Genomic DNA, 56,537 nt, shown 5'->3' with positions numbered 1-56,537 from the left:
TAAATATATTTAATGTCTCGTACATATAAGGAACAGATTCACACAATCATACAAAAAAAATTCTGAGTAGGCATGCTAATGATGATTCATTATTAAATGAAAGCCATATCCTAAATACATTTTCTCCTCTTCATGCCAGTGTAATATCCAAACTTTAAATATCGTTTGCATCACTAAATCACACTATAAAGATTTCACAGATGATTTCTTAGCTTTTCCAAATCATGTCAGTCTTTACTAAAAAAAACACCAGAAAATAATGCTACAGTGTTATGAAGCCTGTTGTTGCCCTTTGTAAACATCATCTAAATGAGTTGTATTTGTCTCTTCCTATAGGCAAGCTGCAGAACTCCACCATGGAATTGTCTCAAATCAAATATGGTGCTGGGCTGTCCGTGGGAAGCAACTTCCAGTTTGAGGAAGATACGCATTCGTTGAAGGCCAAACAGGTGGGGAACTACTTCATATACATCAATCTCAACCTCACCTGCACCTACCGATGTAGCGCGGGACTCCTCAGTGTGAGGTTGGGCGATAAACTCACCTGCGAGGTGGAGCTTCCGGATCTGGCGGATACAACGTCTGTAAGCAGGAAGTGCTGGACAGTGAGCCGATTGGACGGGCAGAAACTGTTCACTCAGATGACCGTACCAAAGGAGGGACTGGAGTACTGGAAGCTGGAGCTGAACACCTCAGGACTTGGGATGTTCCTCGTGGACTAATGTAGACGCTGATCTGCCTGCACGTGTGTGACCTTTGGGTCATAACTGTGTTTTCTAAGTGTCCAACTAAATGAAAATGGGCCTGCTCCGGTGCTCATTTTAAAGCTTTATCCAGATTTATTGCAAACTAAGGCCATGAAGCTAAGCAGGATTTTAAGGAGAAGTTGCATTTTTTTATGCAAACTGCATCTGGAAAACACAATTGCCTCATTTTGTATAAATATGTATATGATATATTTATTTGATGATGAAACTATTTATGTATCTATATTTATACTTTTTGTTTTAATAGAAATGTATTATGAAGTAGATATCACTACATTAGTGTCAATGTACAATACACTGCTCGTTTAATAAGCCTATATTGGGTTATATTACTTCTGTTTTGCTCTGTTTTTTTCATATATAAATGACTCAGCGCATAAAGTTGAGTGTTATAATAAAATATAAGATGATAATTCTGCTCGGAAACCCCAACAAGCTCCTCAGGGATCTCATTTAGATCTAGTGAGGTTAAGTGGAGGTCCTATGAGAAGTGTCTCTGTGATGAAATCATGACCACATTACTAAAGTATCTTTAATATGTGTACTCATGAATAAGAAAATGTTTTGTTTTTGAAAGACATGTAAGTCCTATGGACAATTTGCACATTGTTGAATTTATTTCAATGTATCCATATTAAACTTGGATATTTTGTCCTGAAATAAAAAGCAGTGTGAAAGTGATTGCGTCAACGTTTCAAGCAGAATAAATGAAACGTTCCTGTGTAAGGGAAAGTTCCCTACTGTTACGCAGCCTATGCCGGGAACTGGAACATCACTATGTACATCACTATGTACATCACTTCCTGTTTATTTACCAAACAGTGTGGTTTGAAAAAAACCTCTACTGTATATAGGGCAGTCAACAAACCTAAATTACACCTCCTGTCTGATATTGACACAGGATGTAACAAATATTCCCCGCTATTATGATGTATAAGTCACGCTCACACAAGAAGCAAAGGGCATGCTCCAATTATTGCGTCTAAAATAAAATATTACTTCTCAATAGCTACTACTTGTGAACTTTGTGCTTTTTCTCCTCCATTCATTTCTTTATGGCATCTCACTCATAAAAGTGATTCCCAAACTGAGGAGCACAGACTAAACTAAGGAAAATGCAATGCTTGTGTTCAAAGCTGCACATCTGTGGCTCAAGATGAATGTATATCCTTTACTTGAAGTGGTTATAATCAATATTGTATTTTCAAAATTAAATACTGAAATGTCCACAAAACGATGTGTGCAAACCCTGTCAATCTTTGGCAACACCATTGCGCTAAATGATTTGTATTAAAATCTGCAGCTCTGCTTTCAAGCTTTATAGTTAGCTCCTAGCAACAAGATGGTGAGCATTGCAGAGCATTAAGCATCTTAAGACCCAACATTTATTTTCAGGAGCTGGTAAAGTCCAAATGAGCACTAAAGAGAGAGAATTTTGAAATGTGCATCCATTAGGTTGATAATAATTATATTTCTCTTAATACTGAAAGTCAGTTTACAAAAATATTCCATACAACAAAAACATACATTAGAGAAAAAACAAGATTAGTTTAGAGAAAATACAAAGAACCTATAGAGCAAAGTGATCAGAGCTGGCAGAGATATGTTGTTGGGAGAAGAGGTTTAATGGAAAAAGCAAGTTTGAATAAGTGGGGTTTGAGGGCTTGTTTACAGAAGGGTTTATGGACTGTCTGGCAACAGAGAAGGCCCTGTTACCCCAGGACCGAAGCTTAGCCCTGGTGGTCTTTAGGGTGTTTGCACCTCCAGACCTGAGCCAGCGGGTGGGTGGAGGAGGAAGGAGCCAGGTAGTTTAGGTGGTCCGTAGTATTTGAAGTTGATTCTGTATTTAACTGGGAGCCAGTATATGCTATGAAGGACCATAATAATGCGGTCTCAGCGGCGAGTGGAGGTGACCAGATGGGAGGCCAAGTTAAAAGAAAGAAATACTTTACAAATCTGCAAGGGTAAATTCAGTTCTTCTCTCTGTTAGTATATATTACACACGTATAGGTCAAAATACACACATGAACACATGCCTACAACCCTACAGCAGTTGGGGGTTTGGTGCCTTGCTCAAGGAGGTGAACTGACTCCTCTCCAGCTATCAGTCCACACTATGTATTTGTTCAAATCGAGACTTGAACCAGCATCCCTTCGGTGCCCTACAGACTGAGCTACTGCTGCCCAAAGTTGTGGTTTATTTGTGATTTACTTAAGATATTCATTGCTATCGGGATGTTAAGAGCATTCCATGGAATATAACAAAAAGTGTATCTTGAGCCGGTTTCTCAAACTTACCTACCCCACCTTTAATATATCCAATGTGCAAAATTGTAATCTTCAATGTTAGTAATAACTACAATCGTCAAATTAATCTAATAGAAGAAAACTTACAATGTTTTTTCTGAACTAGGGTAGAGGTATGAAGAAAGGCAAAGACAGAAACAATGAAGTAAATTACAAGTACCTCAACATTTGACATAAGTACAGCACGTGAGAAATTATACTCCAAGCAATGGAAAATAGATTGTATGCTCACGCAGCACAAGTATTATACTGTTGTGTATTGACTTCACTCAGATACACAATATCTTTGCATCTGCATCTTTGAGCAGGAAGTGACCCAAATATCTCAGATGCTTCTGAGGTCAGTCTTTCCACTCACATACATTTGTCTACCTGTCAGCATGGTTTCCTGTGTCATCATTCATTGTTACTGTTTGTAACACTTTGCATCTTGCATAGTCAAAGTCAAAGTCAACTTTAATGTCAATCTTCCAGTTTGTGTGTACAGACAGATAGATCGAAATACTGTTTCCCACAATCCCGAATATTCTTTACACCCTGGTTCCTTGGTGGAATTTCTTCATTGGTTGCTGAACACTCCTTAACTTAACTTTTCTGTACGTCCATATGTCTTTTTTTCTATCTGACACTGCTGCAATGTCTGCAAAACTTTCCCCTGCACAGTGTGAGAAGAGCTGAGTCAGCCACATCAACCTCTGCACCTTAGCCACCCTTCCCCTCCATCCTCTCCTCAGAGCATCCTTACCCAACCACATCCTGCTCCTCACTCATACAGGCGCTGTGTGTGTTCTGCATCTATAAATCTGCAACTGCGTGATTTGTCTCACGTTGCTCAAGCTATTAGGTTGCATAAAATAAAATCTATTCTATTCTTTACCGCACAAATAACTATTAAAACGTTTTTTCTCATTGATCTGTCTAACATAAAACCTAATCAGTAACTGATACAACCTGAATGAATGAATGCATTTTATTAACAAAAAACAAAAAATGCAACAAATCAAGAAGTAGGATTATATTACCTGAATGTCAGATACTTTTTTATGATCTCAAAACCATTAGTTGCTGTTTCAAAAGGGATTCAATTACATATAGTATAATTTAGATTATATAGGCCTATATATTAGATACATAACATTCACCACAACATATGGTGTACGTTCATAACACAGAGACATAGAATCTGTTCACAAAGTGGGACAGAGGATATTATTCCTGCAGCGTTCCACCTTTATATATCATAAATGCCCCCATGAGATATTCAGTACGTTTCGGAGACATCCTAGGGCTATTTTCCAATGTGACGAAAATTGTATTCCCGCTCTGCAGGTAAAAGATCCCAGCCAGAAAACTGTTCCGGATATCCTCCTTGTGAGTAATCGGGGAGCGTGTAGGTTTGAAGCAGCGGTAACTGCAGAAGACAAACATAAAGCAACATGATAAAACCAGCACTTATTTACTTATATTACAGCAACATCTCACAAATACGTTTTCTGGAATGTTATGTTTAGGTATGCATATTAGGCATTATCCAATTAAACAGGGGCTAATGTGAACAATTTCTGGGACAGATATCTAAACATTGGATGAAGCCAGGTTTAAATTCTTGTTTCATTTTAGATTTTAGAGTCAAAGGAGAATGCATTTCCATAAAACAGAAATCATGATCAACAGCCAAAAAGATGTTCTTTGAGAATAATATTTTCTCTAAATCAGTCTGTAAATTATATTTCAACAAACCCCTCTATAAAAAACTTCATAAAATAGATAGGAATTCAACTGAAAAGATGGTGCATGCAGGCCGGCCTTTTTGTTATGTAGAGATAATAGCCTTTAAAGGTTTTCTAGATGTTTTGTGTATTTCCATAAATCTTTGAAGACACTACCAGTGAGTGGGGTAATTGTAATGTAAGAAATATATGCTATCATGAAACTCAACCAGGTAGGGTAGGTAAGTTTGAGAAACCAGCTCGAGATCGCTAGAATTTGAAAATACACAACCGGAGAAAATCTGCCACTTCCTTATACAGTAGAGCCCCTCCTCCAACACACACGAACGCGCACATGACCAATGAGGGCACGAGATAAGTTTGTGCACAGATGGAAGGCTGACAGGCAGGTAGGCCATCCAGTTATTTTAGCCGGGCCGGCTAAAATGATTGGTCGTACTTTTTACAGTACTACGGCTTCCACAGATGACATTTTTTTATGGATTTTTTGTCAAAGCACTTAAGATATTCATTGCTATCGGGATGTTAAGAGCATTCCATGGAATATAACAAAAAGTGTATCTCGAGCCGGTTTCTCAAACTTACCTACCCCACCTTTAATGCAGATTTCTGAAATGGCATTTTTTCATTTAGTTTAATATGCTAATTTGGCATTATCTAATGCAAACTTTTAGTATATTCAAGTCAACCCCAGACGCAAATTGACATATTTAGAAAAATAATCAATTGTATTTTCGACGTTTTCTTTCCACTATGGAAGAAGACATGTTACTGAAGCAAAATGGCCCAAAATCTTAGAAAATGAACCTCTTCATATAAAAGATGTTTTTGCCTTTGTTTAACTTCAAAGACACAGCAAAGGTACACACTGGTTGAACCCAAGAAGGCAATTGTAAGCACATGTGCAGCATCAGAGGGAGGGAAGAGAGGCACACTGACTTACCTTTTGGATTTCAAAAGTTCAATATCCTTGCCGTAGGCACTGGTGGCTTTCATGAACTTGTGCTGGATAAGCATACACTCCTCTGCGACATTTAATGTCACTTTAGAGTAAATGTAGTAGTAGCCTTCCTCCTTGACCATCAACCGGCCTTTTTCAAAGCCCATGTTGTGGGTTACAGTTTCGCCATTTTTATCTTCCCACTGCACCTCATTGTTCTCTCCGATATAAGTGGCTGAACCTGGCGTTAAGATGAAAAAGGAAATACAAAATAGTTGTTATGATCAAAGACAATTAAGGAGAATAGCTGAAATAAAAAGATTCACCTGGTTTGAGTGTTCAGAGGGTTCCTACCTATAAGCTGAGCAAAGGGTCTCTGTTGGATGTCTTCCAGATGTCGTCGTATCTCATTGGAATCTGTTTGATAACGCATGTTCAGATCAATCAAACAATGTCGAAAAACCTTATGTCTGAATTGACACGTGAGGTTTGCATGGGCTAGAGTAAATCACACATCCCATATTTGTGGCTCATCATCATCACAGAACAGAGAATAACTCATTACCTTTGGAACCCACTTGGCTCAATATGGTGCCACCCTGAAACAGAAAAAGGTGGGAAGAAGAGGGGTTGAGAAATATAGAATGTGTAACAAAATCAGTGTGTGTTTTTCAGATGTCAAAAGTTCAAAAGCGTGTAAGAACAGGAAGTGTCTTGCAACAAAGAAACTAATAGAAATGTACAGACAACAAAAGGCATATTTCCACAAAAAAATATATAGTATATAAAACATTGAGGTTGTTTTTTATTTAATTAAATGTAATATATACATGTATAAATGTAACTTGACCAGTTTTGTGTTTTGTTAATGCTAGAGTATTTGAATACCATTTTAATACAACATGATAAAGAGGCAAAATGTCACCTGCAATTTTTTGGTCTTGGGTATCTAAGTTTTGACATTGTACAGTCTTAAAGGTTAGATTTGTAAACTGTAGTGCATATTAGATAACATGCACAAGTGCGCTATAATATAGGCAGGTGTGTAATAAGTATCATTATGAAACTGTTTAGAGAAGTGAAGCAATATTGTTGGTTTGCACTTAAGAGAGAAAAAAGGGAAGTAGAACTAGAGAACAAGTCCATCTGACAGATTTGTCATTACAGACCAGTAAATTAAAAGGCGAAATAATGACAGCTCACACACACGTGTTAATCCACTACAGTGTGTGTCTGGTTATGACGTAAAGGAAAAGAGGGAAATTCTAAACAATAGGACTTTCCAAGAGCCCAAAGCTCCAAGACTCTGGACTCTCCCTTCACCCACACAGACATAAAAAAAGAGATCAATCTCACCTCGGTTTTTTTGTATAGACTGTAGATAAAACACCCCTCGACAACAAGTCCCAACAGGGCGAGTCCTACCAGCAGGAGAATAAACTTTTGTCCTGATCTCACCCAACGTGTCCTCTTCTCGCCAGGCATGGAGACGTAGTTGGCTTGGCTGTCAATCACAAACACCTGAGGGTACGGATCCACATCGCCCTCTGCCATCCCACCAGATCACACTCCAGCTGGGACGTTAGGGCTTAAGGTTAAAACGTTGTGGTGAGGAAGGGATCCTAAAAGAGACAGGGTAAGGGTTAGTTTAACTGGGAACAGAAAGGCAGAGAGACGATAAGTACTGAAAATAGACCAAAACAGACATGGAGTTACAGTTAGTAGACACGATGCAGCCAGCTTATGGGAACTGTGATTTCTACATAGCCTTACTACTTTTTTTTTGAATTATTGATGTGTTGAAACTTACTTCTTGTGTTCTTACACAAGAAGTACGTTGCAACACATCAATAATAAAAAAAAAGTGATATTCTTTCATTCTGTTGAAGTACTTTAAATGAAGATTACCTTGGTATAAAGTGTGCACCAGATGTTCCCCTTCAGCTTAGTCAACCATCCAGCAGCACCACACACTTTTAAACCCTCCTCTAAAACCCCTTATTAAACTCTTCAAACAATAATATTAAATTGGCTTATAGATGTCTCACCCTTTAAGAAGAGGGAAATCCTCTGTCCACTGCAAGTATAGATTTCTCTGCTTTCTCCCCTGTGTTTGCTCGCCTGCTGTCAACTATCAAGAATATTGCTCTTCAAGCAAGCTCATGTAAGGAGGAAATGAAGATGACACGGGGAAGAAAAAGACAGAAAGAGAGTGTGTAAGTGCGTGGGGCACTCCCTTCAAATAAAGTTATCGTCTCTCAGCTGACACTTCCTTTTCTTCAATTTCTCTCGCCTTGCGTGTCATATGCTCTTTAACACTTTTGGTTTGCTGCTCTTACTCTCTGTAGCTATTTCTGTTAAGTTTCTAAGAAACTTGCAGAATTTGCTCTCTTCAGCTAAGTCTTGCATTTGGAACATGTTGTATACTATTGAACCATACAGTGTGATGGTACAGTTGATCAGTTGACTTTAAAACAGCAGGTTTTGATGTGGAGGCTGAGCTCAGAGGAGTAAAGTTTCTAATTTCACATCTGTACTTTGACCGCTATCCCCACTGCTGCTACCACAGTTTTTCTCACCCACAGTCTAATGTATCTGCGTGTTGAAGCTCACCATACAATGAGCTGACATTTACAAAGCCTCCTGCAAGACTGCCAGGTTAATGCTTTCTCACTTATTTGCTTTTTCAAACTTCTCAGATGAGTCTTTGAGCAAATTTTTGTTGTATTGTTGTTGGCAACTGGTGATTAAAGATGACTTATGATGTACAGAGGACGCACAGAGGATTTTGATATACACTTATCAATAAGATGTGATAACTATTACCATATAAGGCTTTTTTGGCTGCACTTTGATAAAGGGGTCAACAGGAAGCCTTTCAGAGAGTTCTACCTTCCTAGAAACCAACATAAACAGGTTTCACTGGGGATTCAATCGGGAGCCTTTCCCCCTTCCAAGGGTCCTCACAAGAACCCAACCATTGGGTTCTTCAGGGAACCCTTTTATATTCCAAGGGTTTTGTCTAGAAACCAACTCAGGGGCTATACAAATATCCTTCACTTATCACCTTTATGTCTTCTGGGGGTGAATGAAGAACCACAAATAAAAGTAACTCTTAACTATTACGTGGATCTCACTGTAACATGTTAGCATGCAGCCATGGCTACCATGGGGCCCAACATAACACAACTCATGTTTCAGTTTTAGGGGGTCGGTTGGGAGGATCTTTTAACAACCATGCTTCCAACAAAGATTGAAGATTGAAGTGTATGTGTGTGCACGGCTGATACAGACACGGGTTATTGGTGAGTAGTGGTAGAGTGCATATTTGCATATGTACACTAAAGTGTTTGTTATTCAGTCTGAGTGTGTGTGTGTGTGTGTGTGTGTGTGTGTGTGTGTGTGTGTGTGTGTGTGTGTGTGTGTGTGTGTGTGTGTGTGTGTGTGTGTGTGTGTGTGTGTGTGTGTGTGTGTGTGTGTGTGTGTGTGTGTGAGTGCCAGTGCATGTGTGCACTCCGGTCTTAGTAATGACTTGGTCTCGGTTAAGGTGGTCTTCACAACAAAACTACGTTCAGGACAAGCTAAGATTGCAGTTGTGCAGGTTAACACACCACTACGCAAGTACATGTTTCTCGTGTTTATATTTGTTGGGTTAATAGAGCACAGTCTATAATGATTTGCTACCGCTACCAATAATGTTGTCAGATAGCTAGCTAGCATAGTTATCTCTCGTTAACATCATTGCCAGCAGTGGTGATTATCACTCAGCAGCCGCCATGGATTTGAGACAAAGCTACACAGCTGCAATGCACACACTGCACATGTACTAGTCAGGGTTAGGATAGTAAGTTAATTTAGAAATATCCCTTTTCTTACAAAGAACCCTTGAAAATAAGATTATTCAGTAACAAGTGGTTCTGTGTAGAACCTCAGCCCTTTACGAAGTTCCCTTTTGGAACCCTTATTTCTAAAAGTGTGCAAAGACCCATGTGGTAACACTTTATTTTTCATGTTTTTTTCAGGAGATCTTAACTTGTTATTCTTGTGCTCTCCCCCCTTCCCTGAGACTCTTTTATATCGTTATAGTGTATGCATGTGGACAGCTGAGTAATGTGTGGGCAATCAGTTTTATTTTAATTTTATTTGTGCTCTTCCGCTTATTCCGTCATTTCCTTTACATACCTCTAAAACATGTAGAACATACTTTCTTTTCCCTCACTTTATCAAACATCTCCTTCGTACGTGCTGTATGAGAATACTGATATATTTTATTTCTTTGTTGTTTAAATGCTGTGTCAATTATGTTAAAGATGTTTGAAGGGGATAATTCACGGCTTGTTCGGTGTGAAAATCAATCTATTTTGTACATTGTCGTGGGAGGGGGCTATTTGACTTGACAAACTCAACGTGCTGAAACCACACTACATCAATGTTACTAAGCCACAACCCCCCCCGCACACACACACACACACACACACACACCACACACACACACACACACACACACACACACACACACACACACACACACACACACACACACACACACACACACACACACACACACACACGCAGACACATGCAGACACATGCAGACACATGCAGACACTGTGTTCAGTGATGATAAAGCGTTGGGAGGACAGGCGGAAGTCTCCATGTGTGGTGGACTGCTGTGGTTTTGCAGTTATAGAAAGGAAGGAAGAATGGACTGGACATGAGTGAAACCCCAGAAGTATTTTTCTGTAACTGATTGTTTAAACTAAACTAAATATAAAATAGTAAATACAAATGAAAAACAAAACTAAATATTCGTATTACTTTTACTGGCCCTTTTTTTCAGTTTATTTAGTATCTTTTTGTATTTTTGCCCTGTATAACAATTAGCTGCTTTACTGACATGGCTTACTTGGACACTTGAATGAAACAGAGAAAATGATATTGTTATAATTAAGAGCTTTTCTTTTCCTTCAACAAGAAGTTAAAATGTCTGCTGTGAAAAAGTTATTGTGAGTGATTAGTATGTAGGTAACTGTGAATGAGTCAGCAAGGGAGAGACTTCCCACATAACTTGGGGAAAACAATGGTCGCATAGGTCACAAATAGGGAATCTAAATGATATGAGAAGATCTTTTAGTTCTCATTTTCACTAACAATGAAGATGATAAAGGCAGGTTACCCGACTGACCAGTACAAATGACACACATCTTCATCACTAGGCAATGCATTATACAGAAGAACGGTACTATGACGTGTGATTTGATATGAGTCAATGAAGTCAATCATGTCAAACTAACCACAATAAAAAATTCCCGTGTATTGAAAGCTATCGTGTAATCATGTATTAAAAATACATTCATAAACATTTCATTTCTGACAGCACCCTTTTCAAAACTGCAGTTAAAAATCATATAAATGGGTGCAGAAACATTGTGTTCTTTAAGGGAGATATATATATATCTGTTATATAACAGAAAATGTCAATGATGCCACTTAATAGACAAACACTATATAAAGTTCACCCTCCAGTTTATCCAACTATTTTCATTATTTTTGTACAGTGAATCTCCAGTCTTTGTTTGCAGCAGACAAAGGTTTTTCTTACAACCTTGCTAAACAAAAGTTGCAACTTATCTGACAATTATTTAAGTAAGTTAATTCATCTTTCATTAACCCTCCTGTTGTCTTTGGGTCAAATCTGACCGATTTACTACTTTCATCAATCATAACTTGTTTGTTTTACATTCGACTGCATTAAGGCTTTATGATATCCTTCACAGTAGACATTTGAACATATCAAATTACTGATCACCACTTTCATTGAATTTTGGATGATTTAGTCAACTTTGTACATACACACACACAAACACCCACTCACCCCCCCCCCCACACACACGCACACACACACACACACACACACACACACACACACACACACACACACACACACACACACACACACACACACACACACACACACACACAGTACATGTTCATTGTCTATTCTTTGTATATGTACTGCAGTTTTTCATGTATATCAGTAGTCTGATACAATATTTACAGTTTGAAAGGGTGTTAAATGAAATTTGGTGATGATTAATGGTTTTTGTGTTAATGTAATAGCAGTTAAAACAGGACCGGTCAAATTTGACCGCGAACACCAAAGTAAGGGGGGGGAAACGAAGACAATAGGAGGGTTAAATGCAGCCATTATTAGGCTTTTATAATTGCTTAATAAAGTGGCACCGTGCTGGAGCATGGTACGGTTTGACAGCAGGGGGTCATACAGTAGCTCTGAGTGAAGACCTCAGCCATGCACTGATTGGAGGAAGATTGCTACTCTTCGCCCACTGATTGGAGGAAGATTGCTACTCTTCGCCCACTGATTGGTCGGCTGCATGGTCCTCGTCCTGTGGCCTCCGTCCAATCAGGACATTGCAAAGTTCTGCTGCGGAAGAGGGATGCGAAGGAGATGGCTGAATTTAGATAGCCCTGTGTTTGAGATTATCTTCACCATGGACCTTCTCCGGAGGAAAGAGGGCAGCGGAGGACGAGTACTCGTGCTCGCAGTAGTGTTTGGGTGGTGTTTAGGGTCTGTGAGCTGTTTCGGACAAAACCTAGACAGCGAGTTGACGTTTCTGCTGCAAGCCGGAAAGTCCGAGTGTTTCTTTCAGACAGCAATAAAGAATGGGACGATGGAGGTCGAATATCAGGTAACTGTGTGTGTGTTTGGCCAGCAGACATACCAGCACTCAGTGTGTTTACATTTACATGCCCCCTGTGAAAAGCTAAAATGCTAATAGCAGCCTCAGAGGAACACCAGCTGGAAGGCTAACCGTTACTCATTCCTTTAGCTAGCTGACATGCTGCTACTGTATTTGCATATTCTCTATAAACCAGCATAACACTGGTGCTGCACGCTAATGTTTTCTTATATTAATCTCTATGAAGTTAACGTGACACATGTTACAACTGCTGTACTGTAGCTAAATCATTTCCTGAAAAAAAGTAAAGCCTTAAGGTCAAATCACACTTCATGAATCTAGCACCTTTTGTGCAAGATTGCAATAAAAAGTACTTCCTGAAAGAGACAACCACAAAGGCTTTACTTAAAAATGATCAGTGATAACTACACAGGAAATGAGATTATATATTTGAAGCCTTCACATATTGCTCGTAGTAAATCTGAATGAGTCACTGTGTAAATGATAAACTGTACACGTATGTGAGACAGCTTCAGATCCCGGTGTCCTCTGATCCTCCAGCAGGTTGATCCTGTAGGAGCTCCTGGCCCAGGGAACCAGAAACAGGAAGTTTGTGTGAAGAGAGCGGCTAAGAAACAACAACATAAAATCACATTAAATGGATTTTGTTAATCAGGCAATAGTTTTAGCTATCCAAAGTTCAACAGCACAATCTTATGCAAGTCATTTCAAAGTGTTGATTTACAGTATGCCCCATTATCAAAGTTAATAACTTATGAGCAGCTGAAGTGTTCATGATGAACTCTCCTGTCTTGAGCTGCAAAGATTAACTGTTTTTTTTTTTAAATAAACAAAAAATGTTCTGATTCTAGCTTCTCAAATGTGAATAATTAATTATAATCAAGAAAATACTAGACAGATTAACGAACAATGACAGTAAGTGTTACTTGCAGCTCTACTCCAGTCTACTGCTGCGTACAAAATGTCCATTCAAGTTCCTAGAAATCCAAAGGGATGTCTTTAAATATCCCCTGTGTTTGTCTAAACCCAGAAGACATACAGATTATTATGATATTACATTGATAAAACAGAAAATCTAAATATTTAAGAGTCTGAAACAGCATTTTCTGGCTTTTTTGCATCAGAAATAATCGTTTTTTACAATGTGTTGCATATTTACTATATCACCTTACTAATTGACACTTCTTCTAAATATTGCAGCTATACTGCTGTCCAAGGTCACTTAAAAAAAGAATATGTACACAGCAACATGTCTTAAAGTCCCATTAGTCAGTGTGTTTAGTGGGAGAGTCCCAATCTAAGAGGCGACAATACACTCTCTTGAAAGGCACGCCTAATCTCTCCTGGAAATGTTTGTTTTAGCATCCTGTTGGCCCGGTACGCCTTGTTTCTGCCACTAGCTGTGTGTCATGACAGCTGTATACCAAGATTATTACTGAGTGTGTGTATGTATTGGTTGGTGTGTGCACATGCAGGTAATATCAGGTGCTGGTATGGATGTCGACTTCACCATCATCTCTCCAGAAGGTGTCCATCTCATCTTCGAGTCTCGACGCTCCGACGGAGTCCACGTGTGAGTGCTGCCTCACATCGGCCTGAATTCTTGATCTTATAAAAATGATTATTTCCGTGGCATCTGATCTGTCTGTTTAACATTTTACTTTGTGTCCTGGTATTCCAGGGTGGAGCCGACGGTGGAGGGAGACTACGAAATCTGCTTTGACAACAGCTTCAGTCACTTCTCAGAGAAGATGGTGTTCTTTGAGATCATCATCGAGGGTCAAGCAGGAGATGTGACTGGAGATGAAGAGTGGCCGGGGTTGGAGGAGCCTGATGGAAGTCTCCTGGAGTACAAGCTGGATGACATCAGGGTGAGATGTTAGGTTGGGTTTTAGAAGTGCATTCAGAAAAGGGTATATAGTTTGACCTGAGATAAACCTCAGCTGTCCAGGGAATAAGAGGAGACTATAGTAACAATTTTGTTGAACAGATGCAACCGAGGTCAGATTCTTCACATTTTAATAAAGATAAAATAAGCTAAGATGTACTTTATTAATCCCAGTTTGGGAATTTGGTTTTGTTGCAGCAGCATACAACAAAACAAGGCATTGCACATAATAACAAATTATAAGAGTAGAAATAAACAATTTAAAAATAGAAACATCCCAAAATAGAAATAAACCAGCATTAGAGAGTCCGAAAGATATACAGATGACCGTGAAGATAAAAAAATCTATAAACTGTCTGCCAAATAAAAACACTATTGAAGGTCCAATTTTCTGTTAATACAAAATACACAATATAAGCAGGATATAAATAGTAGGAAAACTTCCTTCAGGTTAAGATCTATCCCCTTGCTCCTGTTTTACTTGTCTCCAAAAAAGACTAGATATATATTGGCTTTTCAAAATAAAAGGTTATTATTATTATATGTTATTGTCAAAAAGATCAAAACTAACACTCAACTGGATCAGTTACATGTATGGCCACAAAAGGACATACGTAAGCCACACTGTTTCCCTGGGTAAAAGGTCCATCGTCCAAATGCACCTTTTAACCTGGTTTTGGTATTGTTTACTTATAAACACAGCGACCAGCTTTTTAATGAAATGGTTTAGCCTCTTTTATTTGAAAACAACACATTTCTGGTCAGTTTTCTCCGTTTCGTCTTCAGTAAGGAACTAATTGAGCTTGTGGCTGAGCAACACAGACGGCCTGGGGAAGTGGGAAAGTATTGAAACATTTGGTTTATCGTAAATCTGCTGACAACATGGAAAATATAGAATAACGTCAGCTTCAACCTGTGACTCCCAACACTGCTGGAAACATTAGCTACTCTGCGAGCGACACAGTGATGGTTACATGACCCAGTAATGTGACTCGCCAGGTGACAGGCTGAACGGTAGGCCCCAACCCAAAACCAGCACAGACTACAAACATGTCTGTCAAAGTTTTATGATCAACCATTAACAGCCACTTTTACCACTTAGAATGTGTCAACAATAATTAAAAATTCAGTGTACTTTTTACATTTTTTAATTTTCTCTGTCTCTTCTACCTCATGGCAGCAACCACTTTTTTAAAACCGCTAAAACTTATCTCCAAATGTCCCCAGGAGTCCATGGACTCTCTGCACAAACGCTTGGAGCGCAGCCGGCAGATGCAGACGGTGTTGCGGGCTTTCGAGGCACGGGACCGAAACCTCCTGGAGGACAACCTGTGGAGGGTCTCCTTCTGGTCCTGCGCCAGTGTGCTGGTGATGCTGTGTGTGGCACTTACCCAGGTAAATGGAGGGCTGATAAACTACTAGGGATGTAGCCGGATCTGGAAAACGAAATAAATGATTGTCTTCTACCTGATATTGTTAGTTTAGGGGAAGATAAAAACATGATTACGATGTCTGTGCATCAGCTTTTTCTTCAGATCTACACGTGTCATTGTGGCAAGACAAGATCAAACTTCCTGTTCAGCAGGCTGCAACAAAATGTAGCTTACAATCTGTAGCTTTTAGCTGCATGTGTTCATCTCCTCAATTTTATAAAACCGATTCTAAAAATTTAAAAATATTAAATATTTCTTATATTTATAATATATTCTTCTTCTTTAAATTGTTCTACAGCCATAGGTTTAATGTGAAATACAGTTTCCTGATAAAACAATGAATAAATAAAAGAGTATTAGGGTGTTGGAATGTATTTAATATATAAGGATGTCAATATAAAATAAATCAGGGACGTTCACAGGTACGGGCTATTGTTGCCCGGGCAACAGCCCGTTTGCCATTTTTGTCTGACCTGCCCCTCTGGAGAGAGCGAGAGTTTTTTTTCTTTTTTCTATTGTGGCCGAATCAACATGATAAGCCCACACAAATATACTTGTTATTGTGCTTCTGTCTTTCTGTGTCTTTTCATCTGCTCCGTAAACTCCCTCAACGGGGCCGCTCTCTCTCTTTTCTTGATCGCCCTCTCACGGACACTTCACTGTCCCGCTTTATTGTAGGATTTCTGCCATGTCTAGCACTTTAGTTTGACCATCTCTGTTATTAAGTTATGGAATACTAAATAAATAAGTAATTAGATTCCTTACCGTTTCTGCGCTTATAAAGAATAATAAGAATAATGCGTATTGAACTGGTTTAATTAATTAGTGAGTTTATTTAAGGTAATTAGTTAGAAGCCCTATTTTATCAGTATGTCTGCACAGCAGTTACAATGGTCAAACTACATTAAAACAGGATTGTCCCCATGTTTTCTTTAATAGTTACTAACATTAGATATTTTAATGAGATATGGACCGCAAAACAAAAAATGTGCCTGAATGACGAATTTAGCAGTTGGACATAAAAGTCAACTGAGTGTCACTTGCAATGACAGTGTTGTGTTTTTATTTTATGAACCTTTTACATTAAAAACAACTTTTTCCAGTTTAGAGCAATAGCCCCTCCAAATGTCTGTGCACGTCCCTGAAATAAATGTTATTCTCTAAAGTAGCAACAATGCGCAATGAATATAAGGTTGGAAAATACAACAGTTGCTAGTTTTAACATATCCATAAAACACACCCACGTCTGGTCTTTATCGAATACGGATAATTGTGTTAATTGAACAGATGCACATCAGTGTCTCTGTACACCTCCACATCACAACGCAATTCATATTTGAATCGTCTCTCAGTTTGCATCGGATCTAAACAATATATTTTCTCCACTTCCAGGTCTACACCGTCCGTAAACTGTTCGACGATAAGCGGAGGGTCTGCTCATAGAGGGATTATTTTGAAGTGATGAAAAGAGTCCTATGAAAGAGGACAATCCAATACAAGACGTTCAGACTGTCCAATATACTGTGTTTCATTTGGTCTACACGAGGGGGCCGCATTCAACATCGATACAAATCTTGTTTTTATATCAGTTTTGGAGCAATAATTCAATGTTATCAGATCATGAAGGTTAACCAGAGGAGGAAGTTGATTGTTTTAATTTAATGTAGTGCCTTTAATGTCAAATGATTCCACAAACCAATGAGGAAATACATTTGAAAAGGCACAGCCTACAGTACACAGCTGTTTGCGGTGCATGCTGTCCTATGCTTCTGAAACTGGTTAAAGGTTTTTGGAATCTTTTTTTAAAGGTGATAATCTTTGCTAAAGGTTAAAGGTATGTTAAAGGGCCCATGTCATGCTTTTCCGGTTATTACCCGTCCCCTTGTGTGTTATGAAGGTTTTTATGCATGTAAACGGTGTGCAGAGTCACAAACCCTCAAAGTACACCCTGTAGCGAGTAAAACTCTAACACAGAAAATACCTCCCCAAAACGCCTCGTTGGAGATACGTCATTGTCCATTTGATTCTTCCATTTCCATTCCGGGTGATGTCAAGCGGTACCCGGAACGAAATGGACCAATCCGTGGAGCCGTTACGTTACGTTCGCGGAGCCGTTACGTTAAGCCCCCGCTGATTGGTCCAAATTGACCAATCCACGGACTTCCTCACACACACATCTGTGTGCAGGGAGCAGGCAGCTCAGCTGATTTCTCCTCCCTGGCTGCAGGCTGATAACAGACAGTTGGGATCGCGGCGAAATTCTCTCTGCAGACCCATTCTCACAGCATTTATCAACCTTTTTCTTACTCAATATCAAGCCACACTTATTGTTTTTACTTCGGCTGTGACTTTGTGTGTGCTCAGGATGAGTTTGGCTGTGTTTGGCTGTGTATCGCTAACAAGGAAACAACACCTCCACGGAGCTCAGCACGATTCACAACGTCCCGACCAATCAGAGCACACTGTGCTCACAGGGAGGGTGGGGGCTGGAGCTATTGGAGCTACAACGAGCCGTTAAAGGCAGAGAGTGAAATTCAGTGAATACACGTAGTTTACAGAGATGCTGTATGCGAAACCAATGTGAGTTTGGAAAATTGCACAATATAAATCTATTATAGTAGACCTCAATAATGGAAATGGCCATGACATGGGCCCTTTAAATGACACAACTCTACAAGTGATCAACAGAGCTCTTGGTCTGCTGGTGTACAAGGGATAACAATGTGCAATAGTGTTGTTGGTGTATTTGTTCTTCCTGGCAGTTTACGATCTCTCCTTTATTTTAGAGATATGTCCGTCTGACGAGGTGTTTCCTTGGTTACAGCCGTTTTCATAGAGATGTTACTGACTTCTTTTTTTTTACAGCTCGAGTCCATGCTGAGATGATTTTAAGCGTGATTGCCAATAATGTACAATGTGTCAGTACGCTTCCAGATGAATATGTAATAGGTATGTTTTTATGTCGGTTCGGACATGTATCAGGATTATTCAGTGTGAACATACTGATTGGTAGATGTGTGTTTGTGTGTCTCTGTTTGTTTTTCTAGACGATCCAACTTTCCTTTTCTGAGATGTATGTTTGTGTCAACAGAATGTGACGTTTCGATTCTGCTCAGACAGCCGCTGTGTTTTGTTTTATAAGAACAAGCTTTTAATACACATTTCAATAGAATAAGTAAAATTCAGGTTTACATGGGGATTATTGATATCAATAAATGCATTTTTTACACAGGAAATACATGGTTTGTTGTGAGTTGTCTTTGATAAATAAATAAAATAGTAACAGAGTAATATTTTTTTAAATGTGTTCTGTTAGGAATTGCATATTGTGCAGGTACATCATGAGACCTTAGTGCTCATATCATGATCTAATGACAGCATACAGCACCATATTTACTGGTAATTTGGGATATTTTATACAAAATAGTCTATTAAACATCACTGCTTGTCGTTTGTAGTGTTTTCCCTTTGAGCCACTTGAGACCAAATCGGCAAAGAAGCACTTATTTTCTGCTGATGTAGCTCCCCCTAACGTCTGACCTTTACACTTTAAACAAAAACACCCCTGACATTAAGTTAAAGTTGGTATAAGGTTAATTAACTGCATTTGTCAGAGTAATATCTGAAACAAAACTGGATGGGTTCAAATGATTAAATTCCCAAAGTTACTTCATTAAAGCATTTCTACTTTTATCACAGTGACAAATGTGGCGGCCAGAGAGGAGTCATATTTATAGATCATAGTGTGCATTAACACATTTTAATGATACAGTATCTTATGCCAGCTTTGTTTCAAGATTGTTTCTTGAATTTGTCGAACAGATTTTTCTTCCTTTTCCAAGTTGACATATCCACCCTCCAATTGATCAAGTCAGAGAAATATCAAGTATTTCAACAGCACTTACTGAGAGGTAACAGACATAATAAACGCTAAGTGCCAGCTTAATAACATGCCTGTCTGTTCAGAGGTTATACGCCATGTTGTGAGCTGAGGCGAGCTCAACACAAATAATTCTGCATCATTTCAATCCTTACAAATATTTACAAAAAATATATATCCAGTTCCAGAATGTGGACATAGGAGGTTATAAAGTCAGACGCTGTGTGGCTACAAGTCGGAGTGCAGGACATCTGAGATCCTTCACCAGTGGTTTGCACGAGAGGGGACTTGTGGAGGTCGCCTGTGAGAGAAAACCATGAGCAGATGTTATGATCAGTTTCAGATCATGAGCGGATCACTGACAGCTGACAGAAGCATGGGAGAAGAAAGATATCTCTGAAAGCAGGCGAAGGATTGCATACCTTTTATTCATTCCTGCCCAAAAGCAACGAGCAACACTGTCTTTACCGTGTGTTGCTACTGGCAACCACAGTCACCATGGTAACCCACGGCTCCATCATACAGTAAGGTAGAAAGGAAGTGAGCTCATGCCAGGCTGCACACCGAAAAGTGAAGCGTTCGTGCTCTGCATGGCCGCCTGCATTGACTATCACACTCTCTCTGAACTGCAGGCTGATCGACTCACTCAGTGACAGGAAGTACACGCACCACATGTTTACTGTCAAAACAAACGGGAGCCTGGTGGTGCATGAGAATTCAAGAAAACACACAACAGTAACACGCACCAGCCACGACACCTTATATTCCTTTATTCAATACATCTCTTTATACACCTGCTGACAGACGGACAGGCCCTTTCTCTTGGATGATTCTTTTTTATTGGGCTTTTGTATTTTGTGAGTCATTTGTATTTTGCTCAAGGCACTTGATTCAAATATCACCTACAATGAGAGCAGTGGTGGTAGGTATGTCACTTTTCAATTGTTCCACAAAAGAGAAACACAAAAAACTTAATTCATGTATCCTTGAAAAATATTGTAATGACGCCAAAATACAAATTCCATTAGTGAGTCTAATTTGACTATGCTCAATTTAAGGCTTTGAAAATACACCATCAAGGAAGAGAAAAGAGACTTGATGGAAAAGTGCTGCTTTCTTAACGAGGTGCTTAGTGTGTGAGATTACTGCCAAAACGTTAGCAAGTATACAGCTCACAAAAGATTACTTCTAAAATCGTTTTTTTTACCATTATATCAAAGTTATGAGTCATATATTGTTTTAAAGACACATTTCAAATGAAACAATCAAAAAATTCAAGGTGACTTGCTGGTTTGTAGCCTTTAAGTCAATACAATCATCACATGTATCCCTTTTCACAACACATACTGCAGAAAATGTCATCATATTCTTTGTTTAAAAAAAACCTCTACCTACACATTTAGTTAAAGTACATACATAATGTTTCTGAAATGCACAGACTGAAACAGCATCAGATGACAGGTTACTGTAGGTGTGTAGTTATAGGAATAAACATGGGAAATGACAGATGACTCTCTGCTCTACAGAAATATAAACGTGTAAACAAGAATTGTGTGTGTGTGTTTCTAGTCAAGCAGGGAGGGCTCTGAAGGACGTATGACAGTGGGTCGGATGGGAGCACCCGGGGGTCTTCTGCTGTAGGAAGAGAGAGGAGGACAGGTTTTGGGGGAAAGAGGGGGGGAGGGGGACACATGCAAGGAAAAATATCATCAGATAACCATGCAGCAAAGATTCCCAAAACACCAAAAAGCCAGAACATACAGTACAACCCTTCACCAGCAGCCCCAGCCCCTTTCACCAATACCACAATAGTCAGAATGTGTGTGTGTGTGTGTGTGTGTGTGTGTGTGTGTGTGTGTGTGTGTGTGTGTGTGTGTGTGTGTGTGTGTGTGTGTGTGTGTGTGTGTGTGTGTGTGTGTGTGTGTGAACGATTTTACCTGGGAATCCCTGGCGGCAGAGCGGGAGGCACGCGGGCCGGCCGTGAAGGAACTAGAGGCACAGATCCAGAGTTTGGATCCCCGGCGTAGGCCGTTTGTCCCGGTGGGCGAGTCGGAACGGGCGGTCCCCCGAATGCTGGGGAGGGGTTGAGAGGGGGCGGAGGGCCTGGGGTGGGGCCCCTCACTGCAGGGGGTCTGCTGGGAGGGGGCGCTGTTGCTGCGGCAGGGCGGGACGCAGGTGGAGGACTGAGACACAGAGAGACAAGGATGTTACATTTACAAATGAGAGTATGTTGATGTAATGCACTCTACATGTATTCATAAAGATATTATATGCATATTTGTATTAGCAGAATATGCAAACATAATGATTATACTCAAGATGATATGATTAAATACAAGTACATTTACTAAAGTGGATTTTATAGTTTATATGATTTTATTTATTTGCACCAGGTGGCAATACACTGAAGCTATTTGGAAGTGTGAGTGGAGCGTCTCCTAGCTGTTGACTGCATGAGAATGAGTGCGACATATTATCCTGCTTTCCCTCTATAGAATGATTCTAGAAATGTTTAAGCCCTTGGGGATTGTTGTTTAACATAAACAGCGATATTGGATTTCTTTTTCTTTTTTTAACTCTGACTAGGAATGCATCCTGTTCCAATTTACATCTTGAACACGGTACAGTACAGTAGAGAAATTAACACGTCAGTGGCCTCTGGTGGCCAAAATATATATTGGTCAGCTTAAACCTAGATTGTAAATATGTGTTACCTCGGGTCCTTGGCAATCCATTTGTCGTCTACAGGTGGAGGCACTGGGACAGAAATGGTGGTGGTGCTGATGTCTCCTATGAGGACGAGGGCCTCTTTCAGAGCGTGGTACATCCTCAGCATCTCGTCTCTCCTCTGGGCCTGCTCCGGGGACTCCTCCATCATACTGCCCTGGTCCCCGGCCGAGTACAGGTAGGCCAGCAGCTCGGAGTGGATGAAGTCCTTCGCCTGGAGATCGGACACCAAAAAATTGCAAGAATGATAAATGACTTCCATTTCTCATACCTGTCTAGATGTTGAATATGACTAATGGGAAAAGAGATAAAGCAGAACACGTACACTGTTGATCATGAGGTGCATGATGGTCTTGGGCATGAGGTCTCTGATGGACTTGTTAACGATGCCGATGTACGAGTCCACCAGGTTGCGGATGGTCTCCACCTGCCGCTCCAGCTGTGGGTCCATGGACACGGTGTCGCTCGGGTTCATCACATCTTCACTCGCAGGCTGAAAGACACCAAGATAGAGAGATGTGAGGGGGGGGGGGGGTGGGCAGAGATGTTTTGTTTCTGTTAGTGCGATCTGTAAAGGTCCTGAAAATATATGTTCTCCCCTTCAGATTTCTACTACTGCTACCTAAGCCATTGGGTTCCGACATGAATATACGTCTGCCAATGTTGGACATCACTTTGGTTCTAACACATCTGAGAAACAGGTTTTTGTGTTTTTGTCTGCGCAAGAAGCAATATCTGAAATAGGAGCTGATGACAACTGTCAATCAAAATATGTTTGAAGCACAACCCCACAGACATGATGAAGCAGTTAGGCAGAGTTTTTAAGTATATAAGGCTGAATTTAAATCAAATAAATAGAAATTCAAGCAATTTTTAATCTTTAAATACTATATTTACTGTTATAGAGAAATACAAATAGATTTAAAGCTGTGTAAGGGGCTTTCAAATGACAGTGTGCACATGTCGAAATTATTGGACACATAAATGCAAATACAGTTTAATCCACATTTGTATTTTCATCCACACTACATCAGTATTATTGATCACAAATAACATCTCTTGATAGAATTGCTCTCTGACCTGACCTGATTATACAAAGTGCAAGGTAACTATGACCTACATTTTGGATCCCCAGTGTGCTTCCTGGAGCAGCAGGGCAGTACATTAAATTAGCATATGCATGTTGTGGAAGAAACATTTAATGATTTTATTAAACTGAAAAGTTGACTTTAAATATCAAACGACTGTGTAACAGCCGAAACGCTGACATCTTAGAGTGTACTAACTTTTTACCTTTGGGTTTTCATCACTATATCTTTAGAAGTCCTCAGGCCACATTTAAAGTTAAGCTGCAGTCCTTTGTAAAAACAATTAACTTAACGCTAACTAGATTAAAAAAGTGACTACACTCTAGTTTACCTGATCTTTCTCTGGGTAAACACCAGCTCTGAGGAACGAGGCCTTCCAGCTGTCCACGTCCTCCTGAGCGTCACACGCCAGCTCAATCTGACGCAGGTCTTTGTACACATTCCTGTAAGACACACGTGTTGAAATGAACCAAAGATCAGAACGGACTAACACCGTAAACATGACTGTTTTAGAGGATTAAAGCAGCCGCACCTCTGTTCAGTGCTAAAGATGGCGAAGACTTGTTTGCTGGACATGAAGCCCTTCTCCACATCTCTCAGCTTCAGGTTGTCCAGAGGCAGCATGTACTTCTTCTCTTTTTCCTGATAAACAAATGATATGACAACAATAAAATAAGTCATACTATAACAAAACAGTCTCTTCCCTATAATAAGTGATTTCAAGGTACAACAAGTGGGCTTTATTATCCAGGTGCACATTTATTAAGTACTTTACAAGATGCTAGAATATTTCTCCTAGAAAAAACGCCAACTTTCTCTCTATGTGAGGTTGTGCCTGTAAAATAACCTCAGGTAGGAGGACGCTCCTATCAAACAGAAAGTCAAAAGGCACTATTGTATGCTTAAGTGATTAGTAGCTAGGCTAAATGAAATGCTCGTTGATACTATGGGTACTTGTAAATGTCTATAACTATGTAAATGTATCCTGTAAATATAATGTATGATGTCCTTTATTGTTTTATGTTTCATGTGGAACCTATATGCTGCAGGTCTCCCTTGAAAAAGAGATCTATGATCTCAATGGGACCATCTGGTTAAATAAAGGTTTGAAATTAAATGAAATGAGTAGAAATACTGAAAGGACCTTAGGTGGTGACTTTTTGACTACAGATTGGGTCCAAAACTAGCAAGCCAAATGAATGTCTGGGAGCAAATGAATGTTATATGCTACACAAATATGGCCAGGATCCATTGAATTTTCGAAATATTGGATTGCAGATTAGAATTATACAAAGAGGGGTTCGTTTAGCATGAAACACTTGAAATAACTAAAGGATAAGTTAAAAAAGAAAGCAGAAAGAAAGTGAGGTCAAAGAAAACTATTTCTGCTAAAAAAGTTAGCAATGATTGAGAGTCAGACCTAAACATTTCAGATGTGTGTATCTCACACTGCACTGTCATTTGTATTCATGTACCTTTGTTATTCATGTTTTACTATCTTTGCTTTTAAATGAGTTAAATGAGTGTGCTATATAAATAAACTTGCCTTGAAAATAAGGCAATATTTTGTCCATGTACTGTCCCCTTAGTAGCCTTACCTCCTCATCTTTGTACCAGGAGAGAGACTCAGCTGTCAGGACAAACCAGTAGTCCTTGGATCCTCCCTTCATGATGCTGATGTTGATTGTGAGCCAGCCTCTGCGGATGACCTGCACACGAGAGCCCAAAAGTTGACTAAACCACACACCCCATATGTATCTACAGAAATCAAATAGAATAATAGAAAACAAATGAAAGACAAAAACATACATGTGTAGAAATAATTGACAGCAAAATAAAGCAGAAAAGACATGCAAGTGCAACAGTTTTGCAAGAAAAAGATGCACAATGCATTCAGATCAGGCCAAACTGTCTTACCGGAAAATTCATAACAAACACAGAGACAGAGAATAAATGACAGGCTCCAATAAAAAGTCACCTTCTCTGTTTCTCTCTCTCTGTCAGACTGACGGACAAGGAGACAAAGGGAACAGACACACAGGGGTAATGAGAGGACATATGGATTGTGTGGTGGTGTAACCATGAGTGTATTATAGAGTCAGTTGCAAGCTGTGGTGCTTCAGTTCAGGATTCCCCTGCAGCCTTAAAAAGCCTTTTCTACATAAATCTCTATTATGATCAAGGCGGTTGAGCATAGACGAGCTCAGGGCCACCGAGGGGGCGCTTTCATTTATTTTAGACAATCTCAACTTTGAGCATGTGAATACTTTTACCATGATACAACGCTAAATCAATCATTTAGAGAACGATACGATTGTTTGGCGATATCATGAATCTGCCATGATACCATTTTCATTGATTCAATTCGGAAGCCTGCAAGCGCTATGAGATGATACCATGTGCCCATTTAACAATATCAGTTATATTTATATCAACTCACATAATTAATAATGTAATTTTGTATTGTATTGTATTTCTAGGCTTTACAAAAGTGTTTCACTCTCTCGTGTTTAAGCACTGTTTAAATGTTTAGGACGGTGGTCTGCTTGGACAAAAATGGTGACACAGTCATGCCTTGGGAATTTCAAAATAAAGGCATATGTTAAAGATGTCGATATCCATTCTTATAAATAATAATAAACTCAATGGTTTTACAAAAATATACACAAACTCTTGTTGTTTTTTTGTTCACACCGCTGTGCAAGAATAAGACATAGGGATCTCTAGAAAGGCTTCTTAAGTGTTATCATATCCCACACATGAAAAAACAATACTGAAAAATACAGAATGAGAAAACAATAGCTTATTCACTGGGTGAGAAACTCTTGGTACAGGGTATCCGGTTCTTATGATGATACATCCATGAGTGTAACTCTTTCACTTCCCTCTTCTTCATCAAGGAGCACAAATCTGGTTCCTCGACTCCCCCACCCACCCAAAGAGGAAGTGACAAGTGGAGGTGCAGCCAGTGGGCACGGTACTTACAAGAATCTCCCCCTGGGCCATGAGAAGGAGGAACAGAAGAAGAGAAAGAGGAAAGGGAGAAAAAGGACAACAGGGGCACAGACAAGAGTGTGTAAATGTGAATCAACAGAGGGACACATGAGAGGAGAGACGGGCTGAGACAACGACAGAGAGAACGGGAAATGAAGGAGCAGCAGGAGAAAGCAGCTGCTGTGATGCTACAGAGTTTTAAACAGCAGAGTTACCTGATTGGGCATGACTCTCTTCTTGGTGATGTTAGCAGCCGTCCTTTGCTGGGCACTGCAGGAGAGACATTGAAGGATGAGGGATATGCTAACAAATGCATACAAGATATTTCTGGAATATGAATCAAATGATATTATTTTTTCCTTTCTATAAATTCTTAAAAGGTTTAATTTATATGTTTTCTTTAATAATTTCAGATGGAAAGCATAAGGGTTTTTCAGATTTGATTAAACATGTGTACTGACTGTTTGGATTTTAATGAATATAGGCAGCAATTAATAATAATTGTATATTTGATTGATTTATCAATTAACCATTTGTCCAGTCATATTGGGAAATAGTGAAAGATTGCCATTATTTTTCTACCAGCACCCAAGTTGATATGGAAGTTGCTTTTAATATTCAGTCAACAGTCCAAAGCACACACATTTAGTATCATATATACCAAGAAGAATCTTTAAATCTTTGCAGGAAAGAATAAGAAAAAAACCTACCGACCCCTGTTGCTAATAAAACTAATTAATAAGTAATAATGAATAAGTATCTTACTTGGCAAATCCAATGAAGTCCTCATGATTAGTGTTGATGTAGGAGAGCTCAATGTCGATCAACAGCAGCACCTGAGAGAAAAATAATGACATGGTATGTACACAAACAGAGGAAACCGTACACTCTACACACACTGTACACACACACCGTACACACAAAAACACACCTGGTCTTTGGTCTTGCTGTCTCTCTCTCTAACGTAGGTGGTGACGATTCTCTCCGTCTCTTCTCTCAGTCGAGGGTACGATCCCAGCTGTAGAGCCACACACAAACACACGCACTGCTGCAGGCACCGTGATTACAGGACACACACCTGTGCAGGCTTACACAACACTGCAACACTTTGTTTCCTCATAGGCAATAACTCCCAACAACCACTGACAGTAAATATAGAGTATAAACACAAAATATGAGGCAGGGCATTCAACATGAACACTGAGCAGGCATGCACTAAAGAGATCTGTATCAGCTGGAGATGACTTGTCAGCTTTAGGTGTTGCAAAAGCTATGAAGTTGTTACCAGTGTACAAAAACAGTAAACATAAGGTTCAGGGGTGTAAATCTTCCGGTATCTCATAATTCAAAATTGATTCTCAGTTTAGTATATACGGCTGCTTATTTCATAATCTACACCAGTCTATTGATGGTTAATAAAGGTGGTGTTGGAAATGACCGCATGAAAGCAAAGTTAAGTTCATTTTGAATAATGCTGGACATAACAACAAATTGGTGTTTAGGAATACTGTCCATCAGTTAGATAAATACAAAAAAGAATTACAAATAAATAAATAAATAATAGAATATGAGAATCTCAATTCTTACATGAAGAGCTTACCCCAACTCTAATTAGCATAATATCATCTCAAGCTGATAGCAAGTCTCAACAAATCAGGGAGGAAGTAGCAGAAGAAAAGATCAGGTTAGATTTCAGAAAGAGATGAAGATTGGAGAGGGTCTGATGGAGGTGTGTGTGTGTGTGTGTGTGTGTGTGTGTGTGTGTGTGTGTGTGTGTGTGTGTGTGTGTGTGTGTGTGTGTGTGTGTGTGTGTGTGTGTGTGTGGTGTGTGTGTGTGTGTGTGTGTGTGGGGGAGGGGTTGTGTTATTGGTGTCAATGGTGCGGTAAAGGGGGTATCACAGGAGTAATACATGAACATTTCCATTGACAAGACAGGGTGGGGAACAGCCCAATTCCTTAGTGTGAGAGTGGGGATCTGATTGGATAAGTGAGGTGAGGTGAGGGGGTGTTATGTAAATCACCAATCACAGTGAAGATGGGGTAAGTGTGCCGGTGGAGGTCCAGGGTCTCGATAGGGAAAGGGCTCGTTAGATTCGTCATTAAAGAGGGAACCAAGGGGTAGACGGGTGGGACGTGAAGCCTTCACACAGCGGTAAGGGGAATTGATCAGCAATAACAGACAGGGATAAGTTAGTTGATTACATTTTCCTCTCTTTTCCTTTTTTTTGACTGCTCTCTATCACTGACTGATTGCATTTTTTCGCTCTCTAAATTAATCATTTTTAAATCTGTCTGTCCACTGTTCCTGTTTACCTTTTCCGTGCACTTCCTGATCAGGGCGGCAAGCTCGGTGACAACGAGGTCGACACATTTCAGACAGGGGTCTTTCAGCTTAATGACCTGCTTTTTCACTATGGCCTCAAACGCCAAGTCTGGGGTGAACAGGCCTGTCCTGTGGTGGTGAGGCATCATGGGAGTTTGAGATTTAATGGCAGGTGAGGGAAGGAGGCAGTGTAGCATGAAGAGGAAAAGGGAAATGGTGGCAAAAAATAAAGTGAAATCCCAAGTTGAATGGAATAGTTTGGGGGAAAAAGGAAGTGTTCAAAAAAGGGAAAGGATCATGAAGATTGAGGGAGAAAAAGGTATTTTAGTTAGTTCTAATTCATTTACAGAACAGAAACAAGCTGCAGGTTCTCAAAAGTATTAATGGCTGCATCAGCTTCCTATTCATGTGCGCGTTGAGAGTCAGACCACAGCTTTTAGGCCATGCCAGGTTCATGGCTATATATATATATATATATATCTCAATGCCAGTCAGTCAATATCTTTTAACATTTATTGGATGGATCGCCATGACATTTTGTACAGACGTTCATGATTCACATACTGCAAATCCAAATTGTATTGTTAATAACCTAAACTTCCTCTAGAGCCACCATCTGGGCACAATTGCAACTAGTCCAGTAAGTTATTTTAACAATAGCAAATGTTAGCATGCTAAAACGCTAAGCTCAGATGGTAAACATTGTAGCTGTTAAACATCGGCATGTTAGCATGCTGATGTTAGCATCTAGCTCAAAGCACCATGTGTGCCTAAATTCAGCCTCACAGAGCCGCTAGCATGGCTGTACATCTTTCAGCCGTAGCCTGAAACCTAGCAGCTTGTTTTGTAATGATACTTTTCAGCAACAAGCCACATCCAGTCTGTAACCACACATCTTCCCAGAGACACCACTCCAGTGAAGTACAGCCAGGATATTCAAATACAACCACCAATGTTCCTGCAAGTGAACTTCAAATCAGGACTGTGAAAACTGAACCTTTCCTTTGAGTTCATTCACTTTCTTTTTTAATCCAGGATGCTGGAATTATGTCCAAAAGCACATAGCTAAAATGATTCAATTGGCTGCTTTAATGGACCTGGCAACTCTACAGTCGGCTGGTCTCTCTGGTGTGTGTGTAGAGGTGTGGCAGCCAGGCAGGAGACCATGCAGTGATACCTTATTAGTGCACTGTCTGACTGTGTTGATGAGCTCCTGGATGACCAGGTCGATGCATTTCAGACAGGGCTCTTTCAGCTTAATGAGCTGCTTTTTCACTATGGCCTCAAACGCCAAGTCTGGGGTGAACAGGCCTGTCCTGAAGGACATACAGATAAGACAGACATGGAGAGACAAGGGTAGATAGACACACAGGGAGAGTGTGAGACAGGCACACGGATGGAGGGAGACACTGAGGAGGACCAAATTAGGTGTATTAGAAAAAGAAAATGTGAAGTGAAGTGGAAGACAGCAATAAGGCTAACAAGCAGCCAAGGAGACTAAATAGAATCGACTCACAGAAACAAGAAATCAAAGACAGACAGAAGAGACAGCACACTTAATGGAGACATAAGATACAAAACACTTGAAGACAGAAAGAGTGGGTCTTTATAAAGCTAATGAACACATATAAGGAAAAAAGGCTGGAAGACATAAAGAAGGCAAATGTGTGCAACACAGTGTGCTGTTTGCAGACTTGCCTGACTCCGTGGATGTTCTTGATGGCGTAACTGATCTCTCTCCTCAGCTCCTTCTCATCAAACTCCATCTAAGACACCGGGCAAAAAAACCCAATTTAAACTGCCATGCCATTGCCATGCATATACTGACAATGGGGGAGAGGAGGGATAATCTGCTTGTTTGTGTTTGTTAGCGCTGGATTAAAATAGAGTTTAGGAAACATAGCTACAGTATGACAACCACATACGTAGTGTAAATACAAAACAGTTAAGAAGGCAAAGCACATTAACAACTTTACAATGCTAGTGCCATTTGTTTACCCCTGTTTTTATTAACAGAATGATCAAAGAAAGCAATACCTTGCCAAATTAAATGAGAAATATGCAGAAGTGGAAGAAAAAAACAGCTGAAATTGAAATTAATAGATGTAATGCATTCAAAAGAATTCACGATACTGCTCACCTTCACGAGCTCGAAGGGAAATCGCTCGTGGAAGATGCGGTTGATCTTTGCTCCACCTGACAGGTTGGAGGTGTCCACCTGATCACCAGAGCCCTCGATGCACTTCTCAAAGTCCACACCAAACTGCTGCACCATTCTACCGATTATAAGTATTATACATTCAGGGTATATGCAGGAATCCTGAAGTCAAATGTAATAGCTTTCAAGACCTTTTTTAAGACCCTTTCCATACATTTTAAGACCTTTGAGTTTTAACCGGTTACATTGGCGACACACTTTACCTCACATTTACTATATACAGTATTGATTGTCCTTCCTCCTTATCTTCCAACCATTTGGACGCAAACTTGCATTTCCCCATAACGATGTTGTTTAACAACCGGCGTAAACGGACCTTCGCGAGCTATCAAGCAGTGAGCGTGCGATGTCCTGTTCAGATGACGTCAAATCCAACGGGATGCCATAAATAAACTACAAAGAATCACACTACACACCTACGCAATGATTACATTCAGGCTAACTGTAGAATAAAACCTCTTTGGACAATTCATATACTTATTGAAAACAAGCTACAAAATGTAATACCTTGGAAAATGCCGTTTAATACTTTTTAATAGCCTTAATCTTTGCTAAATTGATTTATCAACTTTGAATACTTAAGACCGCGCAGACACCCTGACATTACATTTCTATACTTATGGAAACGTGTGTGTGTGTGTGTGTGTGTGTGTGTGTGTGTGTGTGTGTGTGTGTGTGTGTGTGTGTGTGTGTGTGTGTGTGTGTGTGTGTGTGTGTGTGTGTGTGTGTGTGTGTGTGTGTGTGTGTGTGTGTGTGTGTGTGTGTGTGTGTGTGTGTGTGTGTGTGTGTGTGTGTGTGTGTGTACTGACTGGAGCAAAGCCTTGGTCTTGCGCGTTGGGTCGTCGGGGCGGAAGTTCTTGTACTCCTCCACCTCTTTCTCCAACGATAGCACCTGGCTTTGCAGCTTACTGCGTAACCCTGGCAACGTATCACGGATGTGATTTGTCAGTTGCTGCAAAGACATACAAGAAATAAATATTGTTATACAACAGTTCCGTCTAATCAATTTTATTATGGAAGAATTGTAGGAAGGAATAATTGTGAATCAAAAGGGTTCCTTCTAGAATGCAGCTTGAAGTAAATGGGATAAAAACTGTGAGTGTGTGTGTGTGTGTGTGTGTGTGTGTGTGTGTGTGTGTGTGTGTGTGTGTGTGTGTGTGTGTGTGTGTGTGTGTGTGTGTGTGTGTGTGTGTGTGTGTGTGTGTGTGTGTGTGTGTGTGTGTGTGTGTGTCTCACCTGATTGAGGGTCTTCTGCAGGTGTGGTGTGCCCATGCGTTCTGCAATGTGTCTGTACCCTGGGTGGGACAGGAAGAACTTCCTCTCAGCAGCCAAAGCAGCGCGGATGTCTTTCTTTCCATCAATGTCCTTCTGACTGCGGTTCACCACCCCGATGTAACCTAAAGAAAGACAAATATCAGTTGTTCAATGTGCGTTATGGAATAAAGACAAACGTTGATTCCAAAGCACTTGAGACCAAATACTAAATTATTATAACTTCTACAATTGGAGAGCTGTTCACATGTGGAACAATACAAATAAAGCTGTTAGTCAATTTAACACCATAGTAATTGTTTAATTTCAATGTCAGGAATTACAGGGAAAAGAATGCAGATTGATGATTGGCTGACCCCTAAAGAAAAGACACCCTGTTTTGGGTAGTATATAAAGTCTGTAAATATTGTAATGTAATAGCTGGATTCCAATCAAGGATTTAATCAAATGTGTGCGTGGGGGGGGGTTCTCACCTCTGCGGAGCGGCAGTAGTTTGTTTTCCAGGATGTCTCGTGCGTCCGTCCCTTCATCCATCAGGTCCAGCTTGGTGATCACACCGATGGTCCGTAGACCTAAAGACAAAAGCATCAATGCTAATACTGAATCTCTCGCTCTTATATTCACACATGGGATTTTAGGATTCAAACAGATAATTGGAGGTTATAACTTAGGTATTTCAAGTCTAATAACCTTCAGTAGAACAGTATATAAACAGTATTTTACAGCCCACACTGCTCAAAAGCCATAAAATAGGCTATGTCTACAGCCATGCTAGCTGTGGGTCTGCACCTTTACATATACAGTCTACCATCTTTACTTAGGCACAGTAGAGCTAACTGCTATCAGCACGCTAACATGGTCACCATGACAATTCTAACACGTTTATGTTCAGGGGAGAGATATACCATCTTGTCGTCCATCTTAATTAAGTTTGTAAGCATGCTAACATTGCCTTAGCATTAGCTTATTACCAGTTTAGCATTAGCACTAAAGTACAGCTGAATATGGTTGGGAATGCAATTTGTTTTTCAGGTATTTTGTCATAAAGTATTAGACAAATTATAATTTCTTAACTGATGATGGCATTAAATTAAATGTTAGGGAGAAGCTGTAGTTATCATTCGTCCTATAATTACAAGCCTGAACCTTTAATAGCTTTGTCTGGGTTTAATAAAAGAAGACGAAAGGTTGGGATGATTACATTTAATTATATCTACTAATTGTCCTGTCATATAATCATTTAAATCATATATATAGATTATGTCTTATAATATGATTGCCTTTTACTCGGTTAAATTGTATTTTTAGTCCTAACTCTGGGATTGACATTTCAGGAAGGGCAAAAGGTGGATTTTTCAAATGGTTAAGGACTGGGGGGTTTTATGGTTTAATGGTGGCGATGTTTAGCTAATGCCTAAGAGAAGTTATGGGTAGTACCAGTTGGCTATTTTTGTTCTACTATATAGTGTGACGGTAAGCTGTGTTCTGGGTGCAAAGCCATTTTATCCTCTCAGGATGAAGTTGCTCTGTTCCTGCATTTGAGATCGATTTCAATTGTATATTGACTTTTTTTATTACTTTATTAAATATAACAAAAGACAAACTTGACCATGAATCATTTATCGGTTTCTCTGTAAGGGAATTAGAATTTCCTCCAATACTCTTGTAATACATCTATGCTACCAGGATGTATTTTAATAATGTATCTGTTAATTACGCCTGCAGCCTGCTTTTGCACTGAGGCTAAGATTTATAGAAGGAAGAGTGATTATGGAAGCAAGATATAGAAATTAGCTTTGTAAATTAGAGCAAAATAGGTCAAATTTATAAAAATATCCAGCGAAAAGTTATCAAGGCCATTCAGATGATCCTATACATGAACACACACACTCCTCAAGGTCCCCTTACCCTGAGGGTCCACCTCCTTGGAAATCTTGAGGGCATCGGAGTTGGCCAGGTCAGTGTTGGCCGGTGTGACAGCCAGGATCAGACAGCTGTCCTTGGTGATGAACTGCATCAGCATTTCCATGATCTGGTGCTCGATGTCCACAGGCTGGTCTCCCACGGCAACCTTGGTCATCCCCGGCAGATCGATCAGGGTCAGGTTCAGCACTGAGAGATGTTGATAGGGTATAAGGAAGGAGGTTAGAGGCTGAAAACCTTTACCAAAATGGCTACGTTTTTATTTGTGTGTGTGTTACCATTAGGGGAGTAGACACGGAGGTTGATGGGGACGGTGGAGATGCCCTTGTTGGATCCGGTGATCCTCTCAGTCTCCGCTTCAATCTCCAGACGGACCTCATCAAAGTCCACAAACTTACGGCCCTTACAGTGCAGGAACTCTGCATACTCTACACGGAGAACATTTGAGATTTAGACAGGAAAGAGGGCAATTAATTGATAGGTTATGAACATAGATACAGAAACGTTATGATGGTGCAACAGAGAGAGATGCCACAAAGATGGGGAGTGCAGTATTTGTTTCATTAAACTTGTTGTATAAGCTATTTGAACTATGGATTTTTGAGAAAAGATTGTGTGAACCTGTCAGTTTCACAAAAAACGCTCATGTGTGCTTTTGGGTTGTTTTACAACTCAATTGTCTATAAATCAATGCATTTTCTGCACATCTGTTTTGCAATGCATTTGATTAAATATTGATTTTAACTATACATTTTCTATGAGCTAGTACTGTTCATTTTGGCTACACACATCAGACTCTATGTTTTGTAAAGTCTGGATTTAAGAGTGCAAACCCTTTCCCAACAGTTGGTCTCTTTACTTGCCCACTTTAGAGTTAACCAGCTGGAGGATGAGCGGACGACGGGTGACGATGCCAGATCCTCTGGGTAAGAAGTCCCTGAAGTAGAGGGAGATATACAATTTAAAACACACTGATAACTTAGGACAGACAAATGGCTGTTTTGGCTGTGTCACAACAATAAAGTGTTAAAGAACAAGAGCAATCGATTGCACTCTTATTGATCCCTGATTCATTATTCAGCAATGATGCTTTGCCCTCAGTAACTAAACTGCCAATAAGCATTTTGTTTTCAAACATGTCATGTCAGAGTAATGAATATGTGTCAGCTTCTACCCAAATGAAAAGCTTACAAGCTCTAAAATCAATCCGCAGTGTCTACGCGTGTACATGTGTGCATTATTTAAACATGGCAGGATTACCTTACAACACTATCCATTATAAATAGTGCATAGAGAAAGAAGCATGTCTCTTTGTTTCCACTTCGCATTACATACAGGCTCATCTGAATGGAAACTCGTGTTCAATATAATTGTGATCATTTCCAGGTCACTGACTACCAAACTCTCCAGGCCATGAGAATATGTCTGTCTGTTCTTCTCTTTGTGTGTTTGCCAGGTCAGCAGCAAGACTGAGTTTTAGCGTAAGGTAAGCAGGCCACACACACACACACACACACACACACACACACACACACACACACACACACACACACACACACACACACACACACACACACACACACACACACACACACACACACACACACACACACACACACACACACACACACACACACACACACACACACACACACACACACACACACACACACACACACACACACACACACACACACACACACACACACACACACACACACACACACACACACACACACACACACACACACACACACACACACACACACACACACACACACACACACACCACACACACACACACACACACACACACACACACACACACACACACACACACACACACACACACACACACACACACACACACACACACACACACACACACACACACACACACACACACACACACACACAGCTGACGTTGCAGTGAGGATGTTACACAACATCCTCCTCATCCCTTCCTGTCACTTTTGAAGCACGACATGAATAATACTATTACCAACAACAAGACAGTTAATCAATTAAATCCTAATATATTTTATCCATGTGTTCATTAAACATTTCTTGGGTAAATTTGGGGATTTGGGCTTTTTAAATGTGTTGTTAAATTGATTGAAAGATAACTAATCTGCAAGTCTTATTTAATTGTTTCAGTTAAAACTAACACATGTTCTCTAGTTTTAGCTGCTTCTTCTTCTTTGGTGCCTTTGTTTGTTTTTCTTTTAATGCACACAGAACATCTTTTCATTTCGGATGTTAATTGGACAAAAAAAGAAACTGAAGTGAAGGTGACATGTTTTTTAAATGGACAGATTAATATAGGTTTTGTCCCCTCAAAAACTGAGACCTGATGGCAAAACCATCCAAAACTTTACAAACAAAAAGAAACAATATGGAAACATCTAAATAAACAATGTGCCACATACACCAACCATTCTTACGGACACATGTTACACTTAAACTAATTAATTCAGTATTTGTGAAGATTTTGACAATTACCAATGCTTTCTTATTTGGGATTTGTACTTGCAAAAATAATTGGTTATTGTGTTTTATATAATTATATTTTTCTCCTTTATAATACTAAATTTTTGAAATCATAATTTGGGTTGTTCTACAAGGCATACACTTTTTTTAAATGAAGAATCTTTTTTAGTGTTATACACTAATGCTACCATGGTATCTGCTGCAAGTTTGACTTTCACTTCCTGCAGAAGAACCTCCACTTCTAAACTTGTGAATTTGTTTCAGTAAGGCAAGTTTATTTATATAGCACATTTCAACACAAGGCAATCCAAAGTGCTTTACAAATAGCTTGAGCTTGAGAATGCTTCAGCCTCTTTATACTTTTGTTTGCAGATATTCATCTTAACTCTCCCTACTTTTCTTTACATTTTTCTGTGTGCACACAGCAAAGCAAATCTTATGACTTGTTATGGCCAATGGTGTAGCGTTTACTTTTGCTAATTGGGATCAACTGGCACATGCTTTCAATGTTCATTAAATTCAATCATTATTATAAAAGCAGAGGTAAGAGGTAAGAAACATTCTGCAGTTTAAGGACACGTCACAAGCTGACAACGATTTTACTTTTGGAGATTTTTCAATAACCAATTTAAGACAGTAGGAAGACAAATGTAAATGTAGGTTCAATGTTTTCCATCTTGGACCTGTTTAGGCGTTCCTACGACATGTTGGCAAACGATATATTGAAAACAGCTAACTAACTAAAAATTATTATATAAACTGATCAACAAGCCAATGTTACACTTCTGCATGTCACTATTAACAAACGTAAACAGCTAAGTAGCCTTCTGTGGGTATCTGGTACCCAGTGTGTCATATACACATGACAGTGCAGCTGGTGACATCACTGATGACCCCAACACAGACTCATCAATGCCCCTACTGTCTGCCCAGCCACTTGGGACTCGGAGACAAAAGGCGACAGGAAAAAAAGGAGACTTAGCTGCCTAATCAACATTCCCAATCTCTTGGAAAACAAGTGAAATCGTTCTGAGATGTAGAAGTGTTCCCGTCTCTGGGCACCTTTTTATTTGGAGATAAAAACACAAAGCTGCAACAGATATCTCCAGTAGGCCTCTGCTGCAGCGACATGTCTTCTTCCTCTTCCCTTTCCTCAGATTTTCCTTCAAGGCTCAATGTTGTAACTGAAAAACAAACTGTCTATGACTTTTTCATAGCACTTTTTCCTACACAGTTTATAAACTGAGCAGTAACATATGATTTTAGTGTAACTGTTGGTTTTGCTGCAATTTGCCATCAACTAGTCATTCAAATACCTTTATACTTATTCATCAACCTCACAAAGAAAATCAGCAGTGCAGGCATGCTGGGAGGAATTTTAATTTGTACTGACCCTTACAATAATTAATCTATCTGACCATTACCTGATCTCAACTGCAACTATTGTGTGTGCCTCACCCTTAAAAGTAAAACATTGACCTGACCTTTGAAATGTGAAGCATAATAAAGATGTATTTACAACCCAAGCATTCAGCCTTAAAGAAAAACAACCTTTGTAAATGTTTGACAGAATGGGCCTGGTATGAAGAGGCAGTTTCTGCTAATATTCCTGCTGAGGAAGTAACGTTTCGAAAGATTTAGGATATGGAGTTCTAACCTAAAATATATTTGAAACACCCTTTTAACCAAATTGCCCCTCGGTTATTGTGAACAGCTGTTTTGTTTTTGTTCGTGTACTGTGTATTGCTCAGTTCCAAAAAGGAAAAAAAATCCGTTAGGAAAAACTGGGAGGCACCAAAGAGCGTGTAACCAAGTGCTTAGTTGGCGATTTGTACGCAAAAGTTTGGCGTAAAATAACAGCAACAGTCACAAACTACATTGAGAAAAATAACAAATCACGTTTAGAGTGTCAGATTAATCTAGAGACTCATATAAAAGGTACAACCTTCCGACGAAATTTTCCAACACGGAGCTCTTCCCTGCGCTTTGGCCGCCGACGACAGCTATCTGCGGCAGATCCAAGTTGCAGGACTGGCCGATGGAGCTGAAGGCGTCCTGGAGCTTGTTGATGAGGGGAATTAGGTCTTCCATCCCCCGGTTTCCCATAGCGGCACCTCGGTCAGCCCAGCGGGCTTTATCCTGCTCTGCTCCCCGGTCAAATAAGAGCCAAAGGGTCGCTCTTCCAGCCAAACAAAAGTTCCCAGACGGCACCGCAGTCTGTCAAAGCTTCTGTGAGTTTATTCAATGAAAACACAAGGACGGTTAGAGTGAAAAGTCCCAGCTGCAGACAGCGCTGGATGATTGCATGATAAAAGTACACACATTTAACTGTAAACTTCTGTCATCATCCGGTCAGGCGACACCCAGCCTCCACCGGAGATTATGGCTCCGCCTACAGCCTCACTCTCCTCTGTCATTGGTCAGATGGGACGTCCGTCAATGTACACACATACATCATCATTTTTTACAATAAAGTTTTTTGACTTGCCCTTTGACACAGGGGAATTACAAAGTGTGATTGTAGTCACAAATAAAAGTATGAATCCCTTGAAGAGTGCTTATGCGGAAAAAAACCACTCAAGGAAATCAAACAGTTGTTATTAAATTCAAGAATACCACATCTGTTTTGCGAATAAATTCACTTATTTGTGCTTTATTAAAAATAAGCCATATGAACCCATTTCATCACTGAATCAGGTTTTGCTTGCTGTAATAATGTGTCCTATTCATATTGGCCGTTTGTATTTTAAATGCACTTTCAATGTAAGTGATTTAGGACAAAATTAACACTTTTTGTCAATAATCTATACAGACTTTCATTTGCAGCGTCAGTCTCGGTTAGACAAGTAGAGTAACTAAGTATCAGTCAATTTTAAAGAATCCCCATGAACACCAATAGAAAAACACAAGACAATCACCTGCTGATCTCCTGCTCAACCAGAAGAGGGCGCTGCAAAACAAGTTAAAGTAATGTTGGTATTATGGGAGGTCAACAGTGCCACAAAACGCCACTGTTTAAAAACGTTTTCTGGTTAAACTTCTGTTGTTTTGTGTTTTGTTTTTGTTTTTGTTTTGTATGGCGCTTTGGCTATAAGTACAAACATTTCCTTTACAGTTTTTCTCCATTGCTAACACACTAAAATTATACATAAAGCACAATTATTTTAACTAACACTCAAAGAGCAAAACATCGGCTCAAATCTCCAAAACTCTAAACACGTTTTCAGCTTTTCACACAATTTGCAAATCAACATGGCACTTTTTGCAAACCACTGCACACGTTTCTCCACGTAAGACACAGGAATCTGACATAAAGTCACGTGTTAGCTGGTTTAAAACACTGATATTCAAAATGCCTCACACATGGACCAATAATCAAGAAACACGTTCCACCTGACCAAACACCTGATAGCATAATTGTTGGCTCATCAATCAGGATGTTAGCACTATAAAAAGACCACAGGTGAGTACTTTCTTACAGCAACAATGGACGCCAACATGGAAGCATGAGCAAGAGGAAGAGGAAGAGCTGGGCTGAGAGTGAGAGGAGGAGGAAGAGTACTCTCTAATGAAATGAAATGTTATCAACCATGGTTTGACGATGAGAGGCTGGACAGAGGGTTCAGCCTAATCTAAGCCGATTTACTGTTGCCTCTGTAATCCGGACACTTAGACTTGAAAACAGGTTACCAGTTTTCAGCTCTGCATAGTTCATGATATATCGGCGCTTATATCTGTTGTGTGAAACGTATTTACTTCATTACTGTAATTGAATTGTTGGCATGTTGCATACTATAACTGCACAAAACATCCTGCACAATTTACTGTGGTTAACTTACTTTTATGCAACACAGACACTGACCAACCACTATATCTTTGTTGTTTATCTGAAGGACTGAGAAACAAAGAGGTGCAGGTGGAAGGCTAAGGATTTCCAATGAGGCACAGGAAGCAGCAGTTACAAACTGGGTTTTGGCAAACAATGCCATCACACTTAGAGAGATCCGAAGCAGTAACTATGTGCTGAGATGCATGTTGCACAATGTTATTTTTGAATAAAATGTGATTTTTTTTTCATTTCTTCATTTACTGTATTTCTGTAAACTCAAGCCATTTTTCTCTGCAGAAACCTCTATGTACAGAGCATAGCCCATAAAAGATGAACGTGCTTTAGATTATGCTCAGCAGTGTGTAGTTGCGTGGTCAAACAATCTAGTATTATGAATGAAGTGTTATATTTGGTGCAAAAGTTTGCATTTGGTAAGTGTTTATGTAGTTTTGAGTGCAGTTCTTCATTTCGCAGGAGAAATTAGGTGTTTTGCACTTTGGGTGTGGGGTTTTGTGAATTGTGTTTAGTGTTCTGAGAAACTGAGCAATTAAAAAAAAATGTGTGTTAGCAATCGAGAAAAACTGTAAATACCTTTTTTTAAATGGCACTTTTGTTATTGTAAAGATGTTTCTGAGTGCAAATAGTTGCAACTGAATTTTTCACACAACAATGGCAAGTAATAATAATTATTTCAATTTTTATAGCGCCTTTCAAGAAACCCAAGGACGCTTTACAATGGGAGATAAAAATAACAAAACAAACATATAATAATAATAATAATAATCACACAGACACACAGGTTGAAAAACAGGTTGCTGGGTACTGCATTTTAGCTGGGGCCGAAGTGTTGAGTTGGAAGTTGCTTGAATAGGTTTGGAAATGACAAATGTAATAAAGAAAATGAGTGAAATGACCAGAATGAAACAGCAGTATTCTCAAGCATAATTTTATTCATCAGTAGCATTCAGAGCATACTAAAATGAATATTCACATATATACGTTTCAGTAAATGACTACAAACCCATGAGGGATGCTAATTAGCTATGAGCTATCTCTATTTTGTAACAGATTGTCCATCTCTCAAAAAGGCTGCCAGCTAGACAACTTTCTATGTTCTGGTTGTATAGAGTGTAACACAAATGCAAATCTCTCACAGCAGGTTGCCTCTAGCAGCAGAGTTAAAGGGACAGCTCATCCCAAAATAAGAATACAAAAATCCGGTTATGCTATTTAACCGTCTCTATGTTTTTGTTGATGAGTGGTGGAGATATCGGTAATAGAGGTGTCTGCCTTCCTTTGAATAACGTTTATTTGGGAACTATTTCCTTTATACTGTTTCACCATGCGTGCATTATGACGACAGGCTGGTGCTCACAACAGAGGGAGATGTAATGGTGTCCTCCAAAACCAAACCAAATGGTGATTGATAAATGGCAATACAGGTCTATTGGGAAACCGATATATATATATATTTTGTTTTTGGGGTGAAATGTCCCTTTAACAGTAACGGGTGAAAGTCTGTCTCATCATTGCTTAGACTTGGAGACTGTAGAGTAAACATTCTGCTCTGCTAATGGAGGAGGATGAGTGAGACCCTGAGATGGACTTATAGAGGAGTAGTCGCTGGCCAAGGAGACATTCTTATTTGTGTCAGTATTCTTGTCTGTCAATGCCAAGTCAGAATCCACCTGAAAATTGACACTTGCATAGTGGAGAGAGTCTTCCGGAGGGTGAGCGGTGGCATAGACGGAGGTCAGGGCATTTCCTGAGCTTGCCTGCTGGTTCGGCATCTGTATTTCCTCATACTGTCGTTCTTCATGAAGTCCCTGCAGAGGATGAAGGGGAGCAGTGTGATAGATGCAGATCATACTCATATAAAAACTCATGAATACAAAAACACACACAAACACACACACACACACAAACACACACAAACATACACACACACACACACACACACACACACACACAAACACACTTCTCTGTTATGTTCAGCAGTTGTCCTTTGCTCTGATGATCCCTCCGCAGCACAACACGCTGAGAAAAGAGACAATTTGAATTGATGTAAATAACAAGATATTTTTAAATCTGTTCGCCATCAGAATCACAATCATTTTCATGTTTGCCCGTTTGCTTCTGTTATTCAGCATTGAAATCACAGGATCTGTTTTGTTAGTAAATATATTAATTAATACATTAGTTCACCCACAATCATTTTGCCAATAATAAACACAGAATATATGATAAGAATAATGTATATTTAACCACAAATTCATATAAAGATTATGGTGTGTTTCTTATGCTACATTTTTGCCCCTCACCTTTTGTCCAGGGGAGTTTGTGTCTGCACAGTATCAGCACAAGCACAAGTGTCAGTAAGACAAGACAGCCCACCACACTGCCAATTATTAATGGTACTGAAAGACAACAGTTGAAGCTGTTTAATAATACATACTGTCAGAAGAGTTTATTTGTGTTCAAGATTCATGCATAAAGGCAAACGTTGTTTCAGCATTTGTTTGCAGTTGCTGTTTGTTAGCAAATGGACACCTGTGGTCAGTGCTTGTTTAATTATATGTCCCTTATTTGAAACAGCAAAAAAAATCCTATAAGTGGAGATGAAGCCCTGAACAACTTAAATCAAAGAGTGTAGCGTGTAGAGCAGAGGTCAAAAGAATAGATCTACAAGAGTATCGTACTCAAGTAAAAGTACAAGTGAGCGTACTTAAAACACATTTTACGCAGAATAAAAATCACTTGTTAAAAAGTTTACGAAGAAACAAGTAATGAAATATGTCAAATACTTAGGGTTGTGATGAGGTGCTGATCACTGAAAATAGAACCATGAGCATATATTTTATGTAGATCTGTTTATTTTGAGGAGGCCTGGGGCTTACACCTTAAAAATAATCTAAATATGCATTCCCGAGTAGAGTAACAAGAATTAACCAGTGTACACTAGGCATTACGCTACATGAATACAAATAAACTGCAGCTTAAACAGCAAAATAAAAACACATCAAGGTCCCAAACACAGGTGCAAACAATATAAGCCCCATTGCAGTGGCAGCCACAATCAATGCCATAAGCAAAAGGTTTTTAAATTGACAACAAGGCAGCGCGCACATAACCAACCTTGTAGCACAAGTGTGTGATGTGACTTTCATCAAACTTACAATAGCAGAGGATGAAGTTTAGGTCGTTTAGGTGCACTAATGTAATCACCTGAGCGCTAACGTAATGTGCGTGCAGCTTTGAGTACCCGCTGGGAAGTAGTGCTCCCTGGGTAAAGCATTTTTTTCCCCCCTGTTATGGCAAAAGGATCAATTGAACAGGATTTGAGAGGGCTGAGTAGACTAGAGTACCGGCAGCCTGTGAAAAGCGCCAATACACAAATAAAAGTCACGGTACACCAAAGAGTAGAATGTGAAAGTGCAGGTACTGCATACCATTAAGCTTAGTGGTTCCAGAATTCTCCTCTCTTCGTAGTCTGGTTTTGACTCGGTCTTCTTCGTTGTCTCGGTTGTAGATTTCGTCAATAGCTGAACTGTATGTTTTTTTAGATGCATAGACTGCAAGGTAATAAAAAGGTCGTAAGAGTAAATCAAAGACATTTGAAAGTAAATAGTGCATTTTCCTCTGAAATGTGCTCCAGAATTAGAAGTTGTAGAAAATATACAAATCCTCAAGTAAAGTACAATACCCTCAACATTTTACTTATGTACTTTCCATGTCTGTTTTTTAGTTTGCTGGGTGTATGATTTTCTTCTTATTTTAAAAGACCAGACAATAGAAAATAAAGTTATTTCATCATCAAACAGTACACTGGTTGTTGCCAAACATGTTGCTGATCATCAAAGAAGAACAGAAAAACTTACCTGTCATTAAGAAAAGGATAAATGTCAGTGATATCCTCATCATGTCAGTCCTGCTTTTTCCACCTGACTATAGTTTAAAACCAAGATCAATAATTAACGGTACATTTATCAAATACTTTTTGTCATGACATCAGTGATCTACTGTCTCTCTGTGAAATATGAATGTGCCTCTTAGAGAAGCTGACACATGAAACATTTGCATTTCAAAATGAGGTTGTAGTTTTTATATTCAGAGAGAGAGAAACAGAAAAGGAGGGAGGAGAGAAAGATAGAAAGATGGCTGGATAGATATTGATGTGAGAGTGCTGGCTCATTTACCTACTGCATCGCATGATCTCTTCCTCTCACGTAAAAACAAATAGGGTTGTGCTTCACAGAACAACTGCACAATGGCCCTCTTATCTTTGGATAAACAATATTAAAATACAAGCTATTAATATCCAGTCTGAACTGAAGGTATTTTAGTGATCTACCCGATTATGTGTATTATTTCCATAGGAGGGATAACATCCTAATGGGTTATTCAAAACTTGCTTATGTACCTTGTCCTTTTACAGTAAAAAACCTGTATGAACATCATATTGTGTTTTATTATGCTGAAAGAAATGTGAAACGTTGACTTAAATAAGTGTATTATGTAAGGGTTAGTTGAAAGCAATGATATTAAGTTTAAATACAAAATAATAGGTTCAACTTTATACTATTAATACTAACTTAATACAGTTACGTGGAACCTGTTGACATAATACATTTGATTAAAGTAAACATTACATTTTTTTAGAGTAGGACATCACACATTTAATAGTCTTTAATGTACACTGTTTGACTGTGTCCTCCTATGTCAAGTTATGGTAAAATATAAAGCGTCATACTGTACATGACGCATCAGACAAAACAGGAAGTGAAAGTTAGAAACCCACCTACTAAACACTCAAAAAACGTTGACTTTAAAGGTCCCATGTCATGGCCATTTCTACTGGTCATAATTCCATTGTTGAGGTCTACTAGAATAGATTTACATGGTTCAATGTTCCAAACTCACATTGGTTTCTCATACAGCATCTCTGTATAGTATGTGTATTCACTCTCTGTCCTAAACGGCTTGTTGGAGCTCCTGCCCCCCCCCCCCCCCCCCCCTCCCTATGAGCCCAGTGTGCTCTGATTGGTCAGCTCGCCCACTCTGTTCTGATGAGTCCACCACCGTTACAGCGGAACATCAGTGTTTATGTGTTACAATGGCGTTTGTTAGCAACCAGAAAATGACACCAGTAATGACAAACAGATGAGAATGCTGCGTGGGGTCTGGGTGCCGTGTTGGCGGGACGTTGAGGGGCTCGCTGCTCCGTCATTTGAGGCTCGAGGAGCGGACAGTGTGAGCTGGATTACTGGTGTCTTTTCTGTGTTAGAGTTTTACTCGCCACAGGGTGTACTTTGAGGGTTTGTGACTCTGCAGACCGTTTACATGCATAAAAAGCTACATAACACACAAGGGGATGGGTAAACCAGAAAAGCATGACATGGGACCTTTAAATAAATGTATTTTGTAAAAAGCTTACACATATTGGTATTAAGTTAGTTGAAAGCTATAATATTATGTTGAACACAATATTAAATCCATGCAGACCTCACTTTCTTTAAGATGATGTCACAGTTCTGCTCCATCATTCACCAGTAGTTTTCCATTCACCTGTCTCACCTGTTAACCACACCCACGTTTTTGCTCACTCTCTTTCTCTTCTGCACCCATTAGCTTTACTGCCAGTATTTAAACCCTCACCAGACACACACCCATTGCCAGATCGTACTTTGTCTTCATGCTAGTCTTTCACGCGTTTGTCACCAGATTGCCCACCCGGTTCCGACCCTGCCTGTCCCTGACCTGCCTGCTCTGCCTGTTCCCTGATCCTGCCTGTCCCTGGACTATCCTGCCTTGCCTGCTGTCTGACCCTGCCTGTACCTACGTTGACCGCCTCGCCTGCTCCCTGACCCTCTGCCCGGCCCTGACTCACCTTCTGCCCGCTGTCCTCTGGTTCGTCGGCCTGCACATCATCCGGCTGATACTGTTCTGCTGGTATTCCTCTGCTCTGGTAGTATTACCAATAAAGTACATTACCAATACTCCTTGGTTTCTCGAGTGCTGCATTTGGGTCCTTCATAAGATCGTGACAGATGATGTAACTTTAGTGTATTCTACATGTACATTCTTTATATTAAACAAACATTTTCACAATTAGCTCATTGTGAAAAACACAGGATGTTTTACGGTGTTTGTGATGTACCTAGATTCCTTATCACTGGATCACTGTGATAGAAAACTTTGATAGGCCTATGTGCTGATTCTCTGGCAAGTTTCGGACATGTAGGGATATATTTTGGAATACATTCTGTGGAGTAGAGCAGATGCACGTCCTCACCGATGTGTTGGTCTCTAAGCCCACGTTTTCCCTGTGCTGATGGATCATCCCTGAATTATCAATTATAATCACTGCAGAGGCATGTTCTAATGCACAACACTCATTAGATCCTACACCCCATTATTATGACTGATAGTAGAATAATTGGAGTCCAATACCCCTTTAATTATCTTCAAGAAACACAACTGGAGCCCCATTTGAACCAGGAAGTACTGAGGTTCATCACAAAGTGTGTTGTGTTAAGAGCTGTAGGTCTGTGTGTGAGGCTTTCCCACCGGCTGTTCCTTTTTTCACATCACCTTCTCGGTTCTGTGTGTGTGTGTGTGTGTGTGTGTGTGTGTGTGTGTGTGTGTGTGTGTGTGTGTGTGTGTGTGTGTGTGTGTGTGTGTGTGTGTGTGTGTGTGTGTGTGTGTGTGTGTGTGTGTGTGTGTGTGTGTGTGTGTGTGTGTGTGTGTGTGTGTGTGTGTGTTTGTGCTCTATGTGGGAGGTGTGTTTGAATATGTTTCACAGCTTTACCAACTCTTAAGTCAACCACAAACAAACATTCCCAAAAAGTATACAAAGAATACAGGAAGTACTGAGGTTCATCATAAAGTGTGTTGTGTTAAGAGCTGTAGGTCTGTGTGTGAGGCTTTCCCACCGGCTGTTCCTTTTTTCACATCACCTTCTCAGTTTCTGTGTGTGTGTGTTTGTGTGTGTGTGTGTGTGTGTGTGTGTGTGTGTGTGTGTGTGTGTGTGTGTGTGTGTGTATGTGTGTGTGAGTTTGTGCTCTATGTGCTCTATGTGGGAGGTGTGTTTGAATGTGTGTGTGCGTGTTTGAATGTGTGTGTGTGTGTGTGTGTGTGTGTGTGTGTGTGTGTGTGTGTGTGTGTGTGTGTGTGCGTGTGTGTGTGTGTGTTTGTGCTCTATGTGCTCTTTGTGGGAGGTGTGTTTGAATGTGTGTGTGTGTGTGTGTGTGTGTGTGTGTGTGTGTGTGTGTGTGTGTGTGTGTGTGTGTGTGTGTGTGTGTGTGTGTGTGTTTGTGCTCTATGTGGGAGGTGTGTTTGAATATGTTTCACAGCTTTACCAACTCTTAAGTCAACCACAAACAAACCTTCCCAGAAAGTATACAAAGAATACATTCTATGTATTGATACAATTTATTATCTAATGAAGATGCTGTTCTCTGCTGGAACTGCTCCCCCGCGACCCGACCACGGATAAGCGGGAGAAGATGGATGGAAGATGCTGTATTACTTAAACACATAATTTTTCGGAGGAATTAACATTATTCCTATATAGTTATCTGTCTTGCATGAAAGTTAGCAAAAAAACAATCTGAACTTTTCAACAACCTGTGAATTTACAGAAATATATGAGCGCTGGATTTGATAACTCTTAGAGTGTATAATAGTGAAATTAACAGTGAAGATGATCAGCACTGAGTTTAAAGATTGTAATAGACTGTTGTTTGATCTGTTGCTTTATGTGTAATATTTGCATATGGCATGCGGTTCGAGGTGCTGCAGTCTGTGTGTTTGTTGAAGCTAAGAGTGGAGAAGAATAGGCCTTCAGGTTGGATCTGAGTTATCTCTTCTGGTGTCCTGGTACTGAGCGGTAGAAAAGCTGAAGCTGCTGGTAGTCCTGCTGTCTGTTTCTTTATCCCCATTGGCTGTAAGAAGTGTAGCGGTGTCCATCATATTTTTGTCTTGCTTTACTCCTGATTATTCTCATGTCAGTGACAAGCCGTTTTGTTAACTCCCTCTCCATAACAACTTATTTGGCTGCCACACCTACCTAACACATTTTCTGTTTAGAGTCCTGCGTTCTTTTATTTGTGTCACTTCAACTCTTTCTTTCATCTATACACAATGATCATTTTGGTTTACAACAGCCTTACTGTTGCCGTTTGGCTATCATACTTATCAGTAATCATATCACATATCTCTGCGAGTTCAGGAAAGACAGCAACAACAACACAAAAGTGAATAAAAAGTAACTTTCAGTTTGTTTTCATTAACCTTGAATTATCCTTCAACAGTATCAAGAGTTAATCATATTTTTGACTCCCAGAGGTCCATCTTTAGGATGGCTGTTTCCATGAAGGCTGTGATAGACGTGATCCTCTAACCGACTGAGATCCAGATCTTGGTACTGGCATAAGGGCTTTGGTACATCAACATCCACATAATCACAGAGGCCGAGAGTGACAGTGGACTCGCGATTCCTTGATGTGAAATGGGAGCAGAGGTCAGGTGATGGCGGTGGTAGAGCTGAAAGATCATCCAAGCCTGGAGTAGAAAAGCTGCAGCGGACATCCGAGTCAGTTCTTACACCAGGCACCATTGTCTCGTAGTCAGATGACTCCTGTGGGATGAACAGAAACCTCAGAGAACTGCTTCTTGGTTGTATTATACTCTAAATTCAATTTGTTGGCTTTACTGGACAATGTGTTACTTTGCCATGCTAGCAACTCTGGGAGCCTGTACCCGGACACAATGTTGTTTTAAGATCATGTAAATAATCCCACAGTGATATGGTTAATATGGTTAATGTTCAGCAGGTATAAAGTTGACCATATAATTGATTATCAACAGGTGAAATCTGCTAAATTGCTTACATTAACAATACGTTTTTAATATAGGCACTAAACAAACATTTTTTTATTAATTCATCCTAATGGGAACATGAATGTCTGTACCATAATGTTTGCAATCCATCCGCTAGTTGATTAAAGTCTGAACAACAGTGGTGGGCCGGCCCACATAGTCATCCCTGTAGTCTTGATATGAGTGTGGCTTTAAAGGGCCATTATTATGCTCATTTTTAGGTTTCATATTTGTTTTTAGCACCTCTACTGTGACATGTTCACATGCTTTATTTTTCTCTTACTGTCTGTGCTGCAGCACTTCTTTTCACCCTCTGTCTGAAACCAGAGCCCAGTCTGCTCTGATTGGTTAGCTGGCTCTGTTGTGATTGGTCAACCGCTCAGAGATGTCCCGCCCTCGACCGCCCGACCGCCCCAACTCCGTACCGCTAGTCAATTGTCAACGGGGGTGGGGGGTGCTAGTGAATTGTCCGACCGGCCCACTTCGGTACCGGCCCACCTGGAAAACTCCCGGTATTCCCAATGGCCAGTCCGCCCCTGCCCCTTAGCCTATCACGTACAATGTTACATTGTGTCGGAGCATTAGCCTATAGAATCGCAAGTGTTACATAGTGATGTCACTACTAACTACATAATGATGTCACTATGTATCAGAAGTAAACAAAGGAGTCCAATGGAGGCGTTTCAGGCAGGGGGGGAGAGTGTGTGGGAGAGAAACTCCCTCTAGAGGGAACTTTGGGATTTTAGCCTTTGTAGACCATTTACATGCAAAAACAAACAATATAAGACACTACAGGAAAGGGAAACCCAAAAATGTATAAAAGGGCTCCTTTAAGTTTTTGACAAACCTCTCTCTTTTGGCGTGGGCTGGATCTTTGGTGTTTAACAGCCAGGCGAAGACAAAGTGTAAACAGACATATAAACAGCAACGCTGCCATACACATAGCTGCAGTCACAAACAGCGGCAGGTGGAACTCTGCAGGAGAGAACCACTGATGTTTATCTGGAGGACTCACACACACATCATTACGAGCGCTATAGCGCACTATGAGAACAGATGAACACACAAACATTACTCACTGTCCACTTTACGGTGATTTGGTTGTATGGTTGATACAGGAACTGGAAAACACAAACAAAAACAAAGTATTAATATACAGAAAATACAATTAACAGACACAGAGGTAACTGCTATATTATGATCTTACTTACCGTGTTGTTTGAGAAAGTGTGCTGTTGTTGAAGGGTAGCAATATAAAAGAAAACAAAAAAGCAGTTACATTCAGTTATAATAAGTTATAACAGTATGTGTGTGTGTGTGTGTGTGTGTGTGTGTGTGTGTGTGTGTGTGTGTGTGTGTGTGTGTGTGTGTGTGTGTGTGTGTGTGTGTGTGTGTGTGTGTGTGTGTGTGTGTGTGTGTGTGTGTGTGTGTGTGTGTGTGTTTAACAGAAATAGAAATCCTTTTTTTTTAAAGGAACATGTGTGAGAAAGGTATCAGTACTTAGTTCTCATTTATGGTATGTGGCCCGACGATTCCAGATCACCAGGTGTACAGAAACTATATCACATTTGTCTGGTTAGCTATCGATTATCTATAATTGTGAAGCACTAACCAAAAAATATAATTTTGGTTGTACATGCTGAAGACCACCAGCAGTTAAAATAGTAATCCTATACGACGCCATAATATACTGTACCTTGGGAAACTTTCAGCTCTATGATCAGCAGTGAGTCCACCCCACACCTGTACGTCCCACTGTCCCTTGAGGTGAGTTTGTCCAGCCTCACGATGAAGAAGGATCCGGTGGTGTTGTCGAAAAGAGAAAAACGTCCATTTCTCACCGACTGGACATCTTTTTCTGTCTGTATCAGGATCGTATCATTGTCCTTGCAGAAGTATTTAACTTTGCTCTTATGGCCATCTTCATATTCACATTTGAATTCAACCGTCTGGCCTTCCACACCGGTAACTGTAGTCTGGACACTGATCAGAGCTGTCAGTGACACAAAATCATTGTTAGCTGCGTAACCAAGTGTTTACATTTTGGTTTTGACTCATTTAAAGACTATTTCATCAGCTTAGAAATACCTAAAGCATAGCGGCCCACCTTTGATTTGTAAAAGAGTGATGAACACGGTTGTAGTTGTTCTCCACGAGATCCACGTCGCTCCCATCGTTCTCGGTTTACATTCAGTCCACACGCTCAACTTCTTCACAATGAGACAGCAACCTGGAATAAAAAGTGTCTGTGTGTTCTGTCTGGTGCTTTCATGTCCATGTGTGTCAACCTCTTCCTCTTTCATGTAAAAAACATTTCACCACATAACTTTCAGCCCATGAATGTAAAATGATGATGGGTTGGGTGGATCCAAAGAGTGAAGAGACTCAAGTGCAGCCAGAAATTCATAAATGTCAACGTTTATATTCAGCGGCAGTGGCTCAGGAGGTAGATTGTTGTCCTCACATTTTATAAACCTTTATATAAAGTATGTTTTAATCAAAATTAGCACCTGTTATGGTTTCGTCTGAACATGAACTATTAATAACATTATTCTGTGTAACAAAAGGCTGCAATGCTTTTTTTATGTATTCCACTGACAAGTTCATGTAGATATGAAGAGTTATATTTAATGAGAACATGTTTAAAAGGTTGTGAAAGGTGAAATATAATTCAAGGTTGAAGCTATTAAAGCAACTTATATATAAAAGGAATGCCATGAAAGGCAAGCATTTGGAGTGTTTTATTTGTATTATTATTATGGAGGAGACTAAAAGATGTATTATTCCGAACCAAATGCCCCACATAAGAAATACATCATGAAGTCTAATAATAATAATGTATCATTATATAATATAAAATAATATATCATAATAAAGGAGCTGAAATGGATGGTAGAAATGCTGGTTAGACAGAACTATATACAATATTAAATAGTATATCATTCTGGCTGAAAGAAAGCCTTCATCATCCTTTCATTTCCCATCTTTATAAAATATTGTTCCTTTATATGCTGCCCCATAGTACACACAAACGTTTAAAAATGTTAACATTAATGTCCCGGAAATTATAATTTGGTGAGTAGTGTCATTATTCAGAGTGTCTTTGATAATAATGACCACTAGGAGTCACCAGTTTAACACACTTAGCATCAGCCCTCTCCATCCCACACGGTCTACCTTCAATCATAAAAACCTGCACACTTACTTTTGTCACCTGAAGACACTACATTGACCAAATAAACACTATTATATTATACTGCCCTATGGACTATAGAGTTCCCCAGAATCTTACTTTCTAAAGACCATAGAAAATACTCTTTATTACTTTTTTTACAACTTCTTTGAAATAAATATAAAACAGAGTTAACTGCAGTGTCCACGTTCTTAATGCTAGCTAATGAGATAGCCTTAGCCATGTACTCAGTTCCCTGTAATTGAAAGAAAGTGTCAATGCTCCATAAATATGGCAGTAGTTAAAAGAAATCATAGAAAATACAAACTTGTCGTGCTAGGATTGTGCAGAAACTGTCTCCGCTGTAACCTTTGAATCTTGTTGAACTCACACAGTTACGCCTTGTAATCAAATATTTGTATTTTATTGAAGTATCTGCAAATGGACAAAAAGGCTGAAGATGATTTTTATTTGTTTGTCTCTGAAATAATAAAAAGACAGAACCAGCTTTATTTGAAAGATGAATGTGGGTTAACACTTTAGAAGCAGATTAGAAAGTACAGCTCAGTTGTCTATTAATGTCAAAACTTTAAAATCCCAATCATACTCACACTAACTCACTCTGTTTTTGATAAATTCAACCCAAACCAAAGTGATCCTGGCCTCACTTCTGTGACTGCGCGGGACTGACAGGTGGGTGCATTGCTTGTACAGCTCTCTGTAGGTTGGTCTTTGGCATTTGTAGTTTCTGTGGGTTCATTTGTGGGTTTTCTAAGACAGCCCTTGACAGTTCTTCCAGATAAAGGTGGTAATGGTTTGATGTAAATCACAGTGTTGGCGTATTGTTCGTCTCCGTTGTTTGCTGGGGAGAATCTTGAATGTGCAGTGCCTTTGGAGCAGCAAATGTTCTCATATGTATGAAAGTCAGGTGCTGTGGAAGCAGACGTTGGTGGATCCATCTTTGGGTGCTGAGTACAGGAGAGCCTCTGAGATGTGTTCTTCAACGACTTCTCTTGCTCAACAATTTCATTGTTCTCACAGTTGGCCTGCTGAAAAGTGGCAAAGTTATTTAAAGAATTAGCATATTGTGTACTATACTGTGGGGAATTGAACTGTGTCTCTGTGCACATTTTTCTCAGTAAAACATATGCTATACAAGTGCGCGTAGAGACTAAAGGCAGGAGAAACCCATCAGCTCCTGTAAAGCTTGCAAAAAGCTAACCATCTTCTTGTATGAGATGGGTTGTGATGGCGTATTGGAGCAGAAAGTATTTTGGAAAACCCCTGGTTGTACATTGACCTCTGAAATCAGGAAAGGAAACCTGATCGTTGTCAACTTTATGTAACCAACTGTCAAGACAATTGTCATGTTTCTCTAGGAAGACAGTTGTTTTGCTATTAGACATCCTGACGTGTTGAGTTTGTTTCTCATACCTTTCTTTTGTCTGCACCGAAGAGGTCTCCGCAGTTGAAGCCAACTCGTGGTTGAGGTTTTGAACTCTCTCTACATTTCCTGATGATCAATGCCAGCATCACAATTGTGAGCATGCCTAGTGTCCCAACTGTAGCAAACAAAACGGTGCCTAAAAAACACAAAAGTACAAGAGAGATGGCTTAGCGCTTTACATTTCCACAAGCATCATTCTCCAGCTGAGACATGCAAAATGAAACCCACCTGTACTGACGTTCTGTTCTCCTCCATTACTGTTGTTGGTGGCTGTAAGGTCAGATGAGATATTTCTTTCAAAAAGTTTTTTTAACATATTATATATATGTGTAAGAAGTCAAAGTGAAGTTTTCTTCTAACCTGCTGAAAGTATTGCAGGGTTACTGGTGTCCATTACAGATGTTAACTGTGTTGAGTTGGACATATTCTCATATGTCCATGTGCGAGAAAGTTCAGGTTTGACAGTTCTTGTCTCATTTGTAACACCTGTATGGGGGACAGTTGTGCAATAATTATTCCCCAGGATTCAGATGTAGAGTAAAAAACACACAATATTCTCTCCTGAAATGTAGTGGATGTGGTGTAGTTTATGAATAAAGTAGCATACTTACGTTAAGTACAAGTGCCTCATAAATGTACTCACTGTAAGTACAGCAATTAAGTAAACACACCTTTTCTTACATTCTATCCATAATAATACAAATGTGTGTTCATGAATGCAGAGAAAAAAATAAAAAAATATATCAGTGTAAGGACACATGTTAAAGATATGAATGATAAGATAACGCACATACCTTCATTAACAGTAAGCTGTACTGAAGTGTATGTGTCAAAACCGAACCTCTCCACCGCACACCAGTATGTCCCCATGTCTGACAGCTGGAGTTGTCTGAAGGTCACGGAGAAGGCTCCGGCCCCTGAGTCCACCAGAGTGATCCTTCCCGACTCGGCTGCTGCACCAGACTGTACAGTAACCAGTCTATCTTCAATTCCTTTACATGCATTATTGCAGAGGTATTTAGTCATCTTCAAAGCGAATTTGTGAGAACACTGGAATGAGACATCTCCCCCCACGAATCCCTCTACATTGATCTCTGCTGCTCCCTCTATCCCAGAAGCTGCCAAAATAAAATCATGCAACAAGAGTTAAAGCATATTTGAGTTGTTTGGATACATTACTAGAGGATTTAAATAAAAACACTCACCATGTAGAAGAAAAAACAAGGCATAAAAGGTATTCATTCTGAATGAAAAGGGTCAGCTCTGCAGTTGTATTACTCTGGTTGGTCTCTCCTGGATCTTGAAATTGATTTGAAATCTATTTTTGAATATAGACTAAGCAGTGGTTAAATGTTTCATCATGTTCCACTACTGCACAGCCTTTTGCAAATAAGATTATATCTACTGTATGTAAGCTCTCAACTGTGCACCTACTTCCTGTGGTTTAGAGAGCATACGAGGGGGTGTAGACATGACACTAAACCCAAGAGAAGATAAACATGGACTAAGGTAAAGCGAGAGGACCATTCTCTCCAATGCATTTCAACACTTCCTTTAAGCGCTATCAATTATGTGTATTTAGCAATAAAGGTGAATGTAATGCAAAAGATTAAAATAAAATACATACTGTCCATCACTGATATTATGTCATTGATATACAATAATGCACGCTGCTTCTTCATATCTTATATTGATATATTGATGAACTATTCAGAGTATTGGGTAGTACTGAATAGTTGTAGTTGCCTTGGCACAAATGTAAGCTACATTTAATAATAGAGATGTATCAAATGATTGAAGTGAAAGGCCTCACTCCTTAGGTTATACAGAAATCCCACATTAGTTGGCATGGTTTTATACTTTCAGAATGATTATCAAAAAGCGTGGACAAGAAGGTTGACATTCATGTCTATGCGGCTAATCAAAAGCTTGCTTAGGTTAGCATGAACATGTTGGAATAGCTAGCATGGATCTGACTGAAATTAACTTGAATTGTCCATTTTATACCTTGGTTTTGTAAAGATTAAACAAAATATAATTATTAAGAAAATTAGTTTTATGTAGTCTTCACACTTTTTCAGACCTATGCACAAGTCTTGTGAACTGTAATACGTGCTCAGATGCAGGCAGAGTCACAACATTTCCAGGGAGGCTGCGAAACAGTCAGAGAGAAGTGAGAGTCATTCTGTTGTTTCGACACCTCTGCCCACAAGGATTTGTTCATCCTTTGCACGCATGGTTATTACCCAGAACATTTTTGATTTTTTGATTTTTTGTTCCAAATAAGGATGTCTCGGAAATCTTGCACGGTGTAATCCAGTTAATTCCGTAATTGTAAAGTGTATAGATTAAATGTTTACCCTCTCTGTTACTAAACTCACCACAGTTAAGTCGTCCTTTTTGGGACAGTACCTGTAGTCAGACTTTTTGGTATGATATTACTATACACAGAAAACTTTATAATAAACCCAATCTCGAAAATTGAATAAAACATTTTTGATGATGTA

The 56,537-nt window shown here is 39.7% G+C and overlaps 7 protein-coding genes across 14 annotated transcripts in view; 2 read left to right on the top strand and 5 right to left on the bottom strand.

The window, feature by feature from the left end:
• Positions 1-1,860, top strand: part of LOC117474677 — a 2,477-nt gene extending 617 nt beyond the window's left edge. Inside the window, exon 3 of the mRNA XM_034120647.1 lies at positions 337-1,860. Coding sequence (XP_033976538.1) covers positions 337-722 — 386 coding nt within the window. The 3' untranslated portion in view covers positions 723-1,860. The remainder of the gene's footprint in view (positions 1-336) is intronic.
• Positions 1,861-4,028: 2,168 nt separating this feature from the next.
• LOC117474489 (tumor necrosis factor ligand superfamily member 14-like) lies at positions 4,029-7,956 on the bottom strand. 2 transcript variants are annotated; one of them, XM_034120296.1, is made up of 6 exons: positions 7,793-7,956; positions 7,101-7,366; positions 6,310-6,343; positions 6,099-6,161; positions 5,748-5,985; positions 4,029-4,485 (listed from the first exon to the last, which is right to left on the bottom strand). In XM_034120296.1, the coding sequence occupies exons 2-6, from the start codon at positions 7,296-7,298 to the stop codon at positions 4,284-4,286; spliced, it is 735 nt and encodes a 244-aa protein (XP_033976187.1). In that variant the 5' UTR covers positions 7,299-7,366; positions 7,793-7,956; the 3' UTR covers positions 4,029-4,283. The 2 variants fall into 2 exon arrangements, with proteins under 2 accessions (XP_033976187.1, XP_033976188.1); XM_034120297.1 differs by lacking the exon at positions 7,793-7,956 and adding an exon at positions 7,653-7,755.
• Positions 7,957-12,184: 4,228 nt separating this feature from the next.
• tmed1b (transmembrane p24 trafficking protein 1b) lies at positions 12,185-17,723 on the top strand. The gene is made up of 5 exons (XM_034120777.1): positions 12,185-12,454; positions 13,942-14,039; positions 14,148-14,337; positions 15,582-15,749; positions 17,180-17,723. The coding sequence occupies exons 1-5, from the start codon at positions 12,203-12,205 to the stop codon at positions 17,228-17,230; spliced, it is 759 nt and encodes a 252-aa protein (XP_033976668.1). The 5' UTR covers positions 12,185-12,202; the 3' UTR covers positions 17,231-17,723.
• Positions 17,724-18,336: 613 nt separating this feature from the next.
• LOC117474619 (dynamin-2-like) lies at positions 18,337-39,106 on the bottom strand. Of its 6 annotated transcripts, XM_034120509.1 has the most exons (21): positions 39,025-39,106; positions 38,648-38,931; positions 35,076-35,149; positions 34,491-34,640; positions 34,198-34,401; positions 32,763-32,861; positions 32,254-32,414; positions 31,827-31,969; positions 30,940-31,075; positions 30,498-30,565; positions 29,977-30,115; positions 27,408-27,494; positions 27,242-27,312; positions 26,692-26,746; positions 25,081-25,191; positions 24,015-24,124; positions 23,814-23,925; positions 22,720-22,887; positions 22,382-22,608; positions 21,605-21,850; positions 20,421-21,302 (listed from the first exon to the last, which is right to left on the bottom strand). In XM_034120509.1, the coding sequence occupies exons 2-21, from the start codon at positions 38,806-38,808 to the stop codon at positions 21,233-21,235; spliced, it is 2,592 nt and encodes an 863-aa protein (XP_033976400.1). In that variant the 5' UTR covers positions 38,809-38,931; positions 39,025-39,106; the 3' UTR covers positions 20,421-21,232. The 6 variants fall into 6 exon arrangements, with proteins under 6 accessions (XP_033976404.1, XP_033976400.1, XP_033976399.1 ...); XM_034120513.1 differs by lacking the exons at positions 20,421-21,302; positions 39,025-39,106 and adding an exon at positions 18,337-19,968 and having other exon boundaries at positions 38,648-39,018; XM_034120508.1 differs by lacking the exon at positions 39,025-39,106 and having other exon boundaries at positions 38,648-39,018.
• A 2,355-nt stretch (positions 39,107-41,461) lies between these two features.
• On the bottom strand, positions 41,462-44,588 carry LOC117474695. Its single transcript, XM_034120674.1, has 5 exons — positions 44,410-44,588; positions 43,981-44,103; positions 42,853-42,948; positions 42,510-42,568; positions 41,462-42,357 (listed from the first exon to the last, which is right to left on the bottom strand). The coding sequence occupies exons 1-5, from the start codon at positions 44,450-44,452 to the stop codon at positions 42,058-42,060; spliced, it is 621 nt and encodes a 206-aa protein (XP_033976565.1). The 5' UTR covers positions 44,453-44,588; the 3' UTR covers positions 41,462-42,057.
• A 3,756-nt stretch (positions 44,589-48,344) lies between these two features.
• On the bottom strand, positions 48,345-51,687 carry LOC117474506. Its single transcript, XM_034120329.1, has 6 exons — positions 51,519-51,687; positions 51,108-51,404; positions 50,623-50,643; positions 50,491-50,532; positions 50,259-50,386; positions 48,345-49,169 (listed from the first exon to the last, which is right to left on the bottom strand). Exons 1-6 carry the CDS (start codon positions 51,583-51,585, stop codon positions 48,846-48,848), a joined length of 879 nt encoding a protein of 292 aa, XP_033976220.1. The 5' UTR covers positions 51,586-51,687; the 3' UTR covers positions 48,345-48,845.
• Positions 51,688-53,025: 1,338 nt separating this feature from the next.
• On the bottom strand, positions 53,026-55,444 carry LOC117474678 (CMRF35-like molecule 1). Of its 2 annotated transcripts, none has more exons than XM_034120648.1 (6): positions 55,236-55,444; positions 54,825-55,148; positions 54,391-54,516; positions 54,259-54,300; positions 54,018-54,166; positions 53,026-53,632 (listed from the first exon to the last, which is right to left on the bottom strand). In XM_034120648.1, the coding sequence occupies exons 1-6, from the start codon at positions 55,270-55,272 to the stop codon at positions 53,201-53,203; spliced, it is 1,110 nt and encodes a 369-aa protein (XP_033976539.1). In that variant the 5' UTR covers positions 55,273-55,444; the 3' UTR covers positions 53,026-53,200. The 2 variants fall into 2 exon arrangements, with proteins under 2 accessions (XP_033976539.1, XP_033976540.1); XM_034120649.1 differs by having other exon boundaries at positions 53,026-53,629.
• Positions 55,445-56,537: the final 1,093 nt, after the last annotated feature.

Source organism: Trematomus bernacchii, unplaced genomic scaffold (assembly GCF_902827165.1).
Source record: "Trematomus bernacchii unplaced genomic scaffold, fTreBer1.1, whole genome shotgun sequence".
In the NCBI taxonomy this organism is placed as follows: Eukaryota; Metazoa; Chordata; class Actinopteri; order Perciformes; family Nototheniidae; genus Trematomus; species Trematomus bernacchii.
This window is presented reverse-complemented; position numbering and strand designations above follow the sequence as displayed.

Coding starts and splice junctions, on each gene's coding strand:
- LOC117474489 (XM_034120296.1), bottom strand. CDS start 7,298: ATGGCAGAGGGCGATGTGGATCCGTACCCTCAGGTGTTTGTGATTGAC. Junction 6,344..7,100: donor GTCTATACAAAAAAACCGAG/GTGAGATTGATC, acceptor TTTCTGTTTCAG/GGTGGCACCATATTGAGCCA. Junction 6,162..6,309: donor GAGCCAAGTGGGTTCCAAAG/GTAATGAGTTAT, acceptor GTTATCAAACAG/ATTCCAATGAGATACGACGA.
- tmed1b (XM_034120777.1), top strand. CDS start 12,203: ATGCGAAGGAGATGGCTGAATTTAGATAGCCCTGTGTTTGAGATTATC. Junction 14,338..15,581: donor ACAAGCTGGATGACATCAGG/GTGAGATGTTAG, acceptor AAATGTCCCCAG/GAGTCCATGGACTCTCTGCA. Junction 15,750..17,179: donor TGTGTGTGGCACTTACCCAG/GTAAATGGAGGG, acceptor CTCCACTTCCAG/GTCTACACCGTCCGTAAACT.
- LOC117474619 (XM_034120509.1), bottom strand. CDS start 38,808: ATGGGAAACCGGGGGATGGAAGACCTAATTCCCCTCATCAACAAGCTC. Junction 30,116..30,497: donor AAGAACATCCACGGAGTCAG/GCAAGTCTGCAA, acceptor TATGTCCTTCAG/GACAGGCCTGTTCACCCCAG. Junction 21,851..22,381: donor TGGATTGCCAAGGACCCGAG/GTAACACATATT, acceptor TCTGTGTCTCAG/TCCTCCACCTGCGTCCCGCC.
- LOC117474695 (XM_034120674.1), bottom strand. CDS start 44,452: ATGATGAGGATATCACTGACATTTATCCTTTTCTTAATGACAG. Junction 44,104..44,409: donor TATCCTTTTCTTAATGACAG/GTAAGTTTTTCT, acceptor ATTACCTTGCAG/TCTATGCATCTAAAAAAACA. Junction 42,569..42,852: donor CAAACTCCCCTGGACAAAAG/GTGAGGGGCAAA, acceptor CTCTTTTCTCAG/CGTGTTGTGCTGCGGAGGGA.
- LOC117474506 (XM_034120329.1), bottom strand. CDS start 51,585: ATGGGAGCGACGTGGATCTCGTGGAGAACAACTACAACCGTGTTCATC. Junction 51,405..51,518: donor CACTCTTTTACAAATCAAAG/GTGGGCCGCTAT, acceptor TGTCACTGACAG/CTCTGATCAGTGTCCAGACT. Junction 50,644..51,107: donor AGAGCTGAAAGTTTCCCAAG/GTACAGTATATT, acceptor CTTCAACAACAG/CACACTTTCTCAAACAACAC.
- LOC117474678 (XM_034120648.1), bottom strand. CDS start 55,272: ATGAATACCTTTTATGCCTTGTTTTTTCTTCTACATG. Junction 55,149..55,235: donor CTTGTTTTTTCTTCTACATG/GTGAGTGTTTTT, acceptor TTATTTTGGCAG/CTTCTGGGATAGAGGGAGCA. Junction 54,167..54,258: donor AGAACAGAACGTCAGTACAG/GTGGGTTTCATT, acceptor TGTGTTTTTTAG/GCACCGTTTTGTTTGCTACA.